The sequence below is a fragment of the Tympanuchus pallidicinctus genome, unplaced genomic scaffold, assembly GCF_026119805.1.
Source record: "Tympanuchus pallidicinctus isolate F22 unplaced genomic scaffold, pur_lepc_1.0 scaffold26, whole genome shotgun sequence".
In the NCBI taxonomy this organism is placed as follows: domain Eukaryota; kingdom Metazoa; phylum Chordata; class Aves; order Galliformes; family Phasianidae; genus Tympanuchus; species Tympanuchus pallidicinctus.
In genome coordinates, this window is record NW_026294743.1 from 5,584,918 (window position 1) to 5,657,006 (window position 72,089).

Genomic DNA, 72,089 nt, shown 5'->3' on the forward strand with positions numbered 1-72,089 from the left:
CCCTGTGGGATGTCACCTGTTACTGATCTCTATCTAGACACTGAACCATTGACCACCAGTCTCTGAGTATGATCTTGCCACCAGTTCCTTGATCATCAAACAGTCTATCAAATCTGTATCTTTTCCATTTGGAGAGAAGGATGTTTGGGGGAGACCCAACAAGGAGACCCTTGGAAAAGGCCTTAATGAAGTCCCAGTTGATGACATCACTCGCTTGTTGCTTGTCCATTGATGCAGTTGTGCCATCATAGAAGGCCCCTACTTTGGTCAGGCAAGACTTGCTCTTGATGAAGCCATGCTGGTTATCCTGTATTACTGCTCCTCTTTTTATGTCTTAGCGTAGCTCTTAGGAAGATCTGTTCCATGATCTTCCCTGCCACAGAGGTAAGGTAGTTCCTGGGTTGTCCTTTCTCCCATTCATAAAAATGGGCATAAGCTTGTCTCTTGTCTAGTCACCAGGTACAGCAGTTGACTGCCTTGACTTCCATCCCCACTGGAATTAATTTGGGGGAACTTCTGCCAGTGATTGCTTTGTTTCCTGTTAGGATCAAAACAGATCAAAGCAAATGCTAATAAGAATTAGTGACTGTTCAGATGAATAAAAACTTTGAGATGTCATGATATATCATTGCAATTTAATTTTTATAAAATGCTGGTTTTACATATGTAATGAAATGTGGTTATTCCCATGAAAGACATATTATTTTTTTTCAATTTACTGTTGTAATTAATAGACTTGAAACTGCAATTTGTCAAAATGCTAGCAAGTGAAAAATCTTCACTGTCTAACAGGTGGAATTCGTCAGAAAAGCTTAACTGTTTTTCACTAAAATAAATAAATAACCTGTCAACACTTCAAAAATGGTCAAATATTTTCACAGTCTACTCTGCCTCCTTCCTCTGAATATATATATATATATTTTTTTTTAAAGAATCATCCTTCGTGTTTAAAGGAAAAAGATGCTGCTTAAAAATGACATTCTAACTTCATCTTCGATGCTCTTTCGTAATTACTTGGAAATGCAAATTAAACTTTAGGGAACTAAGAGTATATTTGTACTATATATAACAGGCCAAAATGAAATGGCTTGTGAACCAAAATAATTGTCTGTACTAGTGTAGCACTTCAAACAGATCCATAAACTTTGCTGAGAAAGTACTGAACATTTTGCAGTGGTAGCCAACATCAGATCATGTGTATATGAATTACAATCCCTCTCTTCTCCTGGGCTTGATTTTTGGACTGGGATTATATTGTGGATTTGCTACTGCATGTTCCGGTAGTAGTTGTTTCAGTAACTCTTATTGTCAGGTGATACTGTTGTTGAGGTGATCTTAGGAAGAATTATTGAAGTTTTTAGATTGATTAGTCTTCATATTAGCTTTTCTGTCGCTATTATTGTGCCCCTCAATATACAAATGCTTGAGGTAGATATCAACTGTCATTGAAAATAATGATTTAAATTGGATTTTGAAAGATATTTAGCTACCTTCACAGGTTCAAATGATTCCAAACAACTGCATGAAAAATATCCAGGACAAGAATCATTTATTTATTCTATCCCCTGAGGAAAGGAAAAGTAAATCAGTTTTGATTTTAGTCTGTGTGTGACTGCAGATATGTGCTTACGTTCCCCTTCTTATTTCTTTATTTTAAGGTTGCGTGCTTTTCATTTTTGCTTGTTTCTTTCACACTGAATGAAGCATATAGACCAACTTACCCTGTAAATCTGGATAATTAGATTATACTTTTTAAAAACCTTAGGAGTAGGAAGAAGTGATTTCTTTTCTCATATGAATTAAAAAGATGCCATTCTATTGAACCTGAGGTGGGACAATTAGTTACCAGTGAGAACTAAGCTGCTGGGGAATGAATACCTTTTGGGATAAAAGTAGAGTAAACAGCTTTAAGCTTCCTTATAATTGTTGATGCCTGTAATTCTGAACATGTTAATTGAAGTTTCTCTTTTGTTCCACATAAAAGAATGTTTTGTGCATTTGTTCAAAATGAAATGCTGTTTTGTTTGAGAGAATGCGCTTTTATGGTTGAACTTTAAGGTTTTGTTTTAAACACGTTTGGTCATATCCAGAGTTGGTGTAAAATCAGCACTGAAGTTAATAGGAATTAAACAACAGAAAATAGTTTAGCCCATATACCTTTATCACCCCATTCAATTTACAAGAGGGTCAACTTTTAATAACATCCAGAGGAACACAGTGCCATGTTTAGTTATTGTATAAATGATTGTCTTTTCATCTGTGAGGCAGTGGATCTTTAGCTACTAATTAAACAGTCTGGAAAACAAGGATGAAAGGAATATATAAATGAAGTCCAATTATATAATATGTCATAGTAGTTTTCTGTTTTGAGGGCTGCTAGGACCTTCAGCTGGTAGCGTCTGTCTCAAGAGAGATCAGCTCTGAACACTATTTTTTTGGTTTTGATTTAAAAAAAAAAAAAAAAAAAGTTGAACAGTGGAATCTGTAAGTCTAAATAACTATTTTCAGAATCCAAGTCTACTTGGATTTCTTGCTTGAAATTCAAACATGTGGAAGAATGTAGTACAATGATGGGAACTCTACTATTGAAAACTGAGCATCTGGAAATTGGCTTTATTATTAAAATGCTCTATCATCAAGCTCTGAATGCATTTTAGTGCCTTCTATCTGACGTCCAAGGAAACCGATGAATTCTGAAGAAAGGAAGACAACTTTGTCAGTGTTTTTTTTTGTTTGTTTATTTTTCAATAATGGACACAGAGTTCTGGGATTAAGTTTGTTTACTTTGTGACAATGACAAATATCTTAGAAAACAGTACAGAATATAATGAGCTGTTGAAGGATATACAAAGTTATATCTGGTGCTCACTGAGGGCATTTCTGTGAATGTGAGCTCTCTAATACAAATAGCTGATCATAATCCAAAAAAGTCTTAGGCTAAGTGAGTTTTCTTTTGAGTTGGTCGATCCTCTTATTGCAGTTGAATAATACTGAATACATGCAGCTTAGGAATTACAGAAGAAACCAATAGTTAGCACCAATAAGAAGGGTAAAAACCAAGAATAGAAAGGAAAATAATTAAAACAATTTGCATTAATTCAATGAGCAATCACTGAATAATCAGGAATTTGAAAATAAATTTACATTAGTTTGTAACAATTTATCGTAGCAAGTCACTAGAAAACATACTACACGTAATTGTTAATATTTAATAATTGTAGTACATTGAATAACATTACCTGTGTGCTGTTGATAATGTGAAGTCCTTAATTAATCCACTCAATAATTTAAATGAAATATTTGTAAATCTAGACTTTTTGTTATGAAAAGATATAAAGGTGCTTCAAATAAGTGTTAGGTGAATCAACAACTTTCTGTAGAAATACAGAAAGGATGATGCCCTCAAGCTGTACCCACTATTCAGAACATTATATTTTAACTTTTCTGGAAATCTTAGAACTTAGGAATAAATAAATAAATAAATAAATCCTGGTTATTCCGAATAAGCTTAGTGGGGAAAACAAGCTATTTCCAGCACCATTCCACTTGCAATATTCTTCAGAGATATAACACATGTAACATTTAGTTTTCTGTTAATTTGTTTTTTCCTGTGAGCTTTGCCTTGACTGAGCCTTCCTGGCCTATTTGTTTGATGGACCAGTCAGTATGAGCTGCCAGATTCATGTTGGTTGCTGAGTTTTACTATCAGAAATAATTAAATCCAGCACCTATTGGAGACCAAAGGCTGTCCTTAGAAGGAAACCTGGTTTGAAAATGTATGACTCACTATGAAACTGAATGACTTGTGCTAGGGAGCACAGAACAATAATTCATCTCTCATTTTAGAATGCAGATATCCACAAGTTTCTAGGAGTAAATCATTTTTCTTATCACTCTAGATTATTTAGCAGATATACGAGAACACTTCAGCAAGCAGGGTGACTGCAGAAATTGAGCTACTAAAATGAATTTAAGAATAAATATGGCTATATAGGTGTAATCAAAGTTTTGTCCAGCTAAATGGTTTAAAATAGCTATCAAAATATATCAAAGGACACCCTCTTGTTCACAGCCTCTCTCTTTCTTCTGACATACTGTGTGCTAGTTGAAATGGTTGGGAAGCTGATAACAATATTTGGTGCTTGACATCCCTGAACAAGGGAGAAGCAAGAGGAATTCTCAGCATTTTTAATCCAATAGCAAGTGTCTGCTACTCGCACAGCTTTTTTTTTTCTGTCATGTGGTTTGATGTATGCTTCTTAACAGTCTCTTGATCAAGTCATGGTGTCTCTTAGAAAAGTGAGCGTTTCTCTTTCCCATGACAAACAGTTGTGAGAATCCTTCTTTGTTGTTTTGGTTCAAAGCTTGCTTTCTGAGGTATTTCTTGTGGTAAGACTGACTTGTCTAGAAGATGAGTGATGGGTGTTGTTGTATGGCAATCAACATCACTGTGTGGACAGTTTTAGCTGTTTGCCTTCGGAAGATAGTGCTCAGGACTGTTTACTGGCGGAAGACCTAGCCTGTGACCAAATAACTCCTGTTTGCTATGTGAGGCTGGGGGATGATGCCATTGTATCCTGTGAAGGCAAGATACAAGTTGGTGCCTCCCTGCTTCCTCTTGTCTGCTGGCAAGGCTAGGAAGATAAGAACAGAGGAATTTCCTGCTGAGGTCCCAGAGCCAGAAGCTGCCCCCGCAAGAAGAACTGATTCAACCACCTTGGGTTTGAGCTGTCACTCAAAGGAGAGCTGACCACTTTGAAACCATTGAAAAGGGGCGATCATCACCCTAGTCATCGTCGTCGTCATTGTCAACAGAACAGCTCTGCCTGATGACCCACCACTACTGAAGATCAAAGACGGAACTACGAACCACGCGGGATCTATGGTGGTGACTATGTCCCTCTTGCTTCCTATAAAGACTCCTTGCTTCTTCTTTCCTATGTTTTCTATTGCCCTCCTTCCCTTCCACATTACCTTAATTCATAATAGTGTCCGTCTTCTCCTTCCCCATTTCCCTAATTAAGATTTGTTATAAACTGGTCGGACCAATATTTGAACCATTGTTTCTTAACACTGAGTATACAGATATTAAAAGAACTTTCTCTCCCTCCTATAAATTGGAGCGAGACAACAGTGTGTCATGGTTTTATGATTTTTCTTATCGGTATTCCACATTCAGATATCATGTAGTGTACCGGGGGTTAAAGAGTTAATGCTCCTGTTCTGTGGATTGTAGATAGACCCGTGTACCCGGTTCTCAGAAGGGAAGAGCTACACACCTGGAGGGACTTTGTTTCTATTTTCTGTGCAGAGGGAAAGACAAAACTGTTCACAGATCATGAGACATCCCTGTTTTACCTTTCTACTTGTCCCGGCTAGACATCTCACCTTCAGCATTAGAGTAAGACCTTTGGGTTTTGGACACTTGTTTCATTTTATTTATTAGCTTTAGTTCCTATTATAATTAAATTAAAAAAAAAATTAAAAAAAATTAAAAAAACCCACCATTGACGAAGTGTAATTTAAAAACTTAGGAGAATGAATAATATTCCAAATATTTTAATGCAAATAATGAATGAGACAGGAAGACAACTTGTTTCATTGTATTTGAAGAAACTTTTCTCAGAGATGTAATAGCAGAAAGCCTATGATACTGATCAGAGTATTAAGTTCTACAATAATTTTTTTATACCCAATGTAAAATATTTCAAATTCAGTTAAAGCACCCGTAACAGTCAACTTGGCTCCCTATAAGCCTTTTCCAGCTCCGTTAAGATTAAGGAATCTTAATACTCAAAACTTGTATTCATGTAGATGACTAATTAATCGCTTCTCGAAACTATCTATATTTATTAGCTATGTCATCTTAAAATGGAATAAGAAGACAAGGGGTCTAAATATATAGAAAGATTTCCATAGATCATTTACTGTGGAAAACAAAATTATGCTCTTTCCTGAATGTTCAATTGGAAAACTTGGGCTGAATATCAGTGAGAGTTAGGTCAAAAGTAATTTATATTACCTTCAGTAAAACTTTAAAATACATTTCCACTGTCATTTGTTCTTTAAATAGATTGTTTAAAGTAGCAAGAAATACTGAAATTATCTTTTCCATAAATTCTTAAATAAGTATGCCCTTTCAAGGTATAAATCTTGTTCTCATAATGTGGGGAATAGATGAGTCTGAAATCTTTTACTATGTACCAACTCTAAATGAATTAAACACTGAAGATTCAAGGAAATAATGAGAGAGGGTGTTGAATATTAATTGTTGAAGGAACGAAGCGTTAGAGACCTTGACATAATGGTAGAGAAGCCCAAGACAGAAAATGAGGCTTAAGAGCTGAAAATGAGGAAGGCTCAGCCTACCTCCTCTCTGAAGATAGGCAACAGAGGAAGAAGCAAAACTCCAAACTATGGTAATAATAGTTACTCATATATAACACATATCAAATGACTTGAAAAATAAAATTATGTATTTTTATTAGAATATCTAGTTTTTGTACAAAGTAAAAGATGCAGAAACAAAAATTTGAGAAATTTATAAGATACTTTACATACAAAATCTAAGGAAAAACAGTGTTGAATGTTGAATCTCTGTGAAAGAGAAAAAGAGAAGATACAAATGAAACTGGGGTAGAGAATTAGAGAAGCATTTTCATTTCTAACATTGTTCTACATTTTCCTTATTCAGCATTGATCAGGACCTTATTCCTGCTACAAAAAAGTAGTCAGCATAGGGTGTACATACAAGCTCCAGAAACAAGTCTGGGGAAAGCATATAAACTACATACTGCTTCCTACTTCCAGTTTCTGACTACTGTTGAAAAAAAAAAAGTGTATATTTGAGCACATTCCAAATGCATAGATAAATTTGTCTGTATCACCTTGCATCATTACCTCATGATGCAGTTATGCCTGGGACTTGCATCCTTCTGTAACACATCTACCATATGCGATACGTGATTTCAGTAGTAAAATTGATGTAGTTAAGATTCAAGTATGTGTAGAATAAAGGTAGCCTTAGTTCACTGTTTTCTGTTAAAATAAATAAAGAAATAGCCTACAATATGACAGAATATTTCCACAGACAATCTAACTGGAAAATCCAAGTTCCTGTGGTTTTTTGCCTCATGACCTAATCTTTTGATATTTATTTACTGCTAAAGCCAAGTGACAGGTGTCGGTTTTTTATTTGTTTGGTTTTTTTTTAATAATTTCTTCTCCTTGCAGCTCTACTCTTCTTTTAAAAGAGAAGAGAAAATACTTTTATCTAGTTCCACACATCTATAGGAACTTAGATATTTTGCAAATGAAGATTTCTCTTCAATAGATTTAAATACAATAGTGATTTCAGAAACGATAATGAATCGTGGAAATCCTGAGTTGGATGGGACCCATTGGGGTCCCTGAGTTCAACTCCCAAACTGAAGATAAACTGATTTACAACTGAGTGTGATCAAATGTTTTATAACTTGGCCTGCTGTTAAATTTCTTGTATGTGAATAACTCCTGCTGATTTCATAACCTAGAAAATGGCCTATGGGTTTAGCTTCCTTATCTCCAAATTTAAACTTCCTGTAGGAGATGAAAAATGGCATTTCAATACAAACACTCAGCAAAACAGGGGTAAGTAACTCTAATTTAATAAGCCAATTATTTTGCTATTAATTAAATGTACATTGATTTTTGCAAAAATAATTATTGAGCTTAGCAAATATGAAAGAGATTAATCTAGTTGAAATCTGATTAGTTAAGAATTTCATGGGCAATACAAATACATGATTAGAAGGTACTGCACTTGTGAGGAAGTTAAGGATTTATTCATGGAAATTGCTCTAATGGTATAAATACGTTTTGTAGAATTTGCATAAGAATTCAGGGAAGAAACAGTTTTAGAAAAACCCTGGTTCATCTTCTCTCTCAGGCCTAAAGATTGTGGGTGAAGACAGCGATGATGTACCAGCCATGTTGATAGGCTGCCAAATAAATTTTCTGTTTACTAATATAAATAAATCTGTAAGTAACACCTTCCTTACCATAAGGCTCTGGAAATCTGCTTTAAAGAACAAAAATTCTGCCCTTAAAGTAGATGGGTAAAGGAAAAAAGATAGTTTTATTTAAAATATCATTTTACCCCTCATGCAGAGACGGAAAGCATAAGGTAGCTAGGATCTGTTCTGCTGGAGAATCTGTATGTTTAAAAAAAAATTTGGAAAAATCAAGCCACTGAGAAGCCACCAGAAGGATGAGTGGCTGAGGCTGAACGGCGGTGAGTGGCCCTTTCTCCTTCCACGAGTAGGCAGTACTCATGAAATAGCTTACACTGTAATTCTTACACACTATCAAATTGAAACTGTTCCACTGACAGAGCTGACTGATTTATTCATTCATTTGTTTGTTTATGAACCATACATTTTAGCTATTCTGGATGGTATTTTCTCTCTCTTTGAGTCAGATGAGGTTTGTGGATCACTTTGAAGCCCTTGCTAGCTGAATAATCATAGAAGATCTCAAGTTGGATGGGACCCATGAAGATCAATCAGTCCAACTTCAGGCTACACACAGAATCATCCAAAAATCAGACCATATGTCTGAGAACATTGTCCAAGTGCTTCTTGAAATCTGGCAAGCTCAATGCCGTGGCCACTGCCCTGGGAAACCTGTTCCAATGCCCTACTACCCTCTGGTAAATAACTATTTCCTGATATTCAACATGTTCCTCCCTTGTTGCAGTTTCATGCCATTCCCTGAGGTTCAGTTGCTGTCACCAGGGAGGGTAGATCACTGTCTGACTCTCTGCTTCCCCCCTCATGATAAAACAACAGGCTGTGATGAGCTATCCCTTCAGTCTCCTCCAGGCTGAAAAAAACAAGGGACTTCACCCGCTCCTCACACTTCTTCCCCTCCAGACCATCTCCTTTGTTCTTTTTGTAGTGTAGCACCCAAAACTGCACACAGTACTTAAGGCGAGGCATTTAGTAGTGGGACAATTACTTCCATTGACCTATTAGCAATGCTGTGTTTGTTGCAACCCAGCATGGTCTTCCTGGATGCCTGGGCACGCTGTTGACTCAGGTTGCTATCAACCACGAACCTCGAACGTATTTCAGCAGGGTTGCTCTCCAACATCTCATCTACAAGTTCGCATATAGATCCAGGGTTGCCCCTTCTCAGGTGCAGAATCAGCATTTTCTGTTATTAAATTTCATGCAGTTAGTGATTGCACAACTCTCTAATTTGTCTGGATCTATCTGCAATGCCTTTCCACCTTCAATGGTGTATGCAGCTTCTCCCACTTTACTGTAATCAACAAACTTGAAACACCTAGTCCTACAACGATGCCATATATGAAAACATTAAAAAGAACTGGCCCTAAAACTGGCCCTCCAGGGAAACCAGCTATTGATTAACCACCAGCTGGATGTAGCTTTTAAACTTTTGCAGATGTACTCAGACAGAGATTGCATTATAATATGCATAATATTTTTTGTTGTTTGTTTGTTTGCTTGTTGTCGTTTTTTTTTAACTGATAGAATTAGTTTAGCTGTTAGATAGAATAAAAATGGAATTGTAGATGTGAAAAGGGTTCTTAGGAATTTTAAACATATTAATGAAAGAAAAAGTCCTTTTCTGAGATTCGTACAATAGGAAAATAAATAGAAATTCATTAGCTCTAATAATAACCTTCTTTGAAAACAAAGAACAGTAAAATAACTTGTTCGAGGTCAGAGTGGATTCATTAGTGTCAGTGGGGATCAAATCCTGTGAATTCATTTTAGTTCTCTGATTTTGCTACTAAGCTCTTTCTTGTCTAATTCTTCAGATTGGACAAATCAAAGCCTGTCAAATAATTGTGCATATTTCATCTCTCTTCAAACATATTTATTTTGTGAAATAGATAGAAACTCCGTCTGTCTCAATTTGTTTGAGTTCTTTCTCCTTCAAGCACTTCCTGATTAAATATTCCAGGTCATAGCCTTATCGTAGATTATCAGCTCCTTGCCCACATCTTTTTCCCCATTCGCAGTTTGGTGCTGTGAGGCTAGGGGGGCAATTAGCAGTCTTCTGCTGCAGCTTTTTCATGCACTGAAGACGGGGACTGTGCATTACTGGCTTTTAGAGTGAGAAACCAAGTAGTGCCCCTTGACCTATTGCTCATGTGTCAGCAAAAGAAGCTGAAACAGATGTTTCTCAGAGGATAGCAAATGTATCAGCAAAACACTTTGCTGAGAGAACCGGCTTGCACAAATCTAGCCTCTGTACCTAGATGTGGCAAATGAAGGCTATTTTGGGTTGGCAAATATATATAATAACTCAAGTGCAGAGACCTGTAAAAAGCAAAGTTTGCTTTACACACCTTCAATCTTTTTGATGTTTAGAGCCTGGGAAAATTCAGGATTGTTGTAGGTCAAAGAGATGTGATTCGCAAAGATTCCTCCTCGGTGAGACTGTCTGTCCTGAAGTAGTTGTTCTCTATCTCTCTTTCCATTTCCTCTCAGCTCTTTCTCTTTTCTGCTCTTGCTTCTTTGTTTAACTAAGTTAACATTTAAAATTTGGCACCCTATTTCCTTCCTGTAGACTGGCTCAGCGAGCTTCATCCACACATCAGCATAAATTGACAGAGTCAAGTGCAATGCACGTCTAGATGTCTGTATTGATTGACATACTCAGCCAGTGAAGCTATTATGGGCACAGTGAGTTTCCCTTTCAGTTGCTGATTGGCATCTTTGCAGCCATAAGCAGCTTGATGAGGACTAATATGGGGAGGGAAGAGGTTCCAGCACATGTCCTTGATGATATAGGCATATATCTATTGATTTTGAAATGAGACTGGCAATGTCAGTGTGTTGTATGTGTGCTATGTATAGAAGATAAGGGCTCTAATATTCTGCCACTTTCTGTGGGGAAGGCTCACATCTCTTCTCCTTGCTCAGTTATTAATTCTCTGCAGGTTTCTTAATCCATTCTGGAAACTAATTTTAATAGGAAAACACCTACAGATGAAAATTCAAGAAACAGAATTTCAGCTTCTTGTTGTAGCAGCTTCAGAAGTCACAGAAAAGACAATTTTGGAGGAGTTAAATATTCAGAAGGTAATACTTATAGCAGAAGTATAAAGATAATCCTATTTTTCTTGCTGCAAAAAAGAAAACTGCATCTCAATATAATTATTGTTGGTTTTGTTTTGAGAAGAAAAAGAAAAATCAGTGAATTTGGTTAAGCCTCTTTTTCTGAAATTTTGAAATTGTTATTTTATTTTTTGATTTGAGATTGCTTATTTTTATTCGTTGATGTACTTTATCGTCTGCTAAAGGGAAATGTCAAGACAAGAGCAAATCAAAAGTGGACATGATATCTTTTCCAGTAATAAAATACAATCTCTTAATTGTCTTGAATTCTAAACTGGAAAAAAAAAAAACAAAAAACAACAACAACAAAAAAAAAACCTGTAGAAACTTTTAAATTCACAGTGAACTAAAAATAATCTCTTGTTTTAGTTTCTTTTTAGTTTTAAAATACAAATTTATGTAACATCTCCATGGTTTAAAAAAAAAAAAAAAGATAACCACGAAAAACTCAGTAACAACAAAATCCCCCACATTTTCACATTTGTGGGAACAAGAGAAGGGGAAATGGCCATAAACCAGGGAATAGGAAGTTCTGCACCACTATGTGAAGAAACTTCTTCACAGTGAGAGTGATGGAGCACTGGAACAGTCTGCACAGGGAGGTTGTGGATTCACTTTATCTGGAAATATTGAAGACCCACCTAAACACCTACCTGCATAACCTGCTGTAGGGGCCTGCTTTGCAGGGAGGCTGGACTTGATGATCTCTAGAGGTCCCTTCCAGCCCCTATAATTCTGTGATTCTGTTATTCAAGAGGTGTCATTTCTAAGAATAGATTCCTAGATAAATCACCCTTGTATTATTGTGCATGCTCTTAGATAGTAGCTTTTATCAAATTCCTTCAAAGTTAAGTTTGTTTCTAAATAGCAATTAGGTGTCTCAGCATTATTGATCTGGTCTGCTGATCATTAAAGATGTCTAGTATTTTGTGCCACTCCTCATGTTTTTTGTCCTACTTAACACATTTCTCTGCCATAGGAAGAATGACAAACTTTGACATAATGACTGCATTCTTCTGTTTTGATATGAATTTGAATAATTGTTTTAAAGGGGCAAAATTGTACTGCTTCGTACTAATTAGGGATACACAAAAGACAATCCTCAAAAATAACAATTGATGCATCTCACCAGCTTATGACTGAGATACATTCATTTCTACTTCAAGTTAAAATTTGTCTTGGGAAGGGGCTACCATTAAAAGAATATAGTTCTTAATTACTAATCAGGAAGGGGAGACTCTTGATGGAGATGTTAGCAAAGAATAAATACTATGGAATAATAAATGCACTTAAAAATAACATTGCGTAAGTGATTCAAGGAGAAAAGAAAAACATCATTAGGAGACTAATCAAGGAGATTCATGATTGCTTATTTTTTTTTTTAATATGATGAGTAACGGTAATATTTAAATATGCATATATATATACATGTATGTATGTATTGTTACTGCTCTTTTGAATTGAGTGTAGCACTCTGTATCTTGTAAGGAAAAAAACTATACTGTTAGACTTTTTCCTTTATAGAAGATCAAAGTGATCCCTAGTCTCCTCACAACTTCTGCCAAATATTAGTTCTGCAAGAAGAAGTTTGCATTTCATAGTCTTGGCCCCATTTCAGATACTTGACCCTGAAGAACTTTGCTCAGTCTAATTTACCTAAAAACATTCTTCCATAACTTTTGTGAAAATCTCTAAGATCAATACTCAGATGACTCATTTCTCCAGAAACTCAGAGTATTGTAACCTTTAAAAAAGGGAGAATTCATGTAAAAAAAAAAAAAACACCAAAACTAGTGATACAGATCTTTGATTCTTATAATAAAGAAACATGTTTTAAGATTATATATATATATATAAAACCCATTATATTGGCATATAATGTGTTAACATTGAAGAAAATGGTAAGTGTTACAGAAACTGCTTTCTATTTGCTGAAGGTTATTTGTGGGAAGAATATAACAATATAGAACATCTTATACTGTTGTAGGTATGTCTCAGAAGTCTGAAAGTCATACTAATATCAAACTATCACCGTTTAGTTTTTATGTAGCTCAAATTTGTCTTGTGCTACCTTATACTATATTAAAATAAGGAAGTAAGAAATTGCAAGTACATCTAGACCTGCAAAAAATATTTGTTAAAGGGAGGCTTGCGTTCTTTTTCACACTAGCCAAGAATCGTATTGCATCTTTCAGCTTTACCATTCCTTGTTGTGCAGGCCATCCCAGTGAAGAAAAATAAGGAATGTTTGGCAGTTAAGATAGATACTACCAACTCTCTAAGAGAAATTTGTTATGTAATAGGAGTTGCAAGAATACTCTGAGAGATACTGCCTTGTCTTAGTTGCTTAAAATTCAAGGTTAATATTATACATATTATTTACAGCTTTAACTATTGCTTTGTTTAGCAGTCTGTGGTATTGCACTTCTTTTCATTTTGGTTTCCATCTGCATGTGCATTATTGAAGATTCTGTCAAACTGTCATATTTTTGCTCTTAAAATAGGAAAGAATTATAAACATATTGCCAGACATTCAGCCCATTTTGCAAAACGAAGTCCATAGACACTGTTTTATGCTGAGTATTTTGAGGTTCCCCCATAACATCGAGATTAATCCAGCTGGTAATATTTTGTCAGAACCTTTGCAAAGGTTAAGATTCTGATTTAAGAATACAAGTTATAGTAATTGGAATTTGCTCTTTGAGTTATTGCTGTTCTACTAAGATGCAGACTTGTTTTTTGGAAGACAAAATGTGTAACTATTCTCTTCCAAAATAAATAAATAAAATAAAAAGATACACTAACTTCTAACAATTAAGGCAAACTTGAACAAAATGATGCTAGCAGAATGGATTTCTGTTTTCTTGCAAGTAAATATATAAAGGATAAAACAAAAACAAACAAACAAAAAAGCATCACTTTATTCATCTGAACACTGCATAATTCTGATTATGATGATTGTTCTTTGTAGCTTATCATGAGTCTACAACCTATTATCTTTCCCTACGTTCTTTTAATCCATTTATCTCAATTTCATGTTACACATTTATTAAGAAGGTGAGATAGTGCCATGAAAGACAGCTATACACTCAATCACTTATATATGCTCAGTGTCGATATAGTGACCAGCATCATGGGATGCTTATAACCAGGCTGAATACTAAATTCCTAGTCAAACCTGTGCTGCTATTGAGTGATTGAATGTGTTTTCCATTGCCACCTTCCAATTTTTATATCAGCTAAGGCAAAAGTCCCAAGGATGACAGCCTCATTCAACATGCAGCCCTAATTCATCCCTGGAGCGCTGTCTGTCCTACACAAAATGTAATTAAGTAATTAAAAATTATATCAAAATGCATATACACAAGGATGTAGGGAATTAAAAATGCACAGTCAGTGTTAATTCTAGCATTTCTTCATTTTTCAGTGCTTGACTTTGCAGGCTTAATGATCTTTCAACTTACTTTTTTGCTTGTAACTTGCTATGTTTGTTAAAAAACTATGTTGAAAGCAACTCTAACCGGCTGCCATGAGGGGCTGGTTTGAAAGCCTGTGTTGTTCCAGTTTAAACTGGTTGAAAACTTTTAACTAAGAGTTTAGACTTCTTTCAGTTCAGATAATAAGGTTTGTAAGCAGAAGCTGTATTTTGCCGGGGTTTTTACACTACCTGCAGGTTGGAAATGAAATTATGTAAGAAATGTATCTATTACTCCAGACCTTCTATATTTCCAGTCACCTCTTCCTATGTGATACATCTGGGTACATTATGCTCTATTTGCTGAACGCCTGAGTTCCTGTCTTATTCCTTCACATGTAAGGTTGTTAATTTTTATATTATGAATGATAAGATTAGGAAATACAGAGGAATAATTTTACTTCGTACAATATTTTCCTAAAGTGTTTTCCTATAATATTTTAGTCTGCCTGTAGCTACGCATGCCAGTCATGCATTTCTCCTCTGACTGCATAGGTGTGTAAAATTCTCAGGCAGGCACTGGGACTTGACTCTAGATGAGTAGCATAGACGACAATCAGGACAGAAACATATAAAAATAAGAATAGGTAAGAAGCTTCTTAAAGACCCACTTTTATTAATAGAAATGTTACTGCAAAATAGAACACTATGAACACTGATCACTGTGAAATCTATAATAAATTTTTAATATTGATAAAGATGATACAGGGGAACTGCAGAGACTTTAGTGAAAGTCCTACTCGAAGAAACACACATCTACACGTATCATAGTGGCAATATTGCAAGTGCTAGTCAACAATGCATCAGAGAGATTTGGACATTTTTATCTTTTCAAGATGATTTGTTCTTGTATTCCTTGAAATACCTGTCAGTATTAAAAAAAAAAAAAAGTTTGTTTCTTTCTAAATGCATTTGAGTTTTTTCTTATTCTTTGAATCTGCCTTTGAAGCACAAAATTTGATCTCGCTGTCCAGTGGAATTATAGTAACTGTAATTTTTCATGGATCCTTGTAGGCTTTAAGTTAGAATTGAATGCTAGTGTATATGCAAGGTACAACGGCTCTGTAGTCCATCAACACACTGGCATTGGAAACACTTTTATTTTGAAACTCTTTTTTCAAACAAATGATTACACTTGGTCTTGAACTATTAATTCACTAATAGTAAACATTTTCACAGCTATATTTGAAATCTGTTTGTAACTTATTGTGGAGCATCATAAATGTCCACATGAGTATTTAACAGTTCTAAAGTCCTACAGAGAGAGGTAGAGCTTTAGAAAATATCATAAAAAAATAAAATAAAATCTACTATAATAACAATAATGTCAGCAAGATGTTGCATATGTAGCATGTCACCTAAACAGTCTAAAGTGTCAGAGGGAAAACAAAGCTTCTTTTGTTAAATTAAATATTGTTTCCCTTACTTAGGTCTTGCTTTGTAGATTTTTAAGTATGTAATTGTTCTCAGGGGAGACAACACTGTTCTTGAAAGATGAGTCTAAGGCCTGTACTGCTATTGAAAGGAATAACAGACAGATGCCTCTTTGTACAATGATGCTTAAAAGAAGACGAAACGGTCCCTGGTTGTCTTTTTGACATATTCAGATTTTAGCCGGCTCTGCAGGGAGATTCAGCTCTCTGTTTTGTCAGATGGAAGTCTGGGAACTATACAAAAGTTGGAAGTCACAGATTAAATTTGCTTCTTCAATTATATGACAATTCTATCTTCAGGAAAACACTGTATTTCACTTTTAAGTTTTAAATATGCAGTTTCTTATCTGTTCAGATCCTGGAACACTAAGCTGAATGCTGTATCTGTACAAGGTAGCTCATAACTCTGATCACAGAAATGGACAAAAGACCTTACAGACATGATATTAAATCTAATTCAAGAAGGATGTTTACAATGCAGTAACTCGTGGAGACAAATCTTGGGTAAACAAACAAAAAAAGACAATCTTACATTTGTAATACAGGTATTTTTGTGTAATTTTTTACTGTTTCTAGAGTTGCTCTACAGAAGGTCAAGGTGCTATCCTCCTATAGAGGCATAAAAAGACAAGAAGACAGCATAAAACTATCATCTCAGGTGGCATAATAACGGCGCAGCATCTCAAATAAGAAAGGTATTAGGTAAATAGGGGTAAGACCTGATGTGGCAAAAATGAACATGTGGCAAAAATGAACATGTGGCAACAATGGCAAAAGTGAACGCACGAATATGTGAAGGATAATTTCTGGTTTGAACTATATAAGCCTTTTTTAAGACAAGAGCAGAGTGAATGGAGGATAAGTACAAAAATACAAAAATTCCTGTCTCGGGAAGTTCCTAACCTGCACACCACTGTGGTTGTTAGTTTTACCTGGAGAAATACTATTAACTCCTTATTCTTATTGTACTCTTACTCTATACCAGCACTGCCAAGTTATGTGTTTGTACCTTAATTTTTGTTTCTTGGGAGCACAGCTGATAACTGTATGGAACAGCATGCATTTGTAAGTCACGAGAATAACTGAAAATTGACTTCAAAGTTAAAAGTTTTTTTCTACTTTTCCTTCTCAAAGCAATGTTTCTTTGAAATTATCTACATCACCATTCACTGATGACAAGCTAATATTCCTAAAACAGCTTTAAGTATTTTTTCTCTCCTTGGTGTTCTGAAATGTGTTTAAATGTGTACTTGTTTAATCTCAAGTCTTACAAAAAATTCTTCTATTTAGAGATTACAGTTTACTTAGTGAGTCTGATAACAGAGTACTCTGCAAGGACAAATAGAAGAAATTCCACTAAAAAGGTAAAAACAACAAAAGCCAAACAGAAGCATAAATCATTTAGTTATAGGAATATAGAAAAAGTCAGGATGGAAGAAAGACCAATAGTAAACTTGCCGAGGAGTTTGTGTTGTGTGTCTCACCATGCAATACAGTTTCATCAGTTGCCCCTTACATCTGTTACTTAATACTTCATAATTGATTCACCTTTTTTAAACTGCACATTTCAACTGTTGACTCAACTGAATTTTCATCATTTTATATAGCTAAATTATGTATTTTGGGGAAGTGAATCCGAGTTAGAAAGCTCTTCCAGAGTGGTTTCTGTTAGCTGAAAGCGTCAGAAGTTTTTAATGAGTATATGCTAAGCAATCTTTGAGGTGGGATTTTTCTTCCTTAATGATAAGACAAGTTAAATAACATCTGGTTTAAAATTGGTACAATCTTTAGCTTGTTGGCAAGCAGTGAGGTTCCAATTCTGCCTATAAAGGAAGGGAACTAGCATTTGCCAATTAAATCAAGCAGCTGTTTCCCAGACACTACTGCTAATAGCTACCAACTAAACTTGAAGCCATTATTCCAGATTGTTTAATGAACTGCTTTTAATACATAGTAAGTGCTAACTTCTGTATCTTGATTTCTTGAGCAAGTAGGGAGGGGTATTGAAAAGCACATCACCCTTTACGCTTCTATAGCATCATACGAAGTGTTTGTGCAATGAAGTATGAGAATTTGAGACATTTATGCTATACAAATTTATACAAAGGATCCTAGAGAGAATGGTACTATTTAAAATAATTCTGACAATGCATAACAAAAATTTACCATTCTCTGATGTTATTCAATGTGTGGCTATGTTCTCTCTTAAGGAGATATGTTATGTATGTTATGTAGACTTGCAGCTTGTACTCTTCTGCGTTACTGCATAATTCTGATGATAAAACCCAAATCCTTTTTGAACATGCCAGGATTTTTGCCGGTGATTTTGTTTATCATTCTTTCTAATTTTCAAGCACTAGAAATAACTGGTTCAGAATTCTGCAAAAGACTTCCTTGCATAGATATACGTTATTTGAAATCTAGCTCACTTAATGCTGATATTTTTAATAATCGTTTTGCTTCTCAGCCGATGGCTGTTGGAGATTTCTGTAAAGTGGATTGCAGTGAATAACTATCTTCCAATCCTGAACACTGGTAGTAAGAGCATGTGTTATACTCAGTTGTACCTATGTCTGCAAATACTGCTTTTTCAGGTCTATCTGAAGAACTTCTGAAGAATCTAAATAAGCTAAATGAGACTATTCTACCCTGTTAAGCTTCAGCTGTCAAGAAAACGAAAATAGCTTGGTAAAAATGATTTTATAACGTGAATCACGTACGTCTAGGGAAACAGGAGATAAAGCTTCAACACAAAAAGGATATAGGAGATAAAAGCATAGAGAGGTTACTCTGAAGGACCAGACACTGTCTTGATATGCAAGGGCAGTTAGGAGAATCAAAGTCTGCTACTCGTGGTGCTAGGGAGGGATGTTGCATGGGAATTGTTAAGTCACCATCTGAACAACTGATTGATCACCTGAGGCGAGGACTGGGTCAGCCCTGGGAGCACAGGTGAAGGCAATTTCTTCTAGACCCCATTTATGCACTGACTGCCACAGGGAAAGGCTTTCTTTCTGGAGATCCCTCTTCTGTGGAGGCTTTTCTGCAAACCTAGATCTCTGGATACAGGTGAGCATTTCTTTACTGTTTGTTTCTTTTCCCATTTTCACTATAATAATCTTCTAGCTGTAACACCAACTGTAACAGATGTGAACAATGGCATTTAAGTGTGTTGCTTTTTAGCCTCCATGTTTGACATACAAGCCTCTAATTAGTACATTTAGAAGCAATAGAAAGGTGGAGGGAAATGTAAGCTAGTTGGTCAGTAGTATGGGTGACTTGGTTATTAGAAACGTGGAAATGGTATACAGGTAATCCTATGAGGAGAAACCAGATGAGCAAGGTTAGGGAAGCCTGGATGTCCAGCCTAGGGAAGATAGGGCCCAAGAGCTGACTTTGGTTTCCTCTACAGAGCAGAGGTGGATAAGAAATGATACAGATCCTTTGTAGTACAGGAGGTTAGGAAAAGGTATAAAAGCAAACACATTAATCTTCCAAACACAATCAGCATTTGTTTGTCTGATTTTTGCCAGGGCAGCTGTGAAACACATGAATGGATTGCTTAAGGAGCTGTTGAACCTCCATCCTTGGAGATGTTAAGAATTTGAGTAGTTACTGTTGTAAGCAATGTTGGTACAAAAAGTGATCTCTTGAGATCCTTTCTAACATAAATTACAGTCCTGTGATTTTAACGTAGTCTTACTCAATTGCTCTAGAACCACTTTTTCTTAGAGACTTCTAATCAAAATTTGCCTCTAAACTGATTCAGAAAGAATGCCAATGATTATAGGGGGAGGTGTTGGACTGTTCAGAATTACTTTCAGATTTTGTTGAATATAAACATTTATTACTGATTCAGATACAAATTTGCTAGTATTCAAGTGTTCTGTCTTTGATACATTTCTACGTTTCATAAGAAAATTTCATAGTAACTGAAATCGCCTCAAAAGAACATCTCTTTCCCAGACCTAATTTCTAATTCTGTGTTAAAATGTTGAAATGTGCTCTTATTGATTTCCCTCCCCTCCTGTAAGAGATTATTATTTTGCCCCATTGTCTCCAAGCTTGCTGAGGAACACTGATGGACCAGTGCTGGGTAAGGGTTGAGAAATCCTTTGCCTGAGGGACACTGATAGATAAGTCTAGGCAAGTCCTGGTCAAAGGCAGCAAAATCTTTTGTTTGAAGATTTGCAGGCCAGGGGCAACAAGAGAGAAGTATGCCGCAGCTTAATGGCCAGGAAGCATTTTGTGTGGACTCAAATCGAGGGAGATAGCCATCTCAGGGAGATAACTGTACATGGCTCTTACCCAAGCACCCAGAAATGCCACGTTGGCAGAAGAAGAAGGATAAAGAAAGGGACCAAGAGCTATGAGATTAGGTTTTTGACAACATACTCCTCACAACGAGATGCCTGCATGCTGATGGACTCTCCTGGCCTGCTGCCTGAGTCCTGCTGCTTTCTCCTGGGCTTACCCTGTCGCTGTACCTGCTTGCTGCCTGAGGCCAGCCACGCTGCTGCTGCTCTCCCCCTGTGCTTTTACCTCAGACCCTTGGAATGATGTGCGATGGATCTTGGTGATGACTAATCCCTGCTTTACGCCACTCTTTATTTTTTCCTATCATCCGCTTCCCCATCACCCTAATTGGTAACAGTGTCCTCAGCCTTCCATATCTTTGTGATTAAGATTTGTGTTAAACTGGTAGGACCAACATTTGAACCGTTGTTTCTTAACCTCATGTCAGCTATGCATGCATCAAAAAATCTCCTCTTCCTCCTATAAATTGGAGCAAGACACCCCCATCTCACAGATACTTGATACATTGACTCAAACTGCAGTTAGTCTTGCTTGCATATTTCTGTGACCAAGTTTTGCCTTAATAATACAGAATCTAGAAATAAATGGTATTTTTTTTATCTCTCAATTGAAATTCAAACGATCAAGCAACTTTAAAATAAGAAAGGCTTTAATTTTTTCCTTGTTATAATATAGACCTTATGCATCTGTTAGGTGCAGTAGAGGGTGAAGAATAAAAATATCTGTTAAAAGTCTTCATATTTTCCTTCCCGGTTACTAGTTGACATCTGTCGGGGGGAGGGAGGGGAAGAGAAAGTAACAACAATGAAAAAAGATTAGTGAAGACAAAGTGAATGGAATTCCAATAAACCTGTTGCAAAGAGCTTTCTCTGGTTTCTTTTTTTTCCTGTTACTGTTTTATGAATTAATCAGATTAGAGAAATGATATTTATATATGGATTAGGGTGGGGGGGGGGGGGGGGGAGGGGAGATTCTCAAACAAAATCCACGAGAAACAGATGCAAACTTCTGACTTTACAGATGGCTGTTTTTCTTAATTATATGGATAACTGTTCAGAAATACATAATTGGTCATGCTTGACAAGTAATAGCAGTTTTTCCAAGATAAACAAATGTTCACATTTTTCATACTTAATCAGGGAGTTTATGTGCAAAAATGACCAAATGTATCATCTATTCTAAGCCTCCTATGTTATTTTATAATAAACCACCATCTGTACTTTGATTTTATGGAGTCTGTGTGTGATGACCACAGAATCTGATTACATGGCAGATGGTTTTGAAGAAGAAACTAGATGATTATTTATTTATTTTTAAGTGAACTACAAAAGCTCGCTTCATTGATTTGGAGATGTCCCCAGAACAAGTTTATTTTTCTTTCATATTGCAAGTAGCCTACTGTTTCTTGCTTTCCTACGTCTTCCAAGCTTGGACTTGACAGGAAGTAATGTTGTATATTTGTATATCTATCCTGTGTGTTTTCATAGTACCTATACTGTTTATTTTCTGAGGAATTTCAGTTGTGGTGAATACACTTACGGTTATGATATCAATTTAGTTGTATGCTGAGAGCTTGGCAGTTTTATCTGTTTTGTTAGTTACTTGTTCTATGAAGGTTCCTAACTTTGGAACTGGTTCTAGTGAGTAAATATGGATGAAGTCACTACTTGTTACTGCCCTTAATTTTTTTGTTTGTTTGTTTTCCTTTGTGAATGCTTGTTTCATGAAAAGTATTATTTCTGACTTCTGACATTTAGGTAATGTTTGCAGAATGTTAGTGATCAGGGTTGTTTCTGGAGCATGGCTTGAAAGAGGCAAGGGTGAGGTACAGCTTCCCACAGAGATAATTGTTATCCATTCTCCTTTCTGTCTTGGAGTTGCTTTAGCCGCATCTGTGAAACTGAGAAACAGCATGTTCTCAGGTAATAGAAAAAAACATACAGTCATGTGAAAGTCACGTAGACTTGTCCTACAAATTTTTATCCAGTCTTTTCTCTTAATAGTGTAAGAGTGACTATCTAAGCTGTGCTCCTTAGGATTTTCCTAGCAAGCTGCATGCAGTATAACTGTAGTGCCTGCTTCTGACATACTGTTTATTCTTTCAGGGAAAACAGGTAACACTGAGTTAGAAGACTCCATGTGATTAAAAATCACTGACAGTACAAAAAAAGCATAATCTCAGACTTAAATGATCATTAGAATTTAACAAGAGTTTCTGCATGGCCATGAGTTAGTTTGAGCTAGTTAGGTTCAGGTAGCATAAATAAAAAGGAATAGAATAAAAAGGCATTTTATCATATTAACAGAGATATAGAGCTCCTTCCAGTTGGGCTGAATTCTGAAAAGCAGTCTGCTTCCAGGTAACTGCAAAGCATTTGCTCTTCTGTCTTGTGCGACACAGATTTGCTATTTTAATAGTAATGGATATGAAGAAGAGAACTGTCACTGAGGATATTGCAAAACTATTTACAGTAGTAGCTGGGATTTCTCCATTTTGTACTGTTGATGGATATGTAAAAAAATATATTCCTTTGGTTAGTTTCTGGTGTACTGGTTAGAATTTGTTGGGCTTAGTTGGATATTTACAGCTCCAAATAATAGTAGTGTTGTGCATGTTACTGAAGAATAGAAGAAATGTTAATCACGCTCTATAACTATTCCAGCTCTTTAGGGTTGGCCAGTCTGTAGGGTTGGGAATGTACCTTTTGAGCAAATGAGGTTGAGGCAGTGGTAGTAGAAATGGTCCAACTGAGCATTTATTTCCTATTACCCTAAGAAAGCAGGCCTCTAAATCAAAGAAATACATAAACCCAGAAAAAATTGATTCAGAGAAATACTCAGAAAATAGATATACATTTATTTGAACTACAAAAAGTGATTAAATTTTGCAAAGTGGCTTCAACTAATTTAACGATAATTGGTTTTCTCCCATAGTCATTATTACCTACTGTTCCAGGTCATGCTGGAACAGCTACAAACATAGGTTTTACTGTGGTATATCTGCACTTCTACTTCCCATCTCAGCATGAATCAGGGAGTGTAAATGTTTGTAAAGCAGAAATTAGGTGTTAAAGAAGCAAACACAGACAATTTTTGTTTCAATGCTTTTAAAGTTCGGTTTGGTCATCTTTCAATTTGTGGTAGAATTTGCATTGCTTTTCATTACTTAAAAATCTGTAGTTTTCTCTTTAACAGATATTTAAATACATATATATATCTACATACATATATATATATATATATATGAAGAATAATATCTTATGTGCATTATGTAACAATATATACACCCTATATGTAAGAATAAAATATATGTAACTAAAAAGCAAATTGCTTTTTCGTTGTGTGAAAGTAAATTATCTAGATATTTAAAAATTTTTAAATGTTATAGTCTTATAATATAGTATCAGTATATAGTCTTGTAATGTGGATTTCAGTTTTTCCCACAACAGCAAAATGCATAACAGGAAAATAAAACTCAGATTGAAAGAGAAAAATCCAGTAGAGATAATCTTCAGTAGACACAAGTGAATTCATGTGCTGGTTGAACTGTTTTAAAATCATTGGCTATTTCTTCTTTTGTAATATCACTTGCAAAAACAAACAAACAAAAAAACACTTTTGAAATCCAAGTTCTGTTTACGTTGTATTCTGTTAGTAGCTTGAAAGGAGTTTGATCAATCTGATCTTATCACTTTAATTTTAGGAGATGAGACAAACTGCTTCCAAGTAGATTACACCATTGAGCATAATTTAGATATTTATCAAAGCCTCGAATATTGAGGAAAATGCCAGAGTTGAACAAAAGCACTCCTGTGCTAACATACACTAGAATAATCTAAACAAGAGTAGCTTGACAGAGGTTAGCATGAAGTATAGGTCTGCTGTACAGAAATGCTCTTTTAAGATGTAATAGTTAAAGGAAATAAGTATTGTTAATACTCATAGGTGTGATTTAATGTAGGTGTGATTTCTGTTTAACGTATCTGTTTTTAGTTTTTGATAAGATTGTAAATTGACAGATGTAAAGGTGTTAATGTTAGCTTTTGCAAACTGCCAAACACGAAGTCGTGTAACTCAAGCAGCCATTTTCTATGTGATAGGGTTTGGTTGTGCACTCCTTATCAACTCACCCAGACTACTCATCATGCCAAAGGCCTAGTGTGTACAGTGAGGTGCAAAAGATTTTATCCTTGAGACTGATAACAATCAGGGTTTCACCGGGGGGCAATTAATGACTGCCCTGTTGTCTCAAACTGAGTTCTCTGCGAACTGATAACACACCTGGTTCAATAGATCCAATTCTATGTTGCGTGACTGAGTCAGTCAGTGTACTCCATAAATGGCAAGTGGACAATCACCACTTTGAGATTTCTTGCAAGCCTGCACCCCAGATCCTCACCTGGAGTAGGGATATTACTTGAGGTTAACTCAGGCCTGCGAAGAGGATCATCTGGGTTGTGCTGACGCTTTGCCTACTGGTCCTCTGTAAGTAATTTTCAGTTTTTAAGCCATAGCAGCCTTGCTGAGATTTGATTTCAGGTTTATTTTGTACCCTCTACACTCTGCGTAGCAAATACTCAAAGACATCTAGCCATTTCAAATCTTGCTAACTCGAGGTGATAACTGTTCAAATTACCATCTTATATCTATTTTATATAAATATCTTTCTGCCTTTCTCTTGTGACTTTCCCTTGTGAAGCGTGCAGTGCTTTTGTCTCCATCTGGGACAGATAGAAAATGGAAGTGATTGAGAGCATTACATATGTATGTGTTCGTATTATTAAATACATCATTAAATACATACATTTTTATGACATGATATAGTTAACATAATTTTTAAGAGCACAAGCATGTTATATTGGACGACAAGAGAGAAAGATACTGCTTTGTACATTATAAGTAAGATGATTACTAAATACTTAATGAAAATCTAACATCCAGTTTTGAAATGAGAGTGATAAATTAAAAAAATAAGGAAGATCTTTAAAGTCTGGAAAAAGGAATCCTTTGTGACTGCCTCAAGTGCTTAGGTGTTTAGTATTTCAAGGAACATTAGAAATTTGCCCTGATCAACAAACAGTGTTGGAAACAAATAATAATGGATGGGAACCTCTTAAAGAAGTTAATGAGAGTGGAGAAATGCAGAGCAGTATAAGAAAAAATATAAGATTTATAGGTGATCTGCTTTTGGGAGATGGCGCTAGTGAAATTATCCTTAAAAATCCACAAATATTTTTCCATGGGAAGAAAAAATTGTCTGGAATCCAATAGGGGTGCATGGAACATTTACATCTTGTATGTTTCTAGAAGACAGTATGAAGATAAAATATATATTGTCAAATAGAAAGAAAACACTACCTAATGTAGCTGAGCAACATCAAGATATTCTTGATATAAGTTCTCAGTACTTAAAAAACAAACTAGCAAAACACCCAACAAGCAGGCATACAAAAACTAAAATACAATTGTACTGAAAATAGAAATAAGAGAGAATCAGCTCTACTCAGAAAAAGACGTAAGCCTTCTGTATTTCTCATTAAAAATATTAATATGTAGCTTAGAATTGCAAAATTGAAATAGAATTACTGGTCAGATCCAAAACTGAATGTAACATAGAAACCGAATTTCTGGAAGAAATCTTGACCAAAAGCACTCACTTGGAGTAAATTATATTCTGCAATGAACAAGTGTTTGTGAACTTGAAGTACATTTCTGTTTCCATGAAGGGGACTCTAATTTCCAGTTTGTTGTTGGATTTTTTTTTTTTTTTTTTTTTTGGTAGTAATGAAGATATTTGTACAAAAAATCCCTTCTGCTTCTATAGCCTAATATTTTCTTTTGATGAAAATAAATGCAAGAATATGAATGAATTAAACTTTTCTGCCAAATACTTGATACTAATAATTCTGCCTCTTATGGTAAATTTAAACAAATAAATAAAGATTATGCTCTTGCCACCTGTGCTTGTCCCTCTTCAAACTCTTACAGAAAAAAGAAAGGGATCCTGAGCTGAGGCACTTAGCCTAAGTATTGCAACACAGATAGATGGCACAGCCCAAGAATGCTGTATAGAATGAAACCAGAACCATGCACTTGCCTCTGAGATACTGATGAACTTAACTGATCTGACATGAAAATCCTGTGTTAAACCTTCCTGATTTTGTCAGTAGCACTCAAATCAACACAAGCTCTTTTTAAATTACTTCTAGAAATAATTTTCATTTTTTATATTTGACAGGTACTACTTGTATCAGCTGTGCCCTCCCTGGGAAAGGGTGTAAGCCATAGAAGAAGATAAATGTGATTTTTCCCCACTGAATATTTTTATCCATTCAAATTATATTGATTGGCTAAGTGTTACTACTGGATCTATACATTTATAGTCAGTGGGAGTGCTAACAGTCCTTAACATCTTTTCATTGTTTCTTACTGTTCATTAAAAGAAAAAAGTAGCATTTGCTGCCTTTTATTTAATCTGATAATACTGGCCAAGCTATTATTTATATTAATTTTTTTTTGAAATAAAATACAGAGAAGATTGAAGGAAACAGTCATTCACTTGTATTCTGCCCTAGTGTGGCTACATCTGGAGTACTGTGTCCAGTTCTGTTCTCTTTTCAAGAAATACAGGGAACTACAGGAGAGAGTCAGGGTAGCAAAGGTAAGAGATGTGAAGAATCTCTTGTATGAGGAAAGCCTGAGAGCCCTGGGACTATACAGTCTGGAGAAAAGAAGACAGAGGATCTTATCAATGCTTACAAATATCTGAAGTGTGTGAACCAACTGGATGGGGCTAGACACTTTTCAGTGGTTTCCACTGACAGGACAAGGTATAGTAAAAACAAACTGGTACGCAAGAAGTTCCATGCGAATGTGATGAAAAACTTCTTTACTATGAGGGTCACAGAACACTGGAACAGTCTTTGATCACGGAGTTGTGGAAAGGGACTTTTTTAGAGATCAACTAGTCCAAGACCCCTGCTAAAGCAGGTTTCCTAGAATAGGTTGATGTCTGTATTGATATGAAAAAGCCACTTCTGTAAGTGCAAAGTATGGAAAACAAAGTAATTCTCAGAAATGTTGTGGAATCTCCAACAGTGGAGATATTCAAAAGCCTCCTGGATAATTTCCTGTAAGACCTGCTTCAGCAGGGAGGTTGGACTTGATGATCTCCAGAGAATTCTTCCACCACCTTCAATTATGTGGTTCTGTTATCTATCTGCAGAATCAGGATCTTCAGAGATGATGACTTCCAAACTAGACCACTGTTAAGTATGATGCAGAAAAGATTTAGGGAATAAATCTGTTCCCAAACCAATATAGCTGTGTGCCAAAGCCAATAACCCTTGCCTTAAGAATAGAGGATTCTCTGGTCTATGTTCCATCATGTTCTCTGGTCAGTATGGAACTTAATGCTGTACAATACTGTTTTCTGTAAATAGCTCATCCATTGCATTTTTACAGTAGGGATTTATAAAGTGGAATTTGGTTATATGAGTATTAATTACATGATTACAGTACGTATTGCATCCTTGGTAGTCGCTACTTCTCATGTTTGTGAAAAGAGTAGATGTTGCAGCTAATGTAGGTTCCTCTGTTTCCAAGTCTGTCGTGTTAAATTTCTCATTTTCTTCACTCTGCCAAGAGTTGTTATAGATTGTTAATGTTTCAACATAACAAGCCATTCCTGTTGTTAGTGTTCCTCTCACAGCATCCCAGATGTTTTCAGGCTAATTTTCCTGTGCACCTTAAAGCTCTGTTATGTAATATACCAAGATATTGCCTAAAAGCAGGCAAAAAAAGTTGCTCACTTTTTTTGAATGTTTAGAATCACACAAGCTGAGAGATGCTGTGTTGCTTAACCCCCCCCCCCCCCCCCCCCCCCCCACTAATTCTTGTTTCTGTAAGGAACAAATAACGAATCAGTAGATATCCCTGGCAGATTTTTAGTGGTACAAGTTAAGTTTCACTGAATTTGCTGGAGCAATGACAGCTTACTTGGTGATCTGTTCCCATTAATGGAAACTTGACATGCTACTGCAGCTGATACACTCATTTTTCTACTTCTGTTCAGTCTGGGCAAATGTAACTTACAATAATTTTGGAAATAATGTTCCTTAAGTCAATTGCAACAGCCTCTTATTAAGGTGTGATTCAGATGCCTAGTTGTGTAGTGAGTAACATTCAAGATAACCATATCAGGATACCCAGAATTTCACAGGCTTAAGAAGAAGTCTGCTTTCTTACAGCAGGACACAGATCTGTGGCAGAATACATTCTAGAATATCTGTATATAAATATTACTTAGATTCATTTGAAATATGTGTTATGTATTTGTAATTTCTCTATTTTTATAAGCTCTCTATCCTGTGCAAAACAAACAAGCAAGAAAAAAAAAAAAAAGGAAAAAATACCATACCAGGAGTTGTTATTTAAAGTAGAAAAATAAACCACAACTAACCAAACAACACATGTGTGAAACACTACACAAAACAAAAGACTTCAGCCTCTTCAAGCTGTGTATAGGATGATCAAGCTTCAAGAAAGCTGGAAACTAAAAAATAAATAATTTCAGGAAAGATGTTTATTCTCTGCAAATCTGAGAAACCTGTCCCATTCTTGTCTTTTTAGTTATTGCTAACCTAAGATCTATCTTTGACAAGTCGCTTGAAGGCCGTGTCAGGGGCCAACATAACAAAATAGGAGCCATTGTTTTCAGAGCAGGGTTTGTGTATTTAACATATTTAGAGCTATATCCTTTTCTGTCTGATACATCGTTAAGAGACATCAGAAAGAGATATTAGAAGAAGTACGGAAATAGAGCTGTAATATTTCTCCTAAAAGAAAGGCTGAGGGATCTGGGCTTGTTCAACTTGAAGAAAAACCTTCAGGGAGATCTCATTTCAGCCTTCCAGTACAGGAGGGGAGCTTATAAATGGAGGGAGATTTTAGACATGGGCAGACAGTAATAAAATAAGGGGGAGTGCCTTTAATCTAAGAGAGAGGATATTTATTATAGACATTAGGTGGATTTTTTTTTGCACGGAGGGTACTGAGGCAGTGGCACAGCTACCCAGAGAAGCTCTATGTGCCTCATCCTTGGGAGGTGCTCAAGGCCAGGTTGAATGGGGTCCTGGGAAGCCTGAGTTGCTGGGGGGGGGGGGGGGAGGGGGGAAGGGGAGTGAGGGGACAGCTCTGCCCACAGTATGGGGTTATAATTAGATGATCTTAAAGGTCCCTTCTAATAGAAGCCTTTCTATGATTCTATAATGTCAATACTCTCTAGTGTATAAGCACTATTTCTTTATTCAGTATTCTATTTACTATGTGAAGTTTTTTTTCTGTGAGTACAATCGTTTTGTAAAGTTGCATTAGCTGCTATTAGAAAAGCTGCCCACAAAAACAGTAATTTAGTCTTTTATCCTGTTTTTTTTTTTTTTCTTTTCCAGTCCCTTTCCAGTGTTTTAAAGTGAACTTCTCTTGAACCATAAGCTTGCTTATGAAAACTTTCAAAACTTTAAAAATGACTTTTCAAGTTTGCCTAATTGGAAGTATGTTCTGTCCAATGTAACTCTTCCTTAATGTAAAAAAGAATAAATGTATCTGTTGTTTGAACCAGATGTTGATGTTATATTCATACATCATTTTGTGCTTTCATACCTCACTTTGTACTTTCAAATATTATTTGTACTTTAAAGCATATTTTGTGTGTTTTGGCAGCTGAAGATTCAAGGTCATTTAGAAATTCTGCTCCTCTTCTCTGCATATCAAAGACCTTAACGTAGTGAAAAATTCCCTCTTACTAATGACGTAAATTTGCTTTCAACATTACTGTCTTCTAAATATGGATTATGAATTTGATTTTTGTTTTTTTTCTTGTAAAGAAACAGAAACAGTGCACTAAAAATACATTTGATACTATGTATCAGGAGATAGGAAGTATATGTGACTGGATTTTAAATACATTAAAGCTCTACATAATAAGGTAATTTGGACGCAGTTTGTCTCTTCCTAATAATTTTTGCTAGCCTAGTACAATATGTCCTGGTCTTTGGCTTGTCTGTGAAGGTGCTACTGCAATACAAATAAGTTATAATGACATTTTAAATCTACTCATCTTGCTGAACTTAACCTATAACATCTCATTTCTTTAGACATAAGGCCAAGCTCTTGTGCACTAAATCAAGTCTTCCTCTCATTTGAACCTTCTTAAAATTCTACATGCAGTTTGCAAGTTAAGTCATCGCAAGGACATATCCCAGAGTTCTAGGCACTTGAAGGAACACAGGGGAATAAGAAGCCTGGTGATTGCCTTGATATATTTTTATTTACTGATCTCCTGTTTAGTGCACTTAATTTATGTCAGATAAATCAACTGAATTCCTTTTAAAGATCAAATGAAGAAAATGTCATAGCATTAAGCATAAGTATCCATATTATTCCTAAAGGTCTTGTTGTCCCTAGCCACATGCTTGTAGAGATTCCTCAGACGAGAGTATGCCCTTTGTTTTGAACACTTCCCTGATATTAAAAATATTCTGAATTTCGTTTTTGTATTTGGCAACAAAATATAAATGATTAGCTGCTTTGATTAAAAGAAAGATTGTTGGGATGAACACTTAAGAAGGAGAATCTATGCAAGTAAAAATGTAGAATGATATTTTCTCTATTATCAGGTCTGAAGTCACCAGATGGTGCTATTACATAGTGCTGCAAGATTTTCCTCTATAGTTTATTTTTTTTTCCCAAAGAAATGCTCTGTCCCTATTCTTTACAGTAGAGAGAAAGTGTAGCAGCTCATGGACTGATGGAATAGATTGTCTTTGTGGGAGAAAGGTATTGGTGGATGAGGTTATCTTCCTCTAAAACAGCATAGTTTGCACGCTCTCTGTGGTTGCCTTTGTTTCTGAACCAAAAATAATATGTAATCTGCTAAGATAGACTGTATGCTTTCACCCTATGAACAGTTTCATTTGAGGAAAATATAATAAAACCTAGTAATGTGTTAATAGTAGTGTCAGAGGAAACAGATGTCAGAAGAATATGCTATTGTTTGCATGGAGAAAAATGTAATTAACAAATATATCTTGCTTAAACTTTTAAAGAAAAAGTCCCAATGATTTGTCTCTTCATTTGTTTTTAATTGGATTGCATTAGAGAGAATAACCGTTAGATTAACCGCTCCTTCATGTGACATAGGTACAGGTTTTCATAAGGAAAAATTGTTTAAATCATACAAATCTAAGTTGGAATGAAAAAAAAAAAAAAAAGAGAAAGGTAAATAGACTTTATCTGACAGTACATGCTGTAGCATAATAGAATGATAAAGCAAAATATAGTAATGGGAAGGTAGCCATCTGGAGTTTAGGAGAATAATGATTCAAGCTGCTCCAAAAGATTAGCAATTTTTACATAAAAATTCTTGTTAGTGACTGAGATGATAATCTTTTATCACCCTATGTTTGGAAAGTGGATGGTGCTACTTAAATCACTTAGCATTCTAATAGCATAGACATATCTGTACATAAAATCTGGTTGGAAGAAAAAATATTTACCTGGTAACTAGAGATAGTTGTTTATAGTTCACAAGGTGTATGAATTTCATACCTTCCAGAATAGGCTTTATCTCTGAAGCTACTTCTTGTCATGATTTTCTTCCTTTAATGGTGGTTAACTGCTGTGTTATGCAATTGCAAGGTTGAATACAGTTGCTTTAAGAGTATCTGAAATGAATGATGCAGTTGCATGATGACCGAGTTGCGTGATGATATCTTTTTTTTTTTAAATCAATTTTCTTTATTTTAAATAGTTAATGTTTTTTTTTCTTGGTAAAGTTACTCAGGTTGGGAATGAGAGGAGCAGCTTGTAAATACTTAAATCTTTTACTGGAGATCTTCTAAACAAGATCTGAAATATTTTGCTAAGCCTGGGAAATAGACTTATTTGTCCTTTAAATCTTACTTCAAAATCTCTTTAATGTATTCCAGGTGTAGAACACCTGACTATGTTAAAAGAACAAGAACCTCCATTTCACAGCTTCTGGGGCTGTTTTTTTGTGCTTTTCTTATTAACTACTTGTCATAAAGCTGGACTGATAATTCAGTTTATGATAAGACTAAACTGCAGTGTGTGGGGTAACGCTCAAATGCAAAAGCTGTCCTTGGCAGGTATGATATTTTGTTAATTTGTCAGTTGTAGTATACAATTTCTTATACAGGTAATAATAACTAAGAAGTGTTAGTTATTATGTATCATGTCATTAGTAGTTAGTCATTATGTATCATAAAGAGATTAACATTGTCTTCATACATAAAGAGTTGAAGACGATCCATAAACTATGTTTGTGTTACACTCATTTACTCCCACTAAGATGTCCTTCACATCAATTTCATAAATATGATTGCATCTTGTTGATCACCATTAAATAACCTACAGTCAAACTGATAAAAAAAAAAAAAAAAAAACATAAGTGCAAACCTTTTTCTAGGGGAGAAAGGGGGAAAGTTCATATAGAAAGACTTTAAGATAAAATATTTGCTTTCTCTGTTCTTTACTGTTCTCTGTCTCCCTGTTTTTATTTTCACCTCCCTTGGCTTCCATTCTGCTCTAATTCTAATTTATATTAGCTGCTTGAAAAAAACTTATAGTTGCAAGACTAAAACATGCTCAGGTGATAGAAAGAGAAGCAATTATGTGTTACATTTTTACCTAATACTGATTTTATACTACAGTTATTCTCCTGGTATTATTAGATCTTGTTTTCCATCCATACATCTACATCACAAGAATTGGATCAGGTTTTCTGAATACAAGAGAATATTTTCTTTTGGATGATTGTACACATCAAATACATGTCAAATGATGAACTTGTAGCTCCTACTTTTGTATTTTGTCTTTTCTCATGTACTGATAACAGTACAGTCTTACTATGACTTAGAGGTGGAATTACGTTATTGGAACAGTAATTTGAAGAACAAATAGTACTTGATTTTCCTTTTTTTTTTTTTTTTTTTTGTCTTAACACTGTCTATCAATAGAATTAAATAAAAAAAAATTTTTACAGGAATATTGATTTCTTTATTAACACTATTTGGGAGATTTCATGTGATGTATGACCATTCTGTATAAAGCAAATGTTGATGTCCGAATTTCAAAGGACCTGTTTTAATCATTCTTTAAGTTCATTCAAGCTAGTCTGCATTGGGGCAGTAATATACTGAAGTCATATTAATTAACATATTTAAACACGTAGATATATATAAAATATGTTTTAAATATATAAGGACTGTTCTGAAAGGAAGGCCTGCTATTTTGTTATGTTTCCTCATGTCTTCAGAGGTGGTGGTATGGCAGTAGAAGCTGAACCTTCCCACCAGTACTCCATTGCATGTTGTTTCACTGTGGCAGCTGGCAGTGTGTATGAAGTAAAATGTGTCACTGAATTCTTCCATGCAGAAAAAAACACCCATTGACATTCATAAACGCTTGCTGAATATTTTTTTTAGACCATGCAGCGGATGTGAGCAGTGAGGCAGGTGGGGCAGTGAATCATTTCCTCTGCTGGTACAGATATTTTTAGGAATGGCACGCAGGTTCTTGTTCATCCCTGGTCAAAATGTGTTGCTGATGGTGGTGACTATGGTGAAAATTAGTGTTTTTATAGAGATAATGTGCTTCATCTTTTGTCAGTGTTATTGTGCTCTTTGTATTTGTTGCAGTGGTCACGGAAGTAAATAGGAGGCATTATATTCAGAGTGACCTACATATTCAAGTAGAATTAATCTGTAATCTGTATTTTTGAATCATAGTTTTCTTCGTTATAGACTTAAGATGTGTGGAAAAATTAGGAACTTTTTTTTTTTTTAAAAAAAAAAAAAAAAGCTTCCTGGAATATTTAATCTGTATTACTAAGTAGTAATAACTAAAGAGCAGATAAGTACAATTGAGGAAAGCCAATTGAAAAATGGTTCGTTGATATTAGAGGATAAAATGCAAATAATGTCATGTATTCAATAAAAGAATCTCAAGAAATATAAATAATATTTTATTTTGTAATAAATTTCTCAGGCGTATGTATAATATACTATATAATATAAATTATGTATATAATAATCTATAAAAAAATAAGGTTTTTGAGCTAGATGAAGAACAAAAAATAAGAATTAAACTGGAAGAAAGCCTACCATTAAAAGAAAATCCCCAACCAGGGACTCTTTAGAGTAGTTATGATAACAAAACAGATGACAAGTGGCAACATGCATGTTAATAAGCTCCAATCAATTTTTGTTCTTTAATCTACTTTGGTTTGAAGGACATCACATCAAGAGTGACTCACAAAACAAATGACAATCACCTGAGAGTAGTCCTTTCCCTGGAGGGAATTCATATCTAAAACAGCAGAAGTATTTATGAAAAACAAAGAATTTACCATATGAATCAAAATTAGTCAAGGAGAAAAACTGTGATGTGCTGAAATTATTGTCAGTGAAACAGGAAAAAATAAAAGCTATTAAATTAGCTGAGGAAGATCTTGAAAGTCACAAAGGAATTTTTAACTTTCTAAAGCCTTAAGAGAGATGCTTGTGATACGAAGGCAGAAGAAAATACGTATTTTTTTGCAATATTTTTAATACAAATATTCAATACAAAATATCTTTTGCTGTTTTTAAAAAAATTTTGAAGTTCTTTTCAAATAAATGAAAAGATTCAGTATAGTCCGTACTTACGTTCATTTGTTCATTGTGTACCACAGTGCCTTGAGTGCAAGGGAATGCCTGTGTTTTAGATAAAGCACATATGGAGTTAATTGCAGTATCAGTGATTTAATCTTATCTTTGTAGCCTGCAAGTAGACAATTCACTCAGAACAGAGATTTAAAAAAAAAAAAAAAAATAGTAATAACAAGTTTGGCAAGCATGTTGATACTTTCTCATGAATATACATTACTGAAAATATCTAGAAATGAATTGTTCTTGTAAAACACTATTCTTTATCTGGCCTCATTTATAGTTCCTGCAGTCTGCAGCCATACTGAAACTGTCTGATGTCCTGCTTGAATTGCTCCTTTTCTCTGGTGCAGTAGGTGCCATTGATCTTTTTAATAATCTTCCTCTGATAAATAGCCAGATTCCACTTTCTTAAATCTGAAAGGAATATTATACTTGGGCACACTCAGCTTGGCAATTAAAAAATTCAGAACCAAATGTAAAATGCCTATAGAATGATTGTTTTGGGATATTGAGATATCTGGATGTTGAGTAAGATCTATGTTCTGTAAATGCATTCATAATACATGAAGTGAAATAATTACAGTATATCTTTGTTTGAAATGGTTTACTGGAACAACTCTCCAGAAGTTACTTTGTCTTGTTTTCACGCATATTTGAAATGTGAAGATCTTCAGAGGAATAAAGCAATGTTTTTCTTCCTCTTTTCAAGTAGGGGTGGTCTGTGTACTGAAGCACACAAGCTGTTTTCATGTTCTCTCAAGTAAATCATAATATATTGGGTAAAACAACAGGTGTTTGGTGCATAATTGCCCCTGTGAAAATAATTTGTCATCTAAGAATAGCTACCACCAGGGAGCACAGACTATGTACTCTATTTGTTATTTTATTGGAAGAAAGAACTTACAATCTGAGGATACTTCTGCTAACCTCGGATTTGCCTGGATTTAGTCTGTCTGCTAAGCATTTCATTTGTCTCATGTATGTTGATAGACAGATATGTCACATTTTACAGAATGAATTGGGAACCATATGACCAAGTTGACCTGTGTAATTTTGAAAAACTATTAATATTTAACTCCTTCCAAGTTAAACCGTATTATTAATAGAGGAAGCATGGATTCTGTTGCTTTGTTTGGCCCCAGAGACAACTTTGAAAGGTTAATTACAGGACGATATGTGTATAGATTTCAGTAAACATAGTAATCAGAGAGAGAAGGCTGTGATTCTCTCTTAAAGAACTGAAATGTTTATCTGAACTGACAAACTGTATCATTTCCATTGAATTCCTGTAACCTAATGAGCAGGGATGTAAGTTCAGTTTAAAAATCTGGATTCAAACTCTTTTCTCAAAAAAAAAAAAAAAAAAAAAAAAAAAAAAAAAGGAAAGAAAAAAACTTGAGAGAAAGATTGGCAATAGGGACAGGTTAGAAAAAATCTTCCCACTAAGGTGCTTAAAAGTTGCTTCTAGCCTCAACTTTCAGCTCTTTAGCTTAACGTCATGCTAACCGAGACTAATTGTTTTTGATTTCGAGAAGGCTGGCATCTGGTTTATTTAGAACGCAGGCAGGATGTGCTTGTGTCTGCCTGCCAGGGTATATATATCTATATTAGATACCTTGAAATTGGTACTCTGTTTAATTTTTGGCAAGTGTAGCTTTTCCGCATCATTAGTGAGCTTGTTGAGTCAGTACTGCAGAACCACTTTCAGTATTATTAGTGATGCATTAATCCTTTGCAAAGTACAGCACTTGGAGTAGACAGGACTTAAACATCTTGTTGAAATCTTTATTTTGAGTAATTAAGCAAGATTTACTTAGATTTAACTCGGTGCTGGCACTCTGAATGTGTGTGAAATTCACACCACATATTTGATTTTTGACACTTACCATGAGGGTAGTGTTTGTACACTGGGAGGAACTGATTTCTGCTTCACAGTTTCTAAAGGTTAGTAAGCAACAATGCTCTCATCTATCTCTGTGAGATTACAAATTGTTCAGTTACTTAGGTGTTGTGCTATTAATGTAAACTCACAAGGGGCAGATTTGTCATTGGCAAACAGTAAATTATTCATTTTCCTTATTTATCTAGCTTACTAGAAGTCATTAAAATATGGCTGTGTTGTGAAGCAATGAATTGTTACGCAAGGAAAAGATTATTTCCAAAGGTCCTTTCCAACTCATATCATTCTGTGATACTATGTGGCCAAAAAAGAGAAAGGACATTGCAGAATGCAAGATACCATAAATGAGATGTACTTTGGGATGTCAAAAAGGAAACAAACAAAGAGAATGATAATTGCTACTAATGTGAAACCTGAGCAACAGTAATTCAAGATATGCTGTTTGTCTTACCTATGTCATTTTTTATTTCTTAAAATAAAATAAATACATTTCAAGAGTGGGGGACTAGAATTTGCAAATGCTTGTTTTTTGTCAGTAGATTTTGTCATGTCTTTGTCATGTAATTTACTATTTCTCCTTCTGTAATAAAATTAATGTATGGAAAGTTGCAATAACAGAGATTGTGAAGTTACAATCTTGAGAAATGTTGGCGCAATACCAATCAACCAATCAAAACTTATACTGGCACAGTACAGAACCTGAGCTTTACGCCTGTGTCTTCTCCTCTTCCCCACCTCTTCTGAAAGGTCATGGGTGTTTCCTCGTCACTGAAGACCAATATTTCAGTTTTATCTTTGACTGGTCCTGTGCTTTGATCTGTGTGTATAAATCTTGCTGACATATTTCGCATTGCTATTTCAAGATGATATATTTTCTTTGCTCACGCTTGTAAACTCACAGCAAAACCATGATCATTTTGCATCTTCAGAGTTGAAATTGCCTTTCTAGCCTAAATAGCTTTTGCTTCTTTTTCAAATATGTTCAAATATACTAAAATTCTGCGTATTGCTCTGTTTCATCGTCCTCCACTGCTCCATCTCTTTTACCTGTTTGCATGCAAATATCTTGCCAAGAATTCATAGCCCTGCAGCCTCGTTGTACTTAATCTATATTCAGAGGTTTAAAATCTTGCATTACAAGATGGACAAATATCTATAAACAATGCTTTATCATTATGACCAATTGTTCTGAAAAATGTATTTGAAGTTTCTTACTTTACATGAAAGCATTGTCAGTCATCCTTCTGTTGTGTCTTCAGTTTATCCTTTTATATGTCCAAGCAGAATGCTCTTTCTGTCACGCTCTTTAGCACGTTGCAAGCTGGAGAGATGGAGTTGGTTTGCTATTTTACCAGTCTTTTCTGCCACTCTACCTACAGAGCAAGTTAAAAATACTTTGTTTATAATATTAAACATTAAAGCAGGGTCAACTACCTAGTATTCCTTCAGGGATTTTTAATGCTACGTAGCAAAATAAAATATAATTGTTGTAAGCCAGACATTTACAATTTAAAAAATATGTATGTTTTAGCAAAATACTTCAGAGACACTACAACCTTAAATATTTTCATTGTATGAAAGATTCATATATTTAATGTCAGCGTTGCTGGGCTACTTTCAGTAGCGTTGTTATAGATATGTTTTTGATTTAATATTAATGGATGTGATATTTTACTGTTCAGATCCATGTATTTCTTATATTCATCCTATGTGCATGTATGGCATTTACAAATAATCAATAAATTACAGAAAACACAAATGAAATGTTCTGATGTTACTGTAGTACTGACTTACATTCTCCTCCTCCCACACTCCAAAATGTTCATTTTTGAGCACTACTAGATTTCACTGCTTTTTTTTTTTTTTTTTTTCTTTTAATATCATATTTATCTGGAAAACAGTAATTCTAGTCCTGCTATTTTATGTTTTCTTCAGTTCTTGACTGTTAAGGAAAGGTTACGCTGGATACTTAGAACAGTTTCTTCACAGTCAGGGTGATTGAGCTCTGGAACAGTTTACCCAGGGCAGTGGTCATGGCACTGAGAGCTGTTGGAGATTGAGAAGGACAGTGCTTTCAGAAATGAAGTTTGAGTTTCAGGTAGTTTTGTCCAACCAAAAGTTGGACTCAATAATCTTTGTGGGTCTGGGTCTGTTCCACACTCAATGCTATGACAAGGTTCTGTATAATTTACAAATCACAAAAAAGAGCAGAAAATGACTCTAAGTGACTTGTATGCAGTGGTGTTTTTTGTTTGACTTTCCAACAGGATTCAGCACAAATTTGAAGGTAGTGATTTAACAGTATTTAGAAAACATTACTGAAGAAAAAGAAAATATTTCCATGTTGTTTTAACTTATATTCTACATAATAAATTAAAGGAACTCTAGGGAAAAAAGAGGAGCTCATGATAAGATGTGCCTGAAAGTATATTTGCTTAAAAATTCTGTAACTGAGTTTGTTCTAGCAGCATTTATCAACAGTTCTGCAAAAAATAAATACAAGCAGGTAGGTAGATGAAGTCTGCCTGTAGCCAGATGAGCATAAAATCTCTTTTTCATTTTGGAATTTATTTGATTTATTCGATCAGTTTTACAATCCATTTACATAAAATTTCCTTTCATTGCATGAGACTTTATTTTTGATATTATTGTGTCTGAAACAACAATAACACGATTGGCAAGCAAAAAGGCAGTATATTATTTCTTGTAGAGAGGAAATGTGTCCTATTGAACAAGTTTTTGTTTGATGCACTATTCCCCAGATACAAAATAAATATTTTAAAAGTGCATTCCCACTCTCTGAGTAGTTGTATCTCAGAGTAAAAGTGTCTTTCTTTCCTGGGTGCATGGTTTCTTTTTCCTTTTTCCACTCATAACTTTTGTTACTATTAGTTGGTCTCTCTTTAAAGACTGTTGCTTTAGCTCCAACATTTTTTTTCCTTTCCTTGTAAACAACAACTGCTCTGGTAGATGTTTTTCTTGCCTGTTTATTCCTTTTTACTTTGAACAAAGTCAAACTATGTATAGTATTACTCGCCTACGGCAAACTTTGAGGTGTTTTTCAGCTATGTAATTCTGAAGACATAAAGGGAAGACTTATCTGATTTTCTAAAAGTTAATATACTTCTCTGTCTTTTCCAAGATGCTCAATGAATAACTAAGAAGAGATACATATTTACATAAATTCTTGGGACAGTTATGAAGATTTTATTTTTTTCTTTTTTGTTATGTTCCTGTATTTTTCATTAAAAATGTAAATCTTAGGTCTTTGAAGCTACCCAAGGAGGATGGGAAAATTGTTGTGTGCTCATAAGTAACGAGCCATCATTTGGAGCTATATTAAAACCCAATGAAATGAATGCAAATCTATAAAATGTGTTTGAAATGTTAAAATATTGCAGGAGTCTAGGGTCAAATCATTGGCGGGTGGATATAGAAACAGTTCAGGGGAAATTAACTTTGTGACTCTGAACAATTACAATAAACACCTTTCTCTGAATAATTGATAATTGACTTCCCTTTTCCAGTCTGGGTTTTCTTTTTCATATGTGAAAGAAAGAACTGTCTTAACACAATTTTTTTTCTCTTATAAACTTAGTACAAGTAACAAAAAGCTGTAATATGCTTCAAACCCTATTGACAAAGTTGTAACCCATAAGATTCACATGAGTAATTCTGTTAATGGTACAAGTTGTAATAAATTAATCCTGTATTGATTATAATTGCAAGATTTAGAGCATCTTCCTAATAGGTTTCCCAAATATTAATTGACATCAAGAATGTAAAGCTATTTTTAGATCTTTTGTACCATCTTGTTCCTTGTAATGACTAGCTGATGCGTGTTCCAGAAGAACTCCTGAAATTCCACTAAGAAGGTGTCTGATTAAGAGTGTTTTAATAAGCTTCCAGCTCCATTTCTGATAATGCCCAGTTGATCATAGGTTTCAAGGTCTGTCCCTTTATGAATGCGTTTCTGTAAGTAAAGATAAGTTGTTTTTTTTTGTTTGTTTGTTTGTTTTTTGTTTTTTAATTTAAAGAAAAGAACAGTGATAGTTAAATAAAATAATAGTGTCTTGTTGCCCCTTTCTTGTTCCTGCTTTATAAAAATCACTTTCCTGTGACACTGCGCTGAACTGGAGTACAAAAATACTGCACTGTTTTGATAACATAAATCAAGGTGTTCTTGTAGGTAAGAGAAGATGATCACAAGTTTGTTATACTTCATTAAGCTAAGACATTTATTCTGTCACCCTTTTAAACAGTTTTCTCTATTCATTTACAGTATTTTCATATTTGAATTTCTCCTCACTTATCTTAATTTCAAGCTTTTTCTTCACTTTTGTATAACATTTTTTTTGCAGTAAGGAATGTCACATAATTTTAATAACTTTGAATACCTTTGTCAATTTCTTATTTTCAATCTGAATTATTAGAGCCATAACCTGTTTTATCATGAAAACATGCAGTACAGTTTCTTAATCCAGAAATTCATGTTTAAGATTAATTGAAGTTTTGTTTTTGTTGCTTTTTTTCTTTTTCAAGACCAGGGGAATAATGGCCCGATCTATTCTCTTGTCATACTAAAGCTTTGCAGCTTGGAATCGTGCCCTTATTGCATATTATGTGCTTTTTGCTGCATGGCATGTAACCATGGAAAATATTTCTTGGGAAGATGACTCGCATCATGCGCAATTAAATATCCACATAATAATTATTTAGCATCACTAACTTAATATAAGTGTTAGGCAACATTGAGCTATTACTGATTTTTAGGTTACTTGCTACCTGCAAATTCTTCCCTTACTGAGTGACAACATGTATTGTATTTTCCACTGTACTTCAAGCCTTGAAAATTCTTTCACTTTATAGAAGAAAAGAGTCCTGAATAGAAGCAGAAAAAAACAAGAGGAAAAAATTGAGTAATCATTTTTAAACGTTCCTTATTTACTAGATTGCTGTAGATCTGATTTTCATTTCTGATGGAAGTTCAAGAAAGCTAGGAAGTTTCCTTGATAAGTGCTATGGCCAGACAAAGTATTAATGCTAAATTTTTGTAGTTCTGTTGATTCAGTGTGAATCTGACACCTGATGTTAACTACCCTTCTATGACGTATTATACCTACTTCGTTCATTGCGATGGAAGAGAACAGGTAACACAGCATCAAAACTGTACAGGGAACAAAGACTTTCAGGATGCAAGCAGATTGCAGAGATCTCAAGCCAAAACTGGGGAAAACATTTGCCTAAATACAGCTCTCTGCCCTCTTCACCTTCCCTTGCCAGGAAAATATTGGCAGCAATGCCAATCCTTCTCTTGCTTTCTGTGCTTTCAGGAAGGTAGCTGTGCCATATGGATTGCGATATAATGATTGCCGTCTCTGTCTGGGTTCTGGCTATTGCGCCATGAAAGATTAACATCTCCAAGATCTGTGTCCAATGCATAAATTATTCGCGGAACTATGTCACATAAAGGTATGACTAAGCCCATCTTACAGCATAGAGTTCAGTATCTTCTTACATGAGATCTGCTGATAGTCACACACTGAGAAAGGGGAAAGGCTTAGCGCATGATCTTCTTTCCTCTCCATTAAGTTTATGCACTTTGGCTACACGTTATGATGCACAGCACGGTGAAACAGAGGCTTCTAGAGAGAGGGCTGTTACTTTTGCATAGCCTGTGATGCTGGTGTGTTTAAATATACTGACATAAATTTCTGGAAGTTCGTATTACCTTGGAATTTGCTGAAAAAAGTTTCAGACAAAGCAATAATTTAACGTAGACTTCCCTGTTTAGCTCACAAAGTGGTAACAAATACATTTAAAATGAGAAAATGCAACATTAAATCTAACATTCTGTCTAATGAAGGCAAAAGAACTGGAATTTAAGGTAAAATATCTACACTAATTTCTGTATTTCTATTTTTTTTTTTTCATTTTGCATTATTGGATTTTATATTTTTATATTTAATTCTTCCATTTCAATTTTAAACTAACAAATCATATCTTCGGAAAATTCATTTTAAGAAGTTTGTTTTCCTGGGATGTGGTCTTCATTTCCTTCACTTATAAACAGTGCCTAAAAATTACATTCTTTCAACGTGGTTTTAAACATGGCTTTTTAATCACTAGACTGTAAAGTTTCTGTTGAGAATCAGAACCAGTGTAAGCAATACAAAGTCAAACTTTCTCAAATCTTCATTTGTCTTAGATCTTGAGTCTTTAAACATTGGTTAAATAGCACTTGAAAGTGGTTATCTTTCTCTTTCTTTTCTCACTTAGTCTGTTAAAAATTCACCGTAGGGATTTACGTAAGACATTTGGCACTTTACACGTGCCAAAAAAATTATTTCTGACATTTGTTATCATTTTGTTTTACATATAAAAATATGCATATGTATATATAATCTTCAGTAATATAGGAAATACAACATTAGCATCCTCTCTACAATCAGATTCATTCAATGAAAAATTATTAGGATTATTTTCCACCTTGAATAATTTATCTCAGTAATGCTAAATTTTGGGGATTTAATTAAAAGAGACAAAACGTTTTTGCATCATTCACTTGCTTATAATCTCTAAAGTGAAATGCATGTATAATTCCTTTAAGCCGTTCTTTGTGTTTTGAACAAGTGAAATGATAACAAAGGCTTATCAAATTAGATCTTCAGCAACGATTATGAAGGTAGGTAGGATGCTGGATTTTTTTTATCTGTGGTTCTGGAAAAGGAAGAAGTGGAATATTTGGGTTCCTCAGTTGAGGGACTTAGAATGTTCTTCTCTGTTTGAAAAGGCATCTTCAGCATGTCAGCAGGTCATATTTGATGTCAGTTTCGTTCTTGGTGCCCATCACCAGACATCACCCAAGTGATTTCTAAAATGTTGTTCTGTGATCCTACATCTCTGTGTATGCACATATACAAGGTGATGTTCATACAAAGAAAAAGAAGCAATGAAGAAATTATAGCGCCCAACGGTTTGAATTTTGTGTGTGCATTGTTTGAGCTGAGCTGCCTCTGCTCTTTGATTTCTAGCACTTGCAGATATTTTGACGTGGAAAATTTGCTCTGAGGTATGCAAGGAAGTTGCCAAACTACAAAACACAGTTTTCCTGCTAAATAGAAAACTGGGTGAAGTTTCCTGCTGTTCTGCCAAGCCTGAGGTCATCACCAGTAATCCCTCAGGGTTCCTCTGCACTTCTAGTGATAAAGACGATGAGTGATTTGGTTGCCTGCTGTTTATTTTGCTGTTTTATTCACCAATTTAAGGGAGGAGATGAGTTCTTTTCAAATTATGAAAAGAATTATGATCTTTTCAAATTATTTATTGTTTTCTAGAGCTTTTCAGTCATGTAAAGTACTGTAGGACCTTAAAGATATTAAAGATAGTATAATTAAGAGGTCATAGTCAGGAGGTACATATACATTGCTGAAAATGCAAATCAGTCTATGCAAGCTTTGAAGTTTTTCATCTTCTTGTTATATTTCATATGTAGCGATTTACTGATAATAACCAGCAATACTTGACCTGTACTTGTTTTCTGACAAAAAGGAGAGATGATGATTGTAGTTTGATGTTAGTAGTTTGATACATGTTTTTATATGAAATAAATTTGTTCTTAAAATTGTGTTTGAAGAAAGATCATGGACATTTTAAACAAAAACTGATCCTCACTGCAGATGCACATCCCGTACAAATGTAAGAGGTATTATGCAGTGTTCATCCAAACGTATAACTGACTTATAATTAAAGACCTGCTTACGTTAAGGGAAACCAAACCAAAACAAAAAGCCTGTAGACAAATATTTTCTGCTCATTTCACCAGTAGAATTTTCATCAAGTAAGAGTTTATTTAAGTGAAGTAGGAAATAATTTGGTCAATGACATTTTACAGAAGGGTATAAACAAATGGTCTTGAACTGACAGCTTCACAGGCGGAAGTGTTGAACATATAAATATTTCATCCCAGAGCAGATTTCATTTTCTCCATAAGACAAATTTGTATTATTAACCAATGAATATCAAATAATGTTAATGTTTAAAAAATATGTTCAGACACCATGTCTCATGGCTAGTTTCTAAATGATTTGTCTACATTGTTACCTGACAAAAAGAGATAAAGGAATTATGAATATTTATGTAATTTCTAAGTATTTTTTTCTCAGGCATTATAGTACTCATTTTGTAACTCTCACCTAAGTTCATGCCATTGGAATTTCTTTCTCAAATTGGTTACAGAGGATTAGATATCTAAAATGATAATAATATACAAGGATGACAATAAAATTTATTTTTAGTGGTTATTTTTGTACGCATTTCACTTCAGCATGAGTATAATCACAGCTTACATGAGTTACAACTTTTGACTCAGAAAGTGAATAATGACTCTAATATTTTCTGTTCATAGCTTCTTGTGGTTTTGCCTCAAATAGCCAAATTTTTTCAAGCTATCTCAGTAGACTCAAATTTTAACTGCACTTTATATATAACCTCATGAATAGACTATAGCTAATTGAATTGGAATTCATTATATTCACATATGTCACAAAGAATAAACATTCAGTGGAACTGTCAAAGGGAAAATTTTCTTTTGGATGCTGTTTTTTTCTATACATTATTGTGCTCATTCTTGATTATTTTTATCTTCTAGCTGCTTCTCTTGACTAATAGAAAATAAGAAATCAACTGTTCATCGAGAATTGCCGCATAAGTAATGCTGCCGACGTTGGGATGTAAGTATAGCCTTCAGTAGAACAATGCACCATCCTACAGCAGTTAACTTGCTTTTCTGCAATTAACTGATCTTCTTCCACTTTGACATAGAATATTATGAAAACAAGTCTATACCACAATCATACAATGATCATATGGAGTTAAACTTAATTCATTTGATTTTGTTATCAGGAGTGTACATTTCAAAAGCAAGAAATGAAGGGAGGAGGAGCAGGGAGTTCCTTTGAGCTATACAGTCAATCATACAAATCAATTCTGTTAGTAATTTTGTTGCCTTTTTTTTTTTTTAATACTACTAATTAAGCTAATATTCAGAAAGCCTACACTATGTTATTGTGTGAAAATTGTTTATAAGCATATATATATATATATACATATATATATATATATATATTTTTTTTTTTTTGACAGGAACAATATTCTACCTTCTCTGATGAGCACTCTACTACAGTTCTTGACAGTTTTGATCCCAGATGAGCAGTCATCTAAATCTTCACACAAAGTGAAATATTTTCAGGAGGCTTGGCTGAGATAGCCTCATTCCTGGTGCCCAACATGGAATATGTATGCTGTTTGTAGAAGGTAAAATGTTTTAAATCCTCTTAGAGAAGAGAATTAAACTGTGATTTCCAAATGACTTCTAAGTAACTGTAAGACTCATAGATAAAAACAGATTTTATTTATTTCCTCATTTAAAGAGAGTCTTTGAAAGAAATCCTCTGTGACTATGTCTGGCTCAACAAATTCTAGCTCTGAATTCAAACTTCAAGTTTATGAAGGGGTCTCTTTACATCTTGAAGAGAAATTCAGCTTAAAGTACCCTATTTACTGATGTATTAGGTTCAGCAGCTCCATGTGCTCAGTCTTGTTAATCCTGTTTTGAAGCGTTTAACTATCCTAATAAATTATGTAAGTCATCTAAAGCCACTTAAGGATGTGGTTGTGTTACAGGAGCCAGATAAATGTAAAATATATTGCTGTATATGCATTGTTATGGTAGCTTTGCCACTTTTTTTCTTGGATTACTGATATTTTCGTCCTGTTATATATTATATACATCCATATAGAAAGTAATTGTGAGAATGATATAATTTCAGTCCCATGACAATATTCAATATCAACTGGTCAAGAAAATCTATGGATATGTCTGGGGAAATAAAGTAGGGACAAGACAATAAAAAAAAAACTCCAAAATAATTTGCTTCTGGCTTTTTTTTTTTTTTTTTTTGTATCTTTTTTGGTTTGTTTGTTTCAATTAAAAAAATGTTGCAGTGATGTGATGGTTAAGTAAATGGAGAAGAAAGATGGTGACAAAGCTAGAATGCCAGTATACAAATCAGTATTAATTGCCATCACTGAATTTCTCCTCCTTCAAAATTAATATAAAGAACTACCATACAGATGTAAGGCCCATTTACCACTGCTTTGATTTAACCATGTACTTGAAGGTATTTACTACTTCAAATCTATAACTTAGTAATGGAGAAATTCACCAGCCTCATGGTGTATATGATGTCAATTTTTATGATAAAAAATAATCAACTTAAATGGCTTGTGAATCAGTATCAGTGAATCATTTTCTTGAGTTCTGATTTACTATGCCTTTTTTTCTGAAAAACGACTCTCAAAATAATGCATAAAATATGAACTTTTCTGATGCCAAATTTTCTGAAACCAGTCATTAAGATTTACTATTTCCATTATGAATAATGTCCATTATGAAAGAGGAAAAGCATGACTGTAAGGCAAGCGTATATATTCTGTCATAGCACAGCAGTTTGTCTTCAATGACTGATGATGTTTGCAGTTTAGGAAAATAATAGTACAGCAACAGCAAGTGAGAGTCGCATTTTTAGCACAAACTCATTGTTCATCACATAGATTATTTTACTCTTTGACAAAGTGAATGCTTGTTACTGTCAGTAATAAAGATAGAAAGCCAGGTGATCTCCTCCTATAGTTAAATAAAACTATAGACTACAAATAAGGCACAATGCAGTAGCTATCTAAAATAGACTTCAGCAAAATGTACCTGTTATGAGAATAACCTTCCATCTCCAGATACCAGTGTGTCATATTACTTAATGAGAAAGCAATAGAGGAATGGCTGTTAGATACCAACTGAAACATACAAGTTTCTTAAATTCTTGGAGAACACAGAGATGATCTTGATTCATGACTTAGCAACCTGAATGGATGGCAGCATGAGATGGAGGTAGGATGTGCATGCAGCTTTACTTTTTGTTTCTCTTCTGCTCTCATTCTCCCATTCATTTTCTGCCTTGAGAGGAACATCTTTCAATTTCTCCTTTCTCTTCCTACTGCTTTGTTCAGACTTATATGAAGGCAACTGCAGTCAGCAACTAAATAGACATTTCCTGCCTAGTGTAAATACCTAAAGCAAGTTATTAAAGCTTGTTCTCATTCCCATGCTTTGTTTGAGGAGCTGAATTGTTGATGACTCAAGGGAATCTGAGCTGTTGCTGACTGCTGGATTCTAGCAGTTGGCAATACTCTCAACCTATTTTTTGACCTTGAAGAGCTGTGATCACCTCCTTCAGAAAAGAAAGAAAGAAAATATTTCCCCAGAAACAAAGTATTACTATCAAAGTAGTAGTAATTGTCTGTGCAGTATCCCATTGGAGGGATCTGGCGTTTAATCACGTACTTCTTGCTTGCTAAGGCTTACTAAGAACTTTTACATATTGTAGGTGTGCAGGAAAACATAGCGCATCAGATGGTCTTCAAAGAAGAAAATTCCCCCTCTACAATGCAGAATTCACAATGCTAGTGCGAATAGCTCGCTTGCTCATCTGCTTGATTTTATATCATTGCAAAGCCAAAGAAACTTTTTCAGTCTCTTTCATCTCTTTGCTTTTTGTAATTGTCAGAGAGCCTTCCTCTGCCATCAATGAGCATAGCAGAAGTTAAGTGAAAAAACTGTAAGGGAAGAGAGAGGACAACAATTCTTTGTCTGCTCTCCTCTTCTACTTAAAGCCCAAGTCGGCCAGTAAAATCTTTGGTTCTTACAGACCACTCAGCCCATGCTTGGTCCCATGAAATACAGTTGAAATCTCTTCAAAATTACTACAAGTGTCTGTTCCATAAATGCAGTTTAGAAACAAAAGAAATTGAAGTTAATTTGTCCTGTGTAATATCTCTTTAAGTGCTGCAACTAAAAAGAAAATAATTGTAGTGTAAACAAAGAAACAAAAAAAAAACAAGCCACTAAGACTCTAGGGCTAAAGGGTTAGAAACATTAAGTTCAATAGACTGTATTTCCATTCCCACAAAATAATGTCACATTACAGTAAAAATGTAGATACGACCTGTACCAATTTAACTACAAAATGCATGGTAGTGTCTTTTTGCACATGGTTTCTAACTCTGTATCAATGGGAAACTCTGCCAACTTCTGTGAGAATCCCTCTAAATAATTAACTAAAATAATTTCATACGGTGTTCCGAAAGATTTATAAGTACTGACTTTGTACAAACAACATAAAACTGCTTTTGAAATGTATTGTAATTACATAGTGATCTTTCATTATTAGTGTATCTATAATGAGATTTAGATTTGCTCTTCCACTATAAAATATTGTTAGACAAATTTTCCAAAGCTGAAATCAAAGAAAGCTTAGAACAGGAGACAAGAAATTTGTATTGAAGATAGTGTTCTGAACAGATAATGAATGAATCGCTAGAATTGAGGGTATTTTTCATTGTAATTTTTCATAGTAAATGTGTCATAGTAATAAAAATAAGTTTTTTACTTAGTGACATTTGCAAATTGGTTTCAGGCTTATAAGAAAGCTGTGCTGGTGGGAAATAATCTAAGAAAGCAAGCTCACAAATCTGTTAATTGCAAAGTACAATCCTTGCTATGTTTTGAGCTACCAGAAGTACCTGCTAATTGCTACCAGCCATTCCCTTTCACTTCAAGTTTATCTAATTAATTTGAGAACACACTTGAATTCCTGAGTTTAGATTTTAGGTTTCAGAAGAATTATTTTCTCTTAAATGCTTTAATAAAACCTCACATATACTGCAGACCGAGTAGACGTTTTCAGATATACCACATAGAATGTTAGAATGATTTGAGTTGGAAGGGTTTAAGATTATCTAGCTCAAACCCCCTTGCAGGGACACCTCCCTCAATACCAGGTTGCTCACAGCTCCATCCAGCCTGGCCTTGAATGCCTCCAGGGAGAGAGGGCATCCACAGCCTCTCTGAGCAACATGTTCCAGTGTCTCACCACTCCCACAGTAGAATATCTAGTCTATTTATACCCTCTTCCACTTTAAAGCCATTTCCCCTGGTCCTTTCACTACATGACCTTATAAAATGTACCTCCCTAGCTTTCCTGTAGGCCCCCTTCAGGTACTGAAAAGCCTCTGTATTCTCTCCTTGGAGCCTTTTCCAAAACTGAGGAGCCCCAGCTCTCTCAGCCTGTCCTCGTAGGGGGAAGTGCTCCAGCCTTATGATTATCTTCATCGCCCTCCTCTGGACCTGTTCCCATAACTCCATGCCCTTCTTGTGTTGGGGGCTCCAGAATTGGATGCATGTTATTCAGTAATCTTTTTTTTTCTTCCTGTTGTCTTGTTTCTTTAAATAAATTATTTTTGTTCCCAATGTAAGCATTCAAGATACCCATGTTTTTAATGTATAAATTAAGTTAATTCTACATACATATATACATAATTTTATATCTATTTTTATGTATTTTATTTTTTCTTCTTTTATATATATATATTTAAATTAATAATAGTTTTAAAAGGTGGTTTTGTTTTTTTTTTTAAGCAGCATCCACTGATGTACAATATTAATTACACACCATGCCAAAAGGCTAATTTTTCTGAAATTAACTGCATTTTGTATTATACAGCTTACATTTTACATTCTGGAGCTTTGCTTAAGTATTTCCATTTGATTTCTATTTTGAATTTGTGAAGGATCACCGGTTTTCCCCTACAATTCTGAGCATGAGCATGTTATACAAAAATATTTCTATTCTCTATGAGTTATCTTAAATCCCTGTCTCTCCTCCTTCCCCCCCCCTCTTTTTTTTTTTTTTTTTTTTTTTTTTTTTTTTTTTATCTTTGGCAAATTCAGAATCTGTATATGGAGGTAAGATCTTTGCTTTTGAATCATATCTAATTTTAGCTAATTCTTGGTCAGGTATTAGAAAAACGTAATAATTGGCAGGGGAGTAAGAACTCAATTGCAACTGTGAAATAAAGCTAGATGACAATGGTATTGGTCATAAAATTATGTCAGCACTATCAACTGCAAAAAATTTGCAGAGTAAGAAGTTGTTTCACAAGAATTCATAGCATTCTACTTGAATTTTTTGAAGTGGAATGAGAAAATGTCTGTGTGTTCTTCTTAACAATGTTTCTGTGCTTTATCTTTCACAGCAAAATGAGGTGGCTGATTGATTAGTTTGTTTATATTCTCAGAAATCATAGATGGGATGTAAGTGTAAAGCATTTTCCAAAATTGTTCTCCTGTGTGAGTGTAGACTTTGGATTCTTGTTTAAGTCTGACTGAGAAATGCTAACTTTAGACATTTGACTATCAAAGTGTTTGTCTAGTGTGGAACCGTAAAGTGTACTTTACTGCAAGTATCTGCCCAGTGATCTCCCTTTTAGCCTGAAGCAATGATTGTCTGTGGATTTTAACAGTTCATTTGCTTTCACTGTACTACTTGTTTCTTAGCACATAGAATTTTATGCAGTTTTGAAGTAACCCCTTGTGACGGTTCAAATGAACATTTGTATTAGATGCAATGCGGTGGAAGAAATTACTGATACTGGCTGTGTACGTTTTTACACAGATAAACAGTGTCTATGGATGCTATCTCAAAAGGGATTTATTTATACTTTCTGTCTTGTAGCAATGACAAATGAAGAAACCACATTTAACATGTCTTAGTATTTTCATAGGTTTTGTTTTTTTTCAAGTACAAAGACAACCATAAATCAAATACTCTCTGTGGGCTGTCGGCGTCAAATTACACAAGGAGAGATCCATTTCTGTAATGTAGTCTTAGTGGTATCCAATCACAAGATTCATTTCCCAGGTGGATAAAAAAGGAAACATAATTAAGGGCACTGTTTTTTTTTTTTTTTTTTTTTTTTTTTTTTAAGCAGTCCTTTGGCTCAGGGAGTTATGTGAAGATACTCTAGCATTCATAACATCCTGTAAAGTTGTGCAGTCAGCTTCTGCTGCAGAATGGTAGCCTGTACTGTAATAATGATAGTAAATTAACTGAAATTTATATTGCAGTTTCAAAGAGAAGCATATCTAGAGATTATAAGCTTGCTTTTATTCTTTATTAAATGCATTGCAGTGAAATTAAAGCATATTTCAAGTAATTTTTACTGTTTAATTTTTTTTTCAGTTTATTGATAACACTTCCATCTCTGGAGGTGCTCAAGGCTAGGTTGGATGAGGCTGGGCAGCCTCATCTGGTACCTGCTTTAGTAGGCAGTAACCTTTCCTATGGCAAAGGGATTGGAACCAGATGATCTTTGAGCTGCCTTCCAAGACAAGCCGTTCCACAATTCTTTGATTTTTCTGAATACAGTGGAAAGCTTCAAATTAATACCGGAGAAATTTTGGATCTGCTAAATTGGACCAGTATTATATTGTTATGCAAGAAATAGGAAGATCTACAATAAAGCTGGAAGTTACACTTGCTTACTTTAGGAGGACTGTTCCTTCCTTCCAAGGTAGGCCATCATAAAAAAAAAAAGAAAAAAAAAACCTCCCTCTGTCACATCAATATTGAAAGCATATGTATCTTTCTAAACTCATTTGTCTTCTTTCTGTGAAATTGCCTAACTTATTACTGGATGTCTGTAAGTGAAAGAAAAAGTGGTGGTTGAAATTTTTTTTGTTGTTGGCTTTTCTTTCTTTTTTTTTTTTAAGAGTGGCAAATGACTGGCCACAACACAATTTTTCTGAAGCCTTCAAATTCTTTATTCCTTCTCAGACATTTTAAAGTGCTATATCATCCTTTCATTAAGAATTACTTTTTATATGCATGTGTTTGCTCTCCCTCATTCAGAGGTTTCATCAATATATTTTATGGATGTTAAAAAGCAAGCAGTATAATATTTTTTAATTTACTTTCCTTCCTTTGTTTAGTTGAAAACACCTTGTAGTTTGTTCTTAAACATCTTATTTAAATCTGCAATTCAAGCACGTGTAGTTATATTTTATTGTGTATGTTAACAGAAATTTGAAAACGTACTAGAAATGTGCTAAAAATGTCAAGAAGTTATTTTCATGTAGGTAAGTACAGGTTTAAATGTTTACAGAATGTATCTACTGTCTTTATTCACCAAATCTAAACATGTGTGTAATGGTATGATAAACAAATGCAAAAGAAAACGTGGTCTTGAAAATTGGAGTACCTCCAAATTATGTAACTACTTGTTTATGCTGGAGAGAATACTGTAAGAAAAAGATCGCCGTCTCGAACACTTATTGGTCTTCTGTCCTATAGGCAAATTAATTTGTTTATACAATAATAATATACAAAATGAGCTGCCATATTTTTGCTCCAGATTTAATCATTCTTTTACTTTGATAATTATTACTGTTACAGAAAACCGTTGTTACATTTAAAAACTATATACATATTTTTAAAGTTATTTTCCTGCCTCCAGGGGACCAAAACCAAAATGCCCAAATTGTAGCTCATCTAGCCATAATTGTAACGTTTTACCATTGTGCTTCTTTGTTGCTTATGAGAACATTATAAGATGATGTGAAACAAAGAAAAATAGATAGATGGATAGAGGCATAGATGTATGGGATGAATACAATCCCTGTGGCAGTGGAGTCTGCCCTTGAGGCTGCATGTCGTTAACCTGTACCTGAAGTGGTCAGGCAGTTGGACTAGATGATTTTCCTAGGTCCCTTCCAACTGAACTATTCTATTTTTGCTCTATTCCTATTTTATTCTAACAAGAACAGGGGTGCTAGCCATTCCAGGGTTTTAAGGAGTATTTAATTATTGGAAATTTATTTTTAATAATTTACTATAATAAATTTTAACTGAACTTTTGTTTTTCTCACACAGATAGAAGAATAGTTTGCATTTTTAAGGTGATTCTCAATTGTGTGCTATGATGTGCTTGTGTTTTAATGTTTTCTTCATTTCTCGTACCTCTTATTACTCATTACGGACTTGAAACACAGCACTAGGCTTATTTTTAAGCCTTAATGCTTTTTTTTTTTTTTCTTCCATGATAATGTCACTAGAAATGAGGATTGCTCTCTGATTACAATCTGAGTTGTGTGCACTCAGGTTTAATTATTTGTATGAAAATTCAAAGAATTACTGAAGGGAAATTAAAATCACACTGTTAGAGTGCTAAAAAAATAGTTTAAACACAAGTCAGGTAAACAGTACACAGTAAGTCTCCAAAACACATTTTAAATCAAAAAAAGTTTAACAGTACAGGTAATGGCCAGGATGAAGGGAACTGTAGTCACTAATTGTTTAGTATTAAAATTATGGAAAGAAAATAAAGATTAATATTTGACTTTTTCTGAACCTATGTTGCAAATTGCTAAGGTATACGGTATTTAAGGATAAGGTTATCAAGCTATATTACAGATAGTTTTGCAAGAAAATAGTAATGGATTGCATAAGTATTACTTATGATTGATCTCTAGTAAAACTATAAAGAAAAAAGAAGAAATGATCTTCACTGCTCAGCCTAGCTGTGGACTACAGTTTTCTTAATAGGAGGATTTGGGGTTTTGTTCATTACTTTCTTTATTTGAAGAATTATATGAAGAATGAGAAAATGCAGAAAAACATAATCAGAAGGTTTTGTCTAGAAATAGTGTACTTCTAGAAAGATCAGTTTCTATACAACCCAGGGTTGTCTAAGAAATTGAGGAGCTTCACTTGACTCAGCAGTGGAACAGGTTGCCCAAGAAGGTTGTGGATGCCCCATCCCTGGATGCATTCAAGGTCAGGCTGGATGTGGCTCTGGGCAGCCTGGTGGTCTGGTGGTTGGCAATTCTGCACATAGCCGGGGGATTGAAGTAGATGTCACTGTGGTCCTTTTCAATCCAGGCCATTCTATGATTCTATTATTCTAATTTAACTATTGACTGACAGTTATGGTTTTATTAGGTTAAAATTTGAGAAATGCGAGAGAGAGGATCTGCTAGCATTGCTGAGGCATTCTAATTTGAGTCTTTCTGGAGTGCTTCAAGACATGATTCCCTTCGTCTTCCTTGCTGCAAACAAAATTGTTTCAAAATTTTGAAGATACTCTTAATTAGTGAAAATAAAATTTAATATTTAGGTTATAATGCATGTTTAATAGAAAAGTGTATATTGTCAAATGAATCATATCTGTTTAAATTAACAGTGTTAGAGACGTTACTGCAATTGTGAAGGCACAAAATTACCTTGATTCTTGGCCGACATCTTTCTACAAGATGGCGTCCAAGTGTATTTTGTACAACAATTCGACGCAAGAGTAACTTAGCGTCTATGTATTGTGTCTTCATTAATCAGTTTTACCTCGAAATGGTGGGCACATACTTGTTAATATGTTCTTTATGAAATACTTCGGCAGAAATACTTTGTTTTGATAATGAAAGTTAATTGGAACATTTAGGAAATATAATAAGCCTTTTGTTATACAAGGCTTACAGCGACGCACACAGATTTACTTCTAATCTTCTATCAGAAAAACATGTTGTAGGACAAATTCTGTGAGTAGAATCGTTCAACCACAATGTAAAAGAAAACATTTAGGGAAACGAGGAAAAAAACCCAATCCTATATTCGGAAGCATTTTTAAAAATATTACCTTTTCCTTCTCTGTTTCCTCAATCCGTATTCCTAAGAGAAACATAAAATTTAGCTTCAGTAATTGACTCTGCATTCATAAATCTAAAGGAGATTAATTAATTACGTATCACGGACTCAGCAGAAATATTAGTTTTCTGGCATACCTTAAATTTCATGCCCAACTTCCAACCAAACTATCAGAATTCTAAAATCAATATTCAGCTTTATCTCTGTCAAAGAGAGCTAATGACTTAATCATCTCCTTCTCTCCTACTGTCTTTTATATTTTTCTAAGTTACAATCACTATTTTACCCCAAATTGTTTAATTGATTTATATGGTAAATTAAGCCCAATGAAAAGCTCAAATTTTTCCTGTTGTTTTTTCACATCTGTGTCAGTCTACCTGAAGGAGGTATCTCTAAACTTCAGAAACAATAGAAAAGTAAAATCAAATATAAATTCTTCAGTGATTTCAAATGACAGTGGTACCTGATTTTCATTCCAGTTTCTATATAAAGTTAATAATTACAATCTAGAAACTACAATAATTAAAATTTCATATGTATCACGTATAAGATAATTGTGCTACCTTCTTAGTGCATGGGATTTTGACATATAAAAAGTATGAAGGTACTTTAAGAGCCACAGTTCTGTACAAAGCATCTCTTCTTTACATTTTTATGGCAATGTTATTTATAAAATAAAAACACATTAGAATATATATTCCCGGTACCCTGCTCAAATTAAATTTTTAAACAGGTGAAGTATTTAATTTTCTCCATTTAGTATTTTTAACAGCACCTTTATACTGTAAAATCCTGAATTGCAATGCTTTTACTATTTCTGTCAATTTTCTGAATCCAGAAAATCTTAATGAGACACACTCAGCATTAGAAGGATTAGTGTGAAATTTAATTTGAGTTAATCTGCTGTACACAGAAGAAGGATGCGGGAAAAAAAATGTAAGCAGGAATTATGTGTTTTAAAGTACAGCATCACTAAATATTCAGCTTTAGTTATTTATTTTATGAGTTGTGGAGGGTTCTGACCTTGTGACTCTGCTGTACTTATTTTGGATTTCACAGTTTCAAGGCTGTTTTCCTGTTACTTTATCTCTTTTTAACTGGATTTTATATTTTTCAGGAAAAATGTCTAGCTTGTCAACACTGCAGTTTGTGTCATAGGTATCATCAAAACTCTAATTCTCTGATTTCAGGAATAGATGAGTACTGTACAGTTTTTACTGTGTGTAAATGCACTAAGTCCTACATAGTTTCTAATATGGAACCACAAATTTCACCAGGTTCCCTGAAAACATTTGCAATAAACTAAGCAGTGCTTATGTCCTCTAAAGCTATGTAGATAATGCTTTGCTTTAAAAGATAAATCACTAGAGTCTAGAAAATTAAGATAAACAATTTATATGTTCATTTCAAGAAAATGAATAAAAGGAACTGTATTTAAAAGCATCTGAGCAAATGTTGAGCTTCTCTCCCCTTTTCTAAATGAAAGATATTTGCTACGAAGAAGAAATTAGGAGGTTTTGAAATTTTGATCAGCTTAGTAGTAGAATTTACACTCAGATCTTACATTTAGAGCTATTTATTTCAGTAGTTTAACATCAGCTGATGTCATCATCGAGAACATTATACATACATGAAAAACTGATTTATATTAAGGAGAGCACTGCACATCAATTTTTTAACAGAAAGATCTATCATTCTTAAAAAAGAACAGTGCTTTCCAAAACAAATAAATTCCATTTGATGGCACTTGCAGACTTCGGTACTTTTGAAAGGGATGTAAGTTGACAAAGAATTTGCCTTGCAGGTATGTGGAAAACACAGACATTTTCCCACCCACAGCAGGAATACGTAGGTTAAAGTGGGATTTCAAAGACATGAATTTTTCAAGACTGGCTGTCATCCAAATACAGTGTCATAGAGTTTCAGCATCCACGGAAGAGGAAGCAAAAGCTGGCGAACGTGAGGCAGAGAAAAGCTAACTAAAGGAAGTATTGAACTAAATCTGCAATGATGGTAAGGTTTGCACAAACAAATGTAACAGACAGGAGAAAAATAATAATAATAAAAAAGTAACATTTGAGATGAAAGGATGAAGGAAAGACTTGTATCATTTTGATGAACTTGTTATGAATCAGTAGGTACTGAAGAAGAACTGAAATGCACATATCTAATATCAACTTACATGAGCCAAAAAGAGCATTGAATTCTGTTGTGGAGAGGAAACCTTCTTCACAGTGGCCTTAAAGAACTAACAGTTAAATGGGCAAGGACATTTCAAAGTATTTTCTTGAAAGTTCTATGGTTGTATAGCTACTATAAAAGCCAGGTGCACACGTGTAGTGAGAGGTTGCTGTAAGTGTCTGAAAGCTTAAGTCAAATAACATTTTCTGGAAATTGCAGCCCTTTCGTTATATCAAGTATGTCTGATCTTTGGAAAAGTAGCCTTCAGCTTCAATTAAAATTGCAAGCAAAGAGAATTTCATTACAAAACTACTAGAAAAATCTTACATTAATTACACATTATATTAATATTCCGTGTTTTTAAGACTACTGTACACTTTCTGAGGTATATCTGCTTCTGTATGTAGTTTTGTATACACACAACTGTTGCTTTCAACGGAGACTTCAAGTGTTAACTTCAGCTATAACTGAATACTTGGAGAAGATGATAAAATCTAGATACAAATTACTTACCTATCAAAAGAATGTGCATTATTTTTCTTACCTGGTTTCATAACATATAACATTATTTTAAGCTTATAGTTCGGATATAAATGAGACATGACTTTTCATTTTAGCTAGTAAAATTCTACCGATGAGAATGAAATCCAGCATTAGTTTTCTTGCTATGGTAACCCAAGACAAATGATTATGCAGATGATTTGTTTAATTGACCAAGTCAGAGAGCAGTCAAGTTTGAAGAAGAGTCATCTTGGAAAGATTATTATGTCCAGTTGAAAATAATAAGCCAAACATACCTTTGGACTAGGAAAAATGTGAATCATTTCTTGCTGCAAGACAGAAGGGATGTGGACATATTTTGCCCAGCGATTTGTCAGAAAAAGACATGAAAGTGTTCTCCAGCATTAGCAACCTACATTATTTTGGCATTCTGGAACTGGGCATGAAATTAAATTGGCAGAGCTACAGAAATGACACATCTTTACCAGAACTGTCTGAACAGACAATTGAAGAACAGTATATAAAGCACATCTGGATTTCTCTAAAAGACACATAGTTACAAATACTTTAATCATAATAGAAAAGACAATGAAAATAAGCTTTTTTTAAAAAAAGAAAACAACTTGGATATAATCTTTGGAATATTGTCATTATCCAATCAAGAATGTCTCCAAAGGAAAAAAACCATAATGAAATTAAGTGGAGTGGGCAGATGAATGAAAAAGTAAAAGACAGGGCCAATGCTGAAAAAAACAGGATAAATTAAAGAGAGGAAGAGTAGGCTATTTCATCACTGTGAAGAGAGTGATGAATCTCAAATGTAACTACAAAATTATATGGGCTACTAGGAATGTGAGTTTTTCTGATGGCAAGATGAACTTTCCATTTATTTAAATGATTTTAAGTAGAGAAGAAATGGTTTGGAGGAAGTTACTGATTTTGTGCTGATCTCTTCAATTTTGATGATAAAGCTTTCCAACTCTTCAGTATGGGTATGTCTTACATATTTTCTTGCTTGTATAGTATTTTACATTGTGGGTGCAAGGGGATTTGATTATTATATGTCAGGATATACGGGTTATATTTGTACAATTTGCAGCATATTAGGGTCTTTGTGTAAAGCAAAGATCTCTGTTTAAAATAAGTGGACATCTATTTTGATTGGGTAAGAATTTCATTCACTGTTTTGCTGGAACGCTGCAATCTTCTAACATACCATGCATAGGAAAATGGTAAAAAGTTACATTAGTCAAAAGTCATGAATGATGCAAACAGTAAAATTGTTTCTCTGTTCCTTTTCATTTAACTTTATTTCAATGTTTGACAGTGCAATCTGAACAGTTTTAAAATCGTAATTAAAGTTCATTCTCTTCATAAAATCATTCTCTTCAATCAGCACTTAAAAATCTCCCAAATATGTGATTAATAATGAATGCAGATTTATTCATTACTGTGGAAATTTGATGCTAATTTTTGGTTAAGTTGGATTTTAACCTCCACATTTCTTCCAGTCATAAAATAACTCTATAAATAAGTCTACTTACATATTTATCTACTGTGGTCCTATGTGTTTTTCTGTTCTTCTAATATTTAGGAGCTGCCATATCATTTCATAGAATTTTTAGAGTTGTATGGGACCTTTAAAATCCATCTAGTCCAACTCCCCTGCAATGGGCATATCAGGTCATCTTGGAGCTTTTTTCTTCTACAGACTAGACAGCTCTAGATCCCTCAGTATGTCCTGGTAGAAGAGGTGTTCCATCCCTTGGATCACTTTGTGGCCTTCCTCTGGATGCATTCCAACAGGTCCGTGTCTCTTCTGTACTGAAGACTCCACGTCTGGACGCAGTACTACAGGTGAGGCCTTACCAGCTCAGAACAGAGGCAGGATCAACTCCTTTGCCCTGCTGGCCACACTTACTTTGATGCAGCCTAGCATACAGTTGGCTTTCTGGGCTGCAAGGGCACGTGTCCAGTTTCCTATCCACCAGTACCTCCAGGTCTTTTCAGCAGGACTGTGCTCTAGTATTTCATCTCCCAGCTTGCCTTGTTAGTGGAAGTTGCCTCAGCCCAAGTGCAAAACACTGTGCTTGGATTTACTGAACCTCATGAGGTTCTCTTGTGCCCACTGCCCAAGCCTGTCACGCTGAAAAGAAAAATCTTCCTGTCTAAATATTCCAATCAGGTGAAAGCAGATAATTACACTGTGGGTTTTTTTTTCCAAATATTAAGTTTTCAGTATACATATTAAGTCATCTACCGTGACTTTCATGGGTTACCGTGTTTTTCCTGATTTATGTGGAAGGTGCAAGTACTGATTACTATTGAGAGTTAGGCTGCATTCCTGAAGGTATTCATATAGTTGACATTGTACAAGTATGAATTTCAGTGCTTACGTTATGACATCTAACTTTTTTGTAGATGTTACCCTTTTTTTTGCCGTTCATCAAAACTGTGAAGCATGAGATGGGAATTTGTGCTTTGCCTTTTTAAAACTTGCAAATTTAGGGTGAGATTAACAGCTTTTCCTTATTGTTGTTTATATCTCTTTTATCTATGCAGATGGAATAGATGTTATTAGGGTTATTAAAACGATACGGAATATTTGTTGTTTTTTTCAAATGAGACAAGCTTTGCTAAGTGGGAGGTAACTACATTTTCTGAAATTAGGGTAGCTTTGAACCATATTCTCAAAGGACAAACTATTCAATATTGTTGCAATAATGTGCTTAATTTAGAAGTTAAGAAAAATTCAACAAAATCAGGAAAAAAAAAGCTGATAAATGTTACTAATTAATAATGACACTGCAGAAAGCATAAAATATAAGAACTAGAGTGTTTTATTTCCCCTGTTTTTTTTCTTATATTTTTTCTTATCTGATGTTATGATTGATGCTATTATACGTCTGATTCAGTAACATTAAAGTTACAGAGATTGAAGACTTCAGACATTAAGGTAGGCTGAGTTTTAGATATTAATTTTACACAGAAGATGGTTTAGAGCTCTCAAGAACTGCGACCATTTTATTTAATTTCTTGGTGTCAAGACTTCTCTTTTAAAAAACCTCTCCCATCCAAATGATAGGCACTTTAATGAAAGGAAACAAATAAATATTAAAAGCAACAGCCAATTCAACAACAAAAAAACACTCTATTATTATTTTTGTTAAACTAACTTAAATTGGACAATACAATTACCAAATTAACTTGATTAAATGAATTAACTACAATTATAACACCCAAAAGCCAGGAGTTGTCAAAGTGATATAGCAAAAAAAAGCATAATGAGATTAATGACTGGTAGCCAATTCATATGAGTACCATCCTCAAGAATGTATACAATCTTATTCATAGCACAAAGCAGGTGTAATGAAAAAGATGACATATTTTAAAATAAATTCCAATTAGTCCTTCAATGCTTAATTCAATTAAATCAATTAATCTGTAGTATGAACTTCAGAGTTCATAGTATATTTAGAATCATGTATAGTCATATCCAGACTTTCCTTTGTTGGTTCAATGTGTGCCAGTTTGACTCCATGAATTTTTAAGATAGACTGTCTTCATCCTCATCTCTCTACAATGGAATCTCTAGAAAGGAGTATATATCTGTCTTAACTGGAAAACTCATCCTTCTTAATTCTCCCAGCTGTAATCCCTTTAAGGAAAAGTAATCTAACTTTAAGGTGTGCAAGCACTGAAAGGAAATAAATATATATTTATAATTTTTATATATTTATGTATTATTTTATATATATATATATATATAATGTATGCAAGAATTGGATATGGAAATAGCAATGTAAGGATGCAGAGAGTTATCCATCTCAGACTCTCAAATAGATACCAGATATGTGCTTTTAAGAGTTATTGGCGTTGACAATATTTTTTTATATACCAAGACGTGATCCAAGAAATTATGAAAAATTATCCAAACATTATGACCTTTGTTGGATCAGCTGAACATAAAAATAAAAAAAACAAACCTATTTCCAAATATGATTTTGTTTCAGAAGTTAACAACTTTCATCTATATTCCTAAAGCAAGTATTTAAAAAAAAATTCAGCAATGTAAAGAGACTCTCAACAATCTTTCTAGATTCTTGTGAAAAATGTTTGCAGGAACAATTTAGCTAGAGACTTGTAGAAGCAATAAAAACCATAAATGAGACTTTGCTTTTTTAAAGCATCTCAGTGCTGCATAAGAATTATGGCCACAAGATGAGTACATGGGCGAACTATGAGAAACATTTGAGCAAAACCCAGCATCTCATAACATTTTCCAGTAGAGCACTAACAGATGCACAAGTGGTGTATACACAGAGAAAAGGAGCTGCTAGCAGTATTTTTTTGGAACAAAGCTGTTGCACTGATTCATCTTTGGGCACAGGTTGAATGTTAGAGCATGGATCCAGGCTATTAGCATCATGAAACCCACTGCTGAATGCACCCTCCTGATTACAGTGCGTATTATTTAGACTCCAGCTTATGATGGGAAAATAAAGCTCTGACAGCGAAAGTCACTACTGGTGGCAGACATGCTGAACAGGACATACCTTCCTGAGCACAACACAGATGGCACTGCAGAACAAGAGAGAAAGTCTATCAACATGCTACATTACCTTCGCATCTGGGAAGCTCCAGGCAATCCAGCAGGGCACTGAAGAGGATCGGGTGCTGCAGGCAGGAAAACTGCGTACTGCAAGGATAGCCAGAGAAACTGACGCAGGAAAGTATACCATGATTTGAGAACTGAGTTCTGTATGTGAGATATATATTTAATTTATTACTTAAATTTTATTTATATTTAATTAATTTTACTTTAATTTTTTTTAAAATAAAATGTCTTGAGTAGAAATACAACACATTTTGAGAAATGATATAACAAAATAACTCATACTTCATGACAGAGTTTAGCTTGAAATGTTCGTGCGAGAGCAGTCAACTGAGAGCTACATAAACCAGTATGTATTGTGCAAAACGATTAGTGAAAGGCAAGGCAAGAAACTTTATAGATAGATTTGAGCAGCCCTACTCGTGATCTACAGAAGGGATGGAAGCCAAACACCTTGTTCCACAAAGGACAGGAGCTTAATAGTAGGAAGTTATTAATTTAATTCATAGAGGTAGACTGTCTGGAGGAAACTTGGTGAGGACTGAATCAGAAAACAAAAGGCACGTTTTTTGTGGTAATGTAAAACTGACATGCTATGATTAGCAAATAGCCTCAGTACAAAGATATCAAATGTTCAGAGCCAAAAGAAAATTTGAATTCTGATTATCTTTCCAAGATGCGTATTATACAGCAAGAAGCAGATATGGTTTTTGTTTGTTTGTTTTTTAAATCAGGCAGCAGAGAAAATTAATAGTCATTATCAGGAATTGAAAATAGTTCATAAATGCTGGATTTTGCTTATTGGCCTGAGGAATTTCTGAATGTTAGAGATAAGCTGTGATTAGAAATAAATCTGCCTGAAGATGACCTCCCAGTCAGTGCCGGGAGGAGCAAATTTTGTTAGCTAAGGCACTTCATCATCATTTTTTTTGATGATCTGTGATTCATGTAGGAGTAGCATTAAAGTGGATTGCAGAGAAGCCTTGTTTAGAAGTGGACTGTGAAAAGGTCCACTCAGCGTTTTCTTCTGCAGTTCTCCTTTGCCATCGCGATAGGGAGGAGAGCAGTGCAATAACAACTTCTGGAAGCTTCACAATACTACTCTTCTAGTAGAACTCATCGTTGGTGAGTAAAAGGTTCTAAACCTTCAAGGTATATTTGTTGGTTTTTTTTTCTTTTTTGAAACACAGTATACAGAGTTAGTTTATTAAAAATTATGATTCCATGAGATATAAATATCAACCTTGGGCTCCTTTCACATTGCATCTGAAAGAAAAAAGAAGGGAAAAAAAAAAACAACCAAAAACCAATTCATGAATACTTAATGAATGAGCAAACACTTGCATCACAAAAATATTTTCTTTCTCTTCATCAGTATTCAGAGCCTGTATTTCTATCTGGCAAAGGTTTCAGCTGACTTGAGCTGAAGCAATAAATTAATACAGTTTAAAAAAAAGCTACCAACAGTTTTAAACAAATTAAAATGCTTGAAGCATGCATGTTAAAATGCCATGTCATGATCCTGCTGCACGGAACCAAAGAACTGTGATGAGCTGAGTGTGGATGAGCAAAGATTGCAATCTTCAAGTCTATTACTTGGTGTGAGCTTTGTGGCATGCAGAAATATGCCCGTACCTTAAAATGCTAAAAAGTCTGACCTATGCTAGAGTGGGTGCTAGCTTTACTAGCTAGAGTGGGTGCAGTCTGCCTCAGACTTTTGTAGTATTTAATTTTTGATTCAATATCTTTAAAAAAAAAAAAAAAAAAAAAAAAAAGAGTAAGCCAAGTATTCCCCCTTCCCAGAGTTACCTCCTTAGTGCAGGGTACCTGCAACTTTTCTTCCAACAAACTGCACAGAGGTCACTGCTCTCCTTTCATAGGGCTGGTTTTTCCAGCTATTTACAAAGTCCATAAAGGTGAGCACTTAGAAGCTTGACTGTTTCCTTATGGAAATCCCTTGTGGTCTAAGCCTTTTTGTGGAGAAAACTGTCACTCAATTTTCAAGCTGCACAAAAAGCTCTGGTAGCAGGGATAGCTGGTAGATGTGCAGCAACCTTCCATGAAACAGTCTTAAGAACTTTATTGAAGTTTATGGATTTATTTTTATAAACACTGCAGTATGTTTGAAATCAAGCCTTCAAAAGGAAGTTATCAAAGATTTTCATAGTGGTATCCAAGGCAGAGAATACACATGGGATCATTCAAGAAATTGAAGAAGCCCACTCCCAGACATTGAACTAGTTAGAAAGGAAAGGAAAACAGAAACAAACAAACAAACAAACAAAACCATTGCTTATCCTCCAAAACTGGCTGTATCAAAAATATGAAAACAGTATGCCCCTCATTTGCTTTCTAACAATGTTTATTATGAAGCTAGCAATTGTGTGGATGTTTTATTAGAAAATATATGATATTGTTAATGTTAATTAATGTTAATAGAACAAAATAAAACCAACATAAACAGCTCCAAAACCATTTACTAAATGAAAATGCCATTTCCATTTGGACTATAAGATCTGAGATAATGTTTGTCATAATGAATTCAAAATGCTCACATTGAGAGTATAGCATTGTTACAGTGAAAAGTTGTGCAATTGCCTTAAGCACTCCTTGAGTATACAATGTTATTCAGACATGTATAATTATTTTAGGTAAAATCTCACTCTTTCAGTAATGGTTATGATTCCTTGAAACCAAACTTTTTTGACAAGGTAAGCTTATTTATTCTGCTTTGTACATCAAGTGAGATTTCTGGGAAATACTTTACATTTCTGTGTGATCGCCTTTCCCCTTTTTTCTGTTTTGCACTGATCTTCATAAAATGAGTTCCACAAACCGTTGTATATCACTGAAAGTAAAGCAAAGAATATTCAGGAACTGAAATTAATTTCATCATCTTCGTAATCAATAAGCAGCATGAGTATCACGCTCCAATTTATAGGAGGGAGATGAGATTCTTTTAATGTCTGTATACCTGGTGTGAGATTAAGAAACAATGGTTGAAATGTTGGTCCAACCAGTTTATTATAAATCTGAATCAGGGAGATGGGGAAGGGAAGGAGGGCGATACAAAAAGTAGGAAAGAAGCAAGAATTGGGAAAAGCGGGGATAGTCAGCACCAGGATCCAGCAGTGATCCCGTTGCACGACGTATCGAATGTTCAAGGCATATGCAGCGGGGGGGGGGGGGGGGGGGAAAGCAGCATGGTCGGCCTTGGGCAGCAAGCAGGTAGCAGGAAGAAGTCGCAGAGCCAATCTAGGAGGAAGCAGCAGGACTCAGGTAGCAGGGCCAGGAGAGTCCGTCAGCATGCAGGAATTCCATATGAGGAATGTGATGGCAGACACCTTCGTTCTTCTTCAGCACTGTGGTAGAGCGTAGAGCAAGTCAAAGAGGGACAGAGGCAGGTCGTGAGTCTTCTCATCGCATAAACCTCTTTTTCATGAGGAATCTGTTGCCAGAAAACCTAAACCTCATGGTTTTCGATTACTCTTTTATCCTACTTTTTCTCCTGCCTAGGTGACATCCCTGGGCGCTTGAGCAAGAGTCATGTGAGTACCCCTTGAGATGGCCATCTTCCTTAGGTAAGTCCACACAAAAGACTACTTCACAGCCATTAATCTGCAACTTATCTCTCTCTTGTTGCCCGTGGCCTTGTCCATCTGTATCCCTCAGACAAAGGATTTTACAACCCTTGCCCAGGACTTGTCCATCAAAGTTCTCCAGACAAAGGATTTCTCAACCCTTGCCCAGGACTTGCTTGGACTTGTTCATCTGTGTCCTCAGCAAGGTTTGAGGCAATGATGTAAAAGAATAACCTCTTACAACGAGTTTGCAACTTAACAATCTTTGCTGGTAATGTATAAGTAAATTCCATTAGCCAGAAGAAGTTTTCAGCAGTGTAATTATACAGTTGTACTCACATATCTGAGTGCTTATGGTTGATACAATAAAATGCCTGGTACTTCTGCAGTATCTTTGATAGAGACAGAATGATGAGTTCTATTTTCTTTTATAAAATCAAATACGAAATTCTGAATTATCCATAGCAAATTTTTGATTATTTTTGTGCTATGCAAGAAGTAAATTAAGCAGAAGGAAGTATGTTGTCTTTTTTGTTCAGTAAATTTTAAGAAGTATAAATTTAAAAAGTATAATGTCTCCGTTAGTATTTGAGTAACAATATCAGGCAATGACGGAAAGTTAAAGCAAAAATAATTTGGTATTAAGATGATATATTTCACTTTTTCCTTTATTCCTAGTCCAATTTCAGAGCTAACTAGAAAAGCTAAGCAAAGGAAGAATTATGTGTAGTACCTATATTCTATATGAAACCTCTAATCCCATGTAAGTTAAATCACTGAAAATACACGAAGCTGATACTTTAGCTAATATTAGCATTTTAGATGTGAGCAAATTTTGTTGATGAGTGCTACAAAAGGGGCAGGTTCTCCTTGTTTATGCCAGGTGCACCAGGATCAGTGTGCAGCAGCTCAGCGAAGGCAAACAGGCATCCTTGTCTCTATCTGTTAAGAGAATACAGCATGAAGTTAATAGAAATACAGTAAACACTTCATTATAATCCACATAGATGCTCCCTCGCTCATTGCTGCTTATTCTTCTGCTGTATGAATTATTGCTTCAGATTGTATTTTCTGTCCTTAACCTTTTGAAATGAAACTGTTACAGGAAAATGAAATGAATCTTGCAATGAATCTTGCAAGGCTCAGATTATAGAAATCCCCTTTCTAAAAAGATGACAGTATGGCCAGGAGTCAATCACAGCCTGGACAATCAAGAGTTTCCAGATTCTACACAACTATTTTTTATCAGAAAGTGAAATATGCAACAGAACAAGAACAGTGTTTAATTTCAGACACTTTGGATATTCTGGGGGAATGCATTAAAATAAAATTTTGAATGTGTAGGAAGTGTAGGCAGTGACCCTGCAAAGCATGCTTTATAGCTGCAGTGAACCACTTATCTGACATGTTTTATGCGTTGTTCTATGATTTGAATAATGTAGTGTTGCTATTGATACTTAAAGCATACATAATTCTTGTGTACCTTCCCACATGATGCATCATAATCAATGAACTACTGCCAGTTGAATGGGCTGACTCACTGGCTTATTGACCCATGTTCAAAATAACACTCAGAATATGAGTATTGTAGAGATGGAAATGTTAATGCCAAACCAGATAGGCAGGAAAGGTGGTTGAATAGATCTTTTACAAATATGACCGTTATTGCTACTACTTATTGCTGATTTTTCATATATGGAGGAAAAAAAAAGCACAATGTTTTTTTTTTTTTTTGCTTCAGGGTTTTTACAAACTACTATTGTGCTTATTTCAGTACGGAGATTCAAAAAACACCAGCTTTGATTTTATAACGAACTTTTAAATGAAAGAAGACCAGGAAAATTAGGAAGTTCTCACTGATGTAGTCAGACATAATCATCTTTGTTTTTGTACTCAGCATATAATATTTATAGCTGATAATAAGACTGTTTTGAAACTAAGGCCTTAGCAGAATGCACGTTGGCTGAAGTATCGGAATAACAGTTTACATAGAAGTGTAGAGTATAATTCCAAATTTTATTCATAATGTTCTGGCCAAAATCTTTCTTGATATCCAGAGAAATACATAGTTTGAAATTTTGGTTAGAGATTTATGAAAACTAAGATATTGTTTCCCTTAACATTTTAGTTGCGTACTTATTATTATTGAGCCTGATGGAGTTGTTATTACTGGATCATTTTACAACCATTTTACATCCTACATGTGCTACTTGCATGTGTATATGTATATAAAATGAAAGATGTAAAGCAACTATAATGAAAAATTTTTGTGAACTCAAAGACGTACCTCAAATTATTCGTATTTTGTCTTCTTCAACATTAATAATTAATAATTATTAATTATAATAATTACTAAGCTGGTATTTTCTGCACAGTGCATTCATTCTAAGCTGGACGTTTCTTATAAGTTTTCTTCCATTGTCACTATTTTTATAAGTAAAATCTAGGAATGCAGCTGGAAGTAGCAAAGATATCTGAACATTGCAGAAAAAATGAAAAATTGTAAAAAATTCCCTTGTTTACAAAAACAATATTCTCAAGGTGAGGCAATTTCTGCCAGTGTATGAGGAAAGGACTATTTTCACTTTCATAATTTAGCAGAGATCATCATAATACCTTGTAAAATAAATTAAATATTAAAGCAGAAAATTATACAATTAGAAATGCATACACTTTGATAATATTTTTTTCAGTGAATTATATTTTACCTTAACTTGTTTTAGAATGAAAAATATTTAAGGTTTCAGCCCGCTCTGAGGCAATAATTCTAATATAAATATTGTTCAGGGGGGGATTTTCTAAATTTTTAGCTTTTACTTTTCTTTAAAGTTGCTGTATGTGAATGCCCCTTTTTCTGTATTTTATATGAAATAAGAATTTAACATGGGATAAAGTTCAAAATACATGTTGACCTGTCAGGAATTCTGGGGTAAAATATGACATCTGATTTTTTTTTATTAAGTAATGCTCTAACTTGCACACAACTTTCTGTCTCTGTTTTAGTTATCTGTTGGATCTCTCTACAGATACCTGAAGGAGGGCTGTGGAAAGGGGCGAGTCAGCATCCTCTCCTGTGTAATTAGTGGTAGAACTAGAGAGAAAGACCTCAAATTTTGCATGGAAGATGCAGGCTGTTAGGATAAACTATTTCTCAAAAATGAAGTGCCCAGGTGGTTGAGTCACCATCCCTGGATGTGTTCAAGAAATGTGTAGTGTTTGTACTGAGGAACAGGGATTACTGGGAAATATTGTTGATTGGTGGATAGCTGGACTGGATGATCTTGGAGGTCTTTTCCAACCTTGGGGATTTCATGATGTTGCTTACTGTTTAAAATATTTTGTGGAATATATTCTGCTAAAAAAAACTTTTAATGAAATTGCAGTCTAGAGGTGTAATTACAATACCAATATCAAATTCTGCTTAATAAGTTGAACGATTATCTCTTTTGTATGATGTTACCAGATGTGTTGACTTTCACAGCACTGTGGTTACCAGTGTTTAGAAATATGTGACATACAAACCTGAGAGTGTATCTTAGTGAAGACATGCATCGTTACAGTGCTTGGCTCCTGCAGAAATATGTATGATTGGAAACCACTTAAAGCTTAGCAAGTATGAAGGAGAATATTTTTAGAGAAACTGAGAAAGGAGAATGCAGAAAGTGTCTAAGGGTCAAAATGCATGGGAACCTGAGCAGAATATGGGATTGCAGCTGTACCCTTGCTGAGAAAAGGTGGAGGTGAAGGTAGTAGTTGGCAGAATGTGATTGTTTTTTTCTGACTGGTAATCCTCGGTTGCAGATCTTCAGCAGCAAGTTAATTTGGGTCCATGAGGCTTTCTAACTGTGGTATTACTTGATCATATTTTTTGGGGGTACTTTTTATCTTTTTTGCCGGCCCTTTTTCAGGTGAGACAAAATGTTTAGCCAATGAGCAGTGCTGTATGTCGTGCTAGCTATGTCAAAAGCTGTAGAATATACATCATGCTGCAATACAGAAAACCTGATCTCCTACTTGATGTCAGCCTGAGCGACATGAGTAAACCAATAGTCAGTGGCATGAGAAGCACTGTTAATTACCTTAGCTACACTCAGTGGGATAGAGAAGGATTCTTTTTTATTCCACATTATTATGTTAAATGTAGAAAAGTCATATAATCATATGAAAATAAGCATATATTCTAGATCCTCAATACCTCAAAGTCAGTCTGTCATTCACCTTTTGATTGAGTATCAGGCATTTGAACTAAATTGAAGAACAGACATTAATGGTGCAGTTTGACCTAATAGTGAGACGGAAATATTGATGATAAATATTCTGGCACAGCTCAAGAAAGCTTCACTGTTAATGCAGTAATTGTTCCATTTGTTATAATTTTTTAGCTGAAATGATGATTTACGTACATATTCCTGATGACATAGTGTCACGTAAGTATTTTGGGTCATCGTGATGGCTATTAAACATTCTGTTTCACAGTTATATGGGCATTAAAACCTGATTATATTTTCTTTTGTAAACAAAGGGGAAACTAACTCAGAGGAATGTCATTGAACCTTTGACATCTGATTAGACTCTAGTATGGACAAGCTTCTTAAACAGTGTTTGATGTTTGAAATTGTTTATCTGGCTTGTCATTGTCTTTTTTTCCTGCAATAGGAAATAATTATTTATATATTTTCTTAACTGAAGAAAAACTGTTTGAGGCGTGAAACTGGTGCTTCTGACACACTGCATCTTTCCATTGTGGTGGCTTTACTTTCCCCCATCTTTTTCTTACTTTCTCTGTCACATCTGAGGAGATTTGCAGAGAGTGTTAAGTGAATATCTCAGTTAGCTAGACTGCAGGCTGATTAGACTTGTTGAGGTGCACTTTGGCTCTGTGACAGTTCTTGACAAAACTGATGGAGCTGGTGATTCCCTTGAGGGAAGATTTAGTACATAACTCTTAAATAAGAAAACATCTGCTGTATTTCATACTGTGTCTCTCCTTGTCTTATTCTATCTCCTAAAATTAAAGATGGAGGAGACAATTGAAAATAGTTTCATTTTTCTTCTAAAGCAAAATAGTAAGCTTTTCTTTTAATTATCACTTCCATATTCAACAGTTGCTGAGGTTCATCAGAAGCAGATGGGTCAGAAAACTGTCACAGGATTGACATGAGTGCCCATAATTGTTTATTTCAGGTTTTTCTGTTTATGTCATCTTTTGACATGAGTCTTCATACAGCAATTTAATTACGTTGTTGAATTCTTCTTTGTGATCAAAGAGTAATTCTGTGGTTTTGCCTGAAGATTTTAAGTAAATGAAAGTCCATTGCAAACTACTTGATAATCATCATAGAACACTCGCAAATTACTGTCTTTAGAGATCACACAATTCTTTCTCAAACATTACTCCTATTTCTAAAAAAGGGAGAAAGGAAGACCCAAGAACTACAGGCCGGGGAGCCTCACCTCTGTGCCTAGGAAGAGCATGGAGCAGATCCTCCTAAGAGCTGTTAAGGTGCATATGAGACAAGATGTGATTTTAGACAGCCAGCATGGCTTCAGCAAGGGCAGATCTTGCCTGAACAATCTGGTGGCTTTCTATGATGGAGTGATGTCTTTGGTGGATGGGGGAACGGTGGTGGATGTC

The 72,089-nt window shown here is 34.7% G+C and overlaps 1 long non-coding RNA gene across 1 annotated transcript; it reads left to right on the forward strand.

Moving 5' to 3' along the window:
* Positions 1 to 19,042: 19,042 nt before the first annotated feature.
* LOC128084241 (uncharacterized) lies at positions 19,043 to 46,879 on the forward strand. The gene is made up of 4 exons (XR_008208404.1): positions 19,043 to 19,109; positions 42,320 to 42,458; positions 45,637 to 45,718; positions 46,131 to 46,879. It is a non-coding gene; the product is annotated as an uncharacterized LOC128084241 (long non-coding RNA).
* The last annotated feature ends 25,210 nt before the right edge of the window (positions 46,880 to 72,089 follow it).